The following is a 57731-nucleotide window of genomic DNA, read 5'->3' on the forward strand; positions in this document are numbered from 1 at the left end:
TGGGAAAGGGGAAGCGTAAAAAAAGGTGAGGCTATTTGAATTATGAAATGGTAGATACTAAATGGAAATATGTACAAACTCTGTGTATAGTGGTGTCACCTGTTGTCCAAAATGTATATTTTTTAACCAATTGTTTTTAAAATGCTTTAACTGATAAACTAATTGATTGTGCTTGTATATTATACATTTGTAGGCGAGTGATTTTGTCCGATGAGGATGATGACAATTGGTCTGGCAGCCCCATCAGGCCTACACCTCAATCCACCCTCAGATCATCACCTCAACCGACTCCATCCAACCTGAGATCTGTGCTGACATCTCCACTTGCTCCATCCAACCTCCAATCTGTGCTGACATCTCCACTTGCTCTATCCACCCTCAGATCTGCTAAAACACTTACACTGCCTCCATCCACTCTCAGATCTTCACTTTCATTGCCTCCATCTAGTAGGCCTACACTTCCACCACCTCTGGGTAACCTAAGATGGCCCAATGTTTCAACCAGTCACCATGTCACCACATCACCAGCAACCCCTCGAAGACCAATCAGGGACAACATGTTTGTTCACATTTTAACTAGGGATGGGCATTCGATTAAATTGTCTTCATCAATCGTCGGGAGAATTAACGATCGATTTTCGATTAATCATTAAAATGTTTATATTAAAATTCACTATTTATAGGCTATATTAAAATGCAGTGAAAATAGAAAAAACACGATGTGTTTCCGCATTGAGATCTGTATTACAAGAATAACAACTATTTCTGTAACTCGGAGCCGAGCCGACAGCTAGAAGCCGGTGCTCAAACACAACTGACACTCGTTTTTTTCCGGCTAATTAACAAAGCTTCCTAAAAACCTTCGCCCTCAACAATACTTAACGGTAGCATATCCATCTCGATGGACTTGCAGATCCGTTGGGTAATTTTCTCTGCTCGTTGTGCATCGCAGCTCCTTGGTGCTAACACCGAGAGCAGGATGCACTGCCACTAACCAGGGTCGGATGTACGTTCTTCAAGTGGTACATCATTTGAGTCGTGGAGGAGTTGTATTTATACTCAGCTTTGCAGTGTTGGCAGTGAACAAAGTAATTTTTAAGTACAAATGGTCTCATGCTACACTTCGCCGTGACCTTTTCATGTTTACTTTTGAAATACATGGAAACTCGCCGGTAACTGAGTAGGCTTGTGGTGTTATTTTTCAAATATTGGCTTTGTTTGGTAAAATGTTTAATTCCTGCCACAAAGCGAAATCCATTGCATTCCTTCAAGACTCACACTACGCAACAGAACACGCATTAGTTTTATCGATGAACAAATAATGTCATCGACGAAATTCTTAATGATCGATAATCGATCGTCGATTAATTATGCCCATCCCTAATCTTAACCATCCTTGAGGAGATGAAAGAGACAAAAAAATCCAAGGGAGGATGCTACAAACGCTTCTACAACAGCGTGGCAACATTGGCACCACTGTATCTTCTTCCCCAGAGGGTTTTCCTCTAAAGTTAGGGACAGTTAGGGATGTGGAAATCATAGAAGAAAAACTGAAAAACCCAAACTTCATGTCTGAACTGGTATGTATGTTAAGCCTAGGGTAGTGCAACTCAATTCAAATGTATTGGGGGGCTAGCAATGAATTTGATCTAAAAACTTGCTTGATATTGCTCACACCCATGCATCTGGCAGTTCTTTCATGTTGAGTGGTTTACTCCAGTGAGCAATATACATTTGCTTTGTATTGCCTTTGTTCCCCCTCAGGTTCCAGCTGTGACTGACATAGGGGGGGGGGACTGTTGAGGCCACAAGAAGGTTGATGACCTTCCTGCTAGACCATGGCCTATCCAGACAGTAAAACTTTGAGTGCCGAAACGGGAAGAGAGAGTTCAAGGCCTTAAAACTGTATGAAGTAATATATGGTAGGTGTGCATGTGGATAATGTTTTAAGTTGTTCCGATACTAGAAAGGTTTTAAATATTGTCATCGATGCTTTGCACCAGCTAGCAGAACATGGTAGGCATTTTAGATGGAGTGACGACTGCCAAAAAGCTTTTGATAGTCTAAAAACTAGTCTAATTACCGCCCCTGTGTTGGCTTACCCAGACCCCAGTAAACCCTTCATCCTGGACACGGATACAAGTGATGCAGGGATTGGGGCAGTGTTGTCTCAGAAGGATGAGGGATTAGAAAGAGTTATGGCATACGCTGGCAGGGCCCTAACAAAACAGGAACGTTAATATGCTACTACCAAAAAAGAGCTCTTGAGTATGGTGAACTTCACAAAATATTTCCGGCATTAATAAAGAGTTTGTGCTGCGAACTGACCATAAGTCCCTAGACTGGCTCCACAATTTTCAGGGTTTGGAGGGACAGTTGGCTGGGTGGAACAGCTGGCAAGTTTTCGGCGGAAGGAAAGAAACGCTAAAAGAACAGTTTCTTTCTTTCCGCTGCTAGCCTTTTTTACAAGGCCCCAAACTGACACTGTCACTTAACTCATACACTCTTGTCACTTTAACATATTCAGTATTATTTCTATTCTATATTTTTTTTTATATTGTATTTTTATATTATAATATTGCTCTGTCAATATGTCTTTTATTTTGTTGTACATTTTCTACATTCTTTTTGTTCATTATGTGTAAATGTTAACTGTATGCACCAGCCTACCAAAGTAAATTCCTAGTTTGTGACCACTTACTTGGCGATTAAACACAATTTTGATTACACGTGTGACGTAGATTAGGCGCATGGTTAAGTGAGTACCTGAATTTCAGTGATGTTGGGGTGTCAACTAGGGTTTGGGCCTAGCTTTGAGGGTGCCGTGCTTACACCGAGTTGGGGAGGGTGGAGTGTGGTCAATGGAAGGCTGAACAACCTTGATGACTGTGTAGCCTTTTTGGTGCCCTGGAGTATTCCACCCATGGTCATGAACTATAAAGAACCCATTTGTCTGACTCCAATAAGGACTTTTACACCCTCGTACCTGTGTTCTTTAAGACTGACATATCTAGATGTAATTCCCTGCTACACGAGAGAACCTACACTTATTACACAACTTATATATTTTTTGTGAAGGTTTAATTAAATTTGCCTGAAAACGCTTAAACAGCATACCCAAACTAAATTGAAAGCTGTTCTTGAACCATTTGTAGAACATGCATGTAAATGTACTCTTTTGAAAGGTGACACTGAAGTTATTTCCCCTGTTGTCAGGACCCCTGTGTGTCCTACTGGTGTTGAGTAATAGAAGCTTGAACACAAGGAAACTGAAGGTTTCTATCTCCGCCTAGATTTTGTTTTGAAAACGGAGGCCTGAAGAGGCCTAGAGGTGGTAGGTATTAGCTGAAAGACAGAATTGGACCACGGCTTTAAGCCTCACAAAATTCAAGTCAAAAGTCAAACATAGTACCACAATATATTCATATTTGACACGTTTTTATAAGAGTACATCCAGGATTGACGCACAAGAAACACAACTTGTGTCTCTCTATATTACGCCGGGACTTTTATTTTGAAGGCTCCACAGATACTTAGCATGTTGGGTATTAGCATTTTCAGCATCTCCTAAGCTACAAGGCTAACAAGCTCATTTCAGAGCCAGTCAAAGCCAGTTTGAGAAATTTGTTAAGAACGAGTGTGTGTGTGTGGGGGCAGGACACACAGACCGAGTTAGTTATAGAGGGCTGTCAACCGGGCATGGAAGTTCCTATTGGGTCAAACAAGGTGTCAATCGAAAGGGCAGAGTATAGCGGCCATTTTAAGACTATCCACTCAAATACTCGAAGGACATCTATCCCTATTAGCAAAAAAAAATGCAGAATGTGAATGCAGAATGAAGCAAAAAGATCTTGGCTATGTGTGGGTATAATTCATTGTTTGGACAACTACTCAACATGGTTAGATACTTTGGACCTTTGGGAATGTAAGCAGATCAACTTTTTGATCGTTTTTTTTTGCATACTTGGACCAATCTTAACCTTTGAGGGTGAGTACAACTTTTTGCTTTGGCTTTGTTGATGTATTGGTCACCGGACAAAGACGTTGACTGTACTTGCTGTTGCAACTTGAAATGGTTTATTTCAATGAAAGCACGAGAATCATCACTTTCCAATGATGTACAACATGTGTAGCAGTCAAAAATATATATTTGTAAACATTTAGTGCGTAGTAACAGGGGGAGGAGGGGGCAGAGTTTCCGGCCTGCGGGCGGGCCCGGACCTTTCAAGGTATGTAAAAAGAAGAAAGACATTTTTGACTCATTTTCATAGCCTTATTGTAACATGTATTACCAGTAGCAGCTCAAAACCATATAATTTACTGTTTTTCTATAGAGTAATAAAATAAATATTGATCAGAATTAAGTTCAGCCAATTTCTCAAATGGCCCTTCGGGAAAATTAATTGCCCACCCTTGCATTAGCTCGTGGTACTTGGGTGAGCAGAGCTTGCAGCGCATTCGAAAAGAGTTGTTTTTGCATCCAACCATTTCGAAAAATTATTCCAGGTACGGCCAGGGATGTAGAAGGATTGGCTGGTCTTCCTGGCTACCAACCTCCTCGCTGGTCCTCTTGAGTCTCTGCCACGGACATCTTCATACTAGGCTACATATGTCTGCTCTTTCCTTGCTGGAGTGTGATGTGATTTGTGTCATGTGGAGGTGCGATGGTAAAACGCCGATTACGAAAGACAATTTTCTGACATAACGCTAAATTCAACTTTATATCAGTCCAAAAATGTACATTTGCATAAAAAATACTTTTATATTTTATAAAGCATAGTACAATGACAGTTCCGATATATTTGTATGTTGCTAAACCCATATCGTGCCAATTCCACCCGCCGCAGTTAAGGTCTCACAGTCCCACAGACTGTGCATAGCACTTTGTTTTTTTGCCAGTGGCACATTTCTGTATACAGTTGGAGATGCAGAGGACATTGGCAAAGCCACCATTTGCTGCTCTGTAAGAACAGTTTACATGACTTTAAAGAAACTGCTGAATGTTTTCATCACCTTCCCTGGTCACAGAGGTCTTCGTACCATTAAGGAGGCGTTTATGGAATTGGAAGGTAGGCAAATGTCCAGCATTAACTGCATGAAATATGATGGTGTGTAGAGAGAGGTGATAATTGTTGGCTAACCTATTTACTGACCCATTGTAGCTTTCCCAAATGTTATTGGGGCTCTGGACTGCACCCTTGTCCGTATAAAGGGTCAGTCCGGTCCGCACGAGGCAGACTTTGTAAATAAGAAGTCATTGCGCAGTATCAATGTGCAGGTAAGGTAGCCTACTATTAGTTGAGATAATGCTTGTGTGCGTTGTAGAATAGATTGTGATAAATGGCCTAGCCTATTGCGCTATATGGTTAGGTTATGTTCCATCTGCTTTTAGGCTCTAAAATCTTATCAGATAATTGCCTATAAGCCTAATTCAACAATTGCCACAATTTGAAAGGTAGCCTACTTACTCACATTTCTTTTTACACTTTTCATGGCTATTATTCAACTCAAATGATCAACATTTTTTCAGATCTGTGATGCTGAATGTGTCATCACAAATGTGGAGGCAAAGTGGCCAGGCTCGGTGCATGATTCCACAATCTTTCACGCCTCATCAATTTCCGGACAATTGTCACAAGGTAGTCTCAATGTAGCTATAGGCATATTGTAAATGTAATTTCAATATACAGCTTTTAAAAATACCATCTTCAATTTTGGTCTGCAAAAATGAGTCTGATTATTTATATGTTCTCTATCCAGGGGTTTTGCTGAGAGACAGGGGATATGCCTGCCAGCCCTATCTCTTGAACCCCTATCAGGAGCCGCTAACAGATGCGCAGTGCAAGTACAACCTTGTCCACGCACGCACAAGGGCGCACATTGAGATGCTATTTGGCCTCATCAACACGAGGTTCCACTGCCTACAACACCTCCGAGTCACTTCACAAAGGGCATGCAACATCATAATTGCATGTGTTGTGCTCAGGGCCGGCCCATGGCATAAGCGAACTAAGCGTCTGCTTAGGCCCCCTGTGGCTACCAGAGGGCCCCCAAGAGCAAATTAAATTACAGTTTAATGTATTATGTAAAAATATATATATTCCTTTATATTAATCGGCAACAATAAACGCCGCCGAGGGGCCCCCAAATCTATTTAGCTTAAGGCCCCATAAAAGCTTGGGCCGGCCCTGGTTGTGCTCCACAACCTGCCTGAGAAGAGAAAGACCACCGAGGGTGGTTGTAGAGGAGGATTGGAACATAAAACCACTATTTGAAGACAACGAAACGAGCAGGGCAATAAGGTATGTATATGCAAAAAAAAAATGATGGACATATGATCAACAGTAATGTAATCAACAATGTCACGAAAGAGCGCTTGGATTGAATTCGTATTCAACAAACAACATATTACGTTGCTATGATTGGTTTTAGGTCTATGCAATTGAGCGAAGAGGCATTTGTTCGGTTGAAACATGCCCCATAGTCACAGCCCTACGGAGAGTTATCAGACTCATATTCTGACTAGAATTATGAGTATGACAACGTCAGGCTAGGGCACAGCATCTAATCATCTTCTTTGGACATTTGGGACACTGTCATGTAGGGGCAGCATAAAGGGCACTTCATAACAGCTCCCTTTTCCATTGGAAGTAAGGGTACGGGATTTTTGCCTCTAGTTTTTTATTTTAGAAATGCTTTTTCGACCCTGGGGGCACCAGGCAGTCACCCCCTGTGTCTTCCAGTGGGCCTGGATACAACCATGGAAACAGTATATTGCACCCATAACATTGGGAAAGCCAGAAGGAGAGGATGAAATAATATAGTGGCTTGTCAACATATAGGCAACTTTAAACAATTAAAATACTTTATACAATTGAATACAAAGTCTCCTTGCCTTGATTCTTTTTGTTTAAGATTACCTGGAAAACTAATATTCAGGTACTGCTTTGGAGCAAGGTATACCCTTCATATTTCCTGGCATAGTTGCCTTTGCTAAACCTTTTTAGGTCACCAACTCTGTTCAAGAATGTCCCACATGCAAAGACACACAGAGATGCAGACAGACTGAACAGTGGTCAAGGCTTGGCTAGAGTGAGTTTGGTTCCTTGTGTGTGATTCCAGCAGACTACATAGTCTAGGCCAGTGGTTCCCAACCCTGGTCCTCAGGGAACACCTGTCCTGCATGTTTTAGATGTTTCCCTGCGCCAACACACCTGATTCAAATGAATGGTCAAAGCAGGCTTCTGCAGAGCTTGAAACGTGACATTATTTCTTAACTTGTTTCTTTAAATTAATACGTTCTTTGGAGATGAAGTAAAACACGTAAATTCATTCATGTCTGCACTTCAGAAAGTCTGCACTGTTTCCGAGCACGGACTAAAGTTCTTTGAGTGCTGGAATTTACTCGACGGAACTGTCTTTTGAGATTCTGTTCCCGCCAGTTTGCATGTTTTGCAACATGTTAATTCAGCTCAACTTTTAGTATATAAAAATACAAAAACTTGTACCTTATGCTTTCTTTGAGAAATTTGTCACCAGATTTGCATTTGTCTTTATGGGGCGAGAGTTGGACTTTGTCTCGTTCTCTTGGGGCTCTGAACAAATGTGCACATCTGTTGGATTCCACAGACAACTGTCTACAACCAGCACAACATTTCCTATCTATTGATCCAAAAATTAAGCATGAAGAGTGACAATTGTGGCAATGCTGGCAAACTAGAAACTATTTTTGAACCAGATTCTGAAGCGCCTCTCCACTCTAGCATTTCATTCCGTACTCTAGGCTCTCACATACACACCCATGTAAATCTCAGAAAACGTTCTGGGAAAAAAACGTAATCAGTGATATGGAAAAAAGTTGAGTAGATATCAAAAAGCTGAAAAGAAGAAAAAAAAAGTATAAGCTGGAAACCGCTGAATCTGTTGAAATTGTTGATAGCTGAATGGTTTTAATAGCTGAAAGGTGCAAAAGAAGAAATAGAATAATACGAAGAAGTTGAATAAAGATTCGAAGAACAATAGCTGGCCAACTGAGTCTTTGGGTCAATAGGTGTATTCGACTTCGTGCAGCGCCGCAGCCGGCTGCAGGCAGCTGACTTGAAGCAGTGAATTCTGGTTAGACTTTTTGTCCAACTTGATACGGCGCCGAGGTTAGGTCACTGTGATGTATCCATCAAAGTACCTTGAGATCGATTTGAAAACTGCCAGCTGTGTAGCCGAGCGTGTTTTCTCAAGAGGAACTGCACGGGTTCTAATGATGACACAGCTATTTCATGATTGGCCGGACTCACACACAACAACTTTGATGTCTGTTTTGTATTTATTCTGACACCTTCAGTTTTGCCAATGCTCAAATCCGGACCAAATAGTATAATTGAATTAAATATTTGCCTTTATTGACAGACTGTGATAGCCTACTATTGTTGAAGAAAGGGTTTAAGTCCGCCTCTTCACTAACAAAAGTTTAATTAAGTTATGGTTGTATTATCAATCTGCAGATTGGAGAAAAAGTTTTACATAGCCCTCACTCTTTATTATCATCTCAAATCATTCTCCATCCTCGTGGTCTTGTAAGGCCGTTCTCGCAAGGACGCTTGGCAAGAATGTTCTTCTCAAGAGGCCTATGTTCTTAGCGTTCTTTGGATTGATAAACAGCCAAAGCCTAGTTAAGGCCCTATGTTAGGGCTAAGCCCCGACTGTTAACAACTTCTGTCTATGCCCACGGTGCAGACTGGTTTATGATTGTTCTCAGGAGTCGAGAGCAAACCAAATGTTCCTATCAGGGGCGGTTCTACGCAGGGGCCTACAGGGGCCAGTGCCCCTGTAAAACTGCCCCTGGCTCCCCCTGTGGCCCCCCTGAGCTGGCTGAATATTTTTTTTTTTTTTCTTTTACACTTTGTTTTTCTTATAATTTTTTTTACACTTTGTTTTTCTTCTTCTAGTAGTCATCATGAAACGAGAAATGGACATTGGAGCCTTTTTTGCCCCAGTAAATAAAAAAGTGAGAGAAACATATCAAGATATTGAGAGAGCTGAGGAGCTGGAAGAGGGAGAGCCAGAGCCGTTTGTATGATTTTAATATAAAGCAAAATTAAAGTATTTAATGTTTAAATATAATTTGTTTCCGTTTAAAATGTGCCTCTCTGATTAAACGTTGGCCCCCCTGTATAATTAGTCTAGAACCGCCACTGGTCTTTTTTCCCTTACTACGAACTGCAGTGCGTTAAGCGCTCAGTTCAATTTAATTTGTATGCATTTGTTAATTGCTTTTCATTAAAGAAACAAAATTCTCTAAAGTTATCATACAGCCTCCTACCTCAAGTGCACATTAGTCCAAGCGCTTAGTGAAGCATATAGTGCGAGCTCAACATGGCTGAAAAAGATCTATTGGCAACATTTATGAGCAACAGCAAAAATGTAGGACCACCCACCGATAATGTTCATATTGTCTTTTTAGCTCTCCACACTCTGATCCTGTTACCCCTCCCTGGGCCTGCTGCTGTTTTCAACTAGCCTATTCTACAACAACATAAAGGCTTTTGATTTTGGTATGCCACCCCAAGATTTTCAGTGTCCCAATCTTGCCACTACTATGAAACATTTCTGGGGACATCACTGTTGCACATTAAATATATGAAAATCAAAAAAGAAAAAAAATAATTAAATACAGTATTAAGAATAACAAGTGATAGTACAAGTAAATCCTTATCATCAAAATTCTTGAAGGAAGAAAAAAAAGTGTGCAACCTCATTCCATCCTTTTTAATAATGTTTTCCATTTGAGAAATTACAAATCCCAACCAAACATGACCAATTTATAAATACATAGTGATATTACACTTTATGAAACTTTGATTTAACGTTTTCAGGTCGTATGCCTACATTTGAATGTAATTTGTACTGCATAAATACCTTGTAATTTTATACAGGAGAAACAAAACAAACTGTTTCAAATGAAAAAAATGTATGCTAAAAAAGTTGACCTACATGCCAAAATGGATGTCTTAAAATTAAAATTTTACAACAATATAAAAAATGGAAGGTTTTCACTCTATTTATGGTGAATGAAACTGAGAATTGTACTCATATATGTTCCGGAAATTATACAATATAGGCCATCAAAACGCTACTAACGCTTTGTACAGAACACAAAAACACACATCACCTCTCATTCAGAAGTGATTACAGCTATAAACAACAGATTTGTACAAATATATTTCATATTAGGCTCAGAATGGTTTAAGACTTGAGGCTAATTTAGGTCATTCACAATAAAGTAAAAAAAAGTGGAGAAAATCTATACTTGTTTCTTGAAATATATATTTCAGGTGAATTTAAATCAGTCTAATTGTATTTATTTTGTAGGTTTGTTCTTTTATTACCATGCAAAAGTCCAGCTTAAGCATAACAGACAAGTTATTTTTCTTGAAAACATGTTTTGAAATTGCACTGCAAAAAAGTTCAGTGAATTTGTTCATACAGTAAAAACAGTCTTTACTGCTCTAAACCACTATTGAGTAAATATGTAGCTACAGTACATAGATGTTACAGTTATTGTTTGCGTGGTCACATTTAATCCATTTTAAACAGAGATTTATAAACACTGTTACTGTGCCATAATAACAGAAAACATTGACACTCATTAGTTGTCAGAACAAAATGTTTCAGTATCATAACCTCTTGCTCTAGTATCGTCCCTATTGTATCACAATCATCTCTGGTGTTCTGGTAATGATGCATTGAAGATCATTTTGCATGGTATGTCACAAAGATGTTGGTAACAGTATCTGTATCTTGTTATTTTTCCAGGATCTGACACAAAACATTTTTATTTTCCTTTCCTAAATAAGCTTAAGGAGATGTTGGAAAATCTACAAATTGAAGCAATACTTGAACCTTTGGTTAATTTGAATATTGACTTAACGTGGTCTGACTATTCAACATTAAGATGTGCGAACAAGAACAGATACATTGTCAAACATCCACAAATTATTGATATACAACACTTATAACCACTCTCAGTCACAAAGGAAACGGTGAACAAACAGAAAAGTGAGTCTTAAAATATTTGACTAATACACTGGGACTCCAGCAAGTTAGGCAATTTCTAATACTGTTAGCATTCATTTAATTATTACAAAAATAATTTGAGGTTTCAGGTTTTTTTTACATAATGTTTTCGAAGGCAATTGACATCAATACCCAATGAGTGGAATGAATTTCGAACACATATCGATAAGAAATATGTCAAAGCTGCACGTAGCTAAAACCACACCTTTGAACACCAAATGCTTGCAAATAACTGTCATGCTAAGGTGTCATGCTAAGGTGATAGCAAATAAACTCTTTTGACACTTGTGTGAATGTGAAAGCATCCTTGCCAAAAACCAAACAGGGTTAAGAATGATTATAGTGATAGTGAAAAAAGCTAAGAAAATATACAGATTTAATAGGTTTGTGAGAAGATATGCAGCGAGTGAGCATTCAGTATGTCACCAATGGGCCATCCATTGACTGAACTTGGGAGGTGGGAGGGGCAAGGGGCATGGTCTCTTTTGAGTCTCTGGGAGCTCATTCGCTATCGAGCTCCTTGAACGAGGAGGGGGGGCTGTCCCGCATGGGCAGAAGGTCGTAGTGACAGGGGATGTGGCTGTTTTTGGGTAAGTCATATGGGTCCTGGCCAAAAGGTCCATGGCCATTGTTGTTGCCGGGTGAGTGGATGGCATTGATGGTGGGCTCTGGAAACAAAGGTGTTTTGACTGTTACCTAGTTACAAAACACACCAATTTTGCCTTTGCCTACCCATATCGCATTTTTCAACAATGTCTGGAGGGGAGGGCAAACAGTGGGTTCAAACTATATTCAACATTAGTACCACATATCCTGCTATTCTAAAATTAAAAAAAGTTGAAAGGAGATTTTAGGGTCCTCACCAACTTCATAGACATTCTTGTTGGTGGGGCTGCAGTTATTGATCTCGGCATACGGTGGGTCCCGTCGCGCGGGTGACTTCATCTCCACGTAGCCACACTCAACGTTCTTGGGAAGGAGAAGCGGAGAGTCCTTAATGGTGGCGTAGGGATTCTCCGAGCTGTTGAGGGAGCTGGAGCTGGCATGATAGGGCATTCCTTTTGCCAGGTCTGCAGATAGAAGAGCAATCAGGAAAGAGCACAAAAGTTGGCTCAATTGTGAACTTGTTTGGTAGTGAGTGTTTTAACAGTTGTACAGAAACAAAACCTACCTCTTAGGGATTTCCCCATGTATCGGCGGTCAAGGCCATATGCTCCTAATGAATGAAAGAAGAAAGGAAGACACACGAATAGCAGGAAATGTCAGCTCATCAACAGTATGCCAGAGAGAAGTATTATTATTAGAGTACAGAATCTGTACAGTTTTCTGTAAATGTGATGAGTAATGATTACCAAAACATACCAATGAGTATGTTTGTGATTATGCATGTACGTTTGTGTGCAGGTGCGTGGACTTCAGTGTGTGTCAAGTGGGGTTTACCAACATGGGAAGTTGAGTATTCTTACCTAGCTCATTAAAGCAGCCTCCATGTTTCCAGTCTGCAGGAAGGGTGCCAGTTTGATCTGCTATGGGAGGTCTCTTCCTCTGCTCCACATTCTTCAAGTTTACAAACAGCTGGTTATTCTTAGCCTAGAAACAAGACCATATGTACAGTAAAACACTGTTTGTTGTACATAAAGAAATTCCAAACTTTGCCTACAAGAATGGCAAAACAAGAATTTAAATAAAATAATGACTATATGAATATGAGTTGCTACTGCTTGACTTTGTATGTTGTTGTCAAACCACAAATGCCCAGCTGGAAGCAACAACTCCAGATAACAGTGACACAGCAGCACAAACTGTCTTTTGTCTTACTTTTCCATAAGATAGGTTGCTGACATGTGGAGGGCTTGTGCATTGGGTCAGCGTGTGGTAACTGGGATTGGAGAAGTAGTTGCTTGGATGGACGTCACCTGGTGGTGGGAGTGCTTCTGGAAAAGAGACAACAAGAATTCCTCAACATCTAAGAAATCACAGCAGTGTACTGTTTTCTGAAGCTGTTTGTGTGTAAAATATTATATGTACATAAGTGATACAGTTATAGTATTCATATTCTATAGTTTATCAAACACCTAGAACAAAATTACAATTTCTCACACAACACTTTTATTCCACTGATGTTCGGAAAAACTGTCAGAGACTTACCTGCGATGGCATAGTCAGCTGTGACACGCACAGCGGGGGTGTATGTGACGGCAGGCATGGTTGGCTCCTTGCCCTTCTGCTTCTTCCTGTAGATGATGAAGAGGAGGAGAAGGAAGAGCACCAGCAGTACCAGGACAATGATGCCAGCAATGGCACCAATCTGGTAGGAGTCGACAGGCACTGCAGTGCTGGTCAGACTGTTGGGGTTGCCCACGATGATGATGCCAGCTATGGGGGTGGGTCAAGAAAGTTAGAAAACAGAAGGTACAGTATATTCATGTATGTGTAAAAGCTTGAGGATTTGGACTTGTGTCAAACTGCTCTGAAACGCATACATTGTTAAATGTGTTTGTGGTTGAGTGATGAATGACTGAATTAAGAGAGGCAGTGCTTCCCACAAATCAATTTCTAAAAGATGCAAAGGACATTAATTAAGACTTGGCCTCACAAAAATAAGTGTTTCATTGAGTAACATGATTTTACTATTTGTAAAGGAGACTTGTGAGGGGCACAGTACTGCAGGTAGGGGTCGAGGTAAATGTGTTACACTATGTCATTCAAATATACAGACAGGATACTGTATTTCTCACCTTGGTCACAACGGGCTCCCTTCCATCCAGGGTTGCAGTAACAGGTACCGGTCATGTGGTCACAGGTGGAGTTGTTGAGACAATCGCACACCTGACGACAGCCATAACCATAGGAACCAGAAGGGCATTCTTGGAAGCAGAAATGGAGGAGACAGTTACATTTGTATACTGAGAAACACATGGAGTAGATTACTCAGATAATCAGATTCTTGAGTCAAGCATATAAACAGTACATTTTATAAAAACGCATCAGTTTCTGCGCTACTGTATGAGCAATGAACTCACATGTAAACAGAAAACAACACCAACTCTGGTGCTGATAATGCTAGCGATAAACCTGTATGAACTCACTTTGTTCACAGTGGCGTCCCATGAAGCCTGTGCGACAGGTGCACTGCCCGGAGATGTGGTCGCAGTCAGCTCCATTACGACACTGGCAGATCTGTGAACAGCCCTTACCGTAAAAGCCCAGTGGACAACCTGTAATAGTCAAATACAGTTAGTCTACTTTGGTACAGGGAAAGACAAACTATGTGCTTAAATGCATTCATGCAGGTTTGGATGTGTGTGTAAGTAGAAGAAACATTCAATGTTCTTTTACAGTGGGACACAAATGCACGTGCAGTGAGTGACTACACCGGGAAACACACACTTTCAAGAGTGTCCACCAATTAAATTTTTCCTCAGCATTTTCTAATCCTGCTGTCCTTCCTCAAATCAGCCAGGAGTAGTGGTCAACCAAATCAACGGTGACTGGGAGCCGAGGCCAAGTGCTCACCGATGAAACCCATGTGAGCATGAGGAGAACATGCAAACTCCACACAAAAAAACCAGAGAGCCCACATGAGCACAAAATAGTTCTCAATGCAGGAATTGAACCCAGGACCTTTTTGCTGAAAGGTAAGCATGCGTGTGTCTGTGGATCAGCATTTAAGTAGGGGCGAGTGTGTATGCTTGTGTGCATAATTGCGCATGTTGTGTGACTCACGTTGTGTGCAATAGAGGCCCGTCCAGCCAGGTGTACACTTGCACTCCCCATCATAGGCACTGCAGTACGCTCCATTGTGGCAATTACAAGTGTGGCCACAGTTGGGGCCCCACTGACCAGGTGGGCAGGCTGTAATACAACAGATAAACAATCAACACTTTTGTAGGGAATTATAAGGGTAAAATCATTTAGGTGAAGTATTCAGACGGGTGATACCGGCAGAATGGGGTTAGAAATGCTCTGTTAGGACATGTCAACAGGGGGCGCCACAGCCCAACTTAAATTCCTAGCGTCGACCTTACTTTGCGAATGAGAAGTGACTGTCTAAAAACTCAATTCTATCTGTTGGACATCTCTGGAATTTATAGTGTAAAGTCTACAACCGAACTTTGCTGACTTCACACAACAGCAAACTCTCACAAAAAGTTGAAGAGAACTTGAGACTAAGACTTGTTCAGCATGAGAGCCAGTATGCAAAGCATGCTGTCTTCATCTGTGGCTCCCTGCATATCCCAGGATCCATTGAGCCTATGATGAGTAAAGGGGGTCTTAGAGGTCGCTGAAGGTTGCTAGGGGTCAGGGCAGATTCCTTGCTTGGCAGAAACATGAGTTGACCCTGGAAGGATGATCCATGTCAGTGATACAGCTAATAAACTCAGTGATGGATTAATCACATCTGGGAGCAACAGCTTAAAAACACGTCCAGGTCAAAGGTTGGGTTGAGTAACACCTGTCGTTAATTTCAAAAGACATAACGTAGCAGGATGAGCAAGAGGAGTGGTAAACAGAGACAGTATGCTACATGGAACTGTTTGGTCTTTGAGGGGATTTTGTCAGAGTAAGTAATAATTGTAACTTAACAGGAACATTTCTTGCGAGGAGTAATAATTCACTGACTATGTCTGATCATGTCTTTTTTCAAAGCCCAGTTGAACTCTTGTCAACAAAACTGAGTGCCTTTAGGGGGTACCCCAGTGACTCACTGAGTAAAGCAAGTGCTACATGGCCTGAGGCCTAACCACAGGGGCTCATGTTCAATTCTGGCCTGGGCCATTGCAGGCCATTCTCCCTCCCTGCCCTTCCTGTCTCTAACTGTCACTATGAAACAATAAAACAGACATAATAAAAACAAATAATGTATAGTTGTCTATCAAGGCAAAGGTATCTAAAAGTAACAGCCAGACCACACTTACGTTGGGAGCAGTCACTTCCAATCCAGCCAGGGTAACACTGGCATGAGCCATCAGCGGGGTTACAGGTGCCGTTGTTGGTACAGGTGCAGCCCCACGCACAGTTTTTCCCAAACCTGCCACTGGGGCAAACTGTGTGTGTTTGGGAGGGGGGAGCAATAAGTGCAGCAAAGTGAGGTTTAGTACAATATAGTTTAAAATAAAGATTTTTAGTTTTCCTATACTCTGTTTACTGTTACTTTCCATTTTGATGTCATGCAAGGGTAAAGTGTCAACCCACCTTCGTTGCACAGGGCCCCTTTGAAGCCCGGGAAGCAGTTACACTGGCCCGAGACATGATGACATGGCCCATTGTTATGGACACACTGGGGGCAGGCTTGGCTGCAGCGATGGCCAAAGTAGCCAGGGGAACAGACTAGCCAGGAACATAAAGTAAAGAATTAGCTACAACCAATAAATAGGATAATTTCCTGTTTCTTACGACACACATTTGTAAAATGTGTAACAACATATTTTCAATGAACAGTGATGACAAATGTTACTACACTGTCGGTTTGAATTGTTTTCATTTTACAATATTCCCAAGTTTGAGATAATACACATTGCTAGTTTGACATAAAGCACATGGATATAAACAGAGCTTGCTTAAGGAATACCGTGGATTTAGGCTTAATTCATCTTCAACATTCTTTCACTTTCACTGCACATAGAGAAAGACTAGAGACTAGAGAAAGACCTTTAAAATGGGATGGTGGCCCAAAAAATTATAAAAACAACAACTTTATGTAAGTATGGGACTCTTACTTATCTGACAGGTGGTCCCTCGGTAACCTGGGGCACATTCACAGGTGCCCTCGTCAGGGGAGCAGGAGGCCCCGTTCTTACAGTTACAGGGCAGGGAGCAGTTGGGACCCCAGCGGCCCTCCTTGCACACACTATCACAGTGGATACCTGGAAACACAAACAGGTTTCTTACTCAATCAATCCTGTAGATCATGCAACGTCTCTCTGTACTTTGAATGGAGCTTCAGCCTGAACATAGACTTTAAACAACACTCTATTCCAGTACCATTCATCAATTCTTTGTTGCTTTAAGAAAGCTGATACTAAAGCTTGAGTAAGAAAGATGGAGAAATAGAGATATTTCCTAAACCCTATACTTGAAGTGCAACTCTAACCAGAGAACCTGACCCACCATTGTTTGACCACCAACCCTGATCTGCTAGACAAAGACGCTGTAACCAACAGATGCTAAACCCTATTGTAATGACTATTGTGTGCACTGTATCATCAGCACACACTTGGGTAAGCCTCACCCTAGCCTCCAGTCTAAGAGATAAATACTTGGTGTTGTTGGGGAGCTAATTACAGAATCGCTTTACTATCACTGAACAGTCATAGGCCATAGACGCCAGCCTTCAAGAATCTAAGCCCACAGTCAATACTGTCTGGCATGACTCCACAAAAACTGTAGGAACACCCACCTTTGACAAATTATGTGTTTGTCTGATAGAGTCATTTGAAGTCTGTTCATATTGTAGAAGTATGACTGTCTGATGTTTGTGGCATTGTTATTATCTGTCAGAAGAACCACATCAGAACGTAGCATGTGTGAGTTGCACAGAGATCAATTCATCAAAAAAATACTTGGTGTCATATTGCGCCTCAAACTCTTTCCATCTTTCGCAATTTCAAAGAGAGACAGGGACAAACGCAAGCTCGAGCACGAGGTCAGATTAAGAATAATGTGAATCAGTTACCAAGAACCACAAGAGAACCAGAATACACTCCACATCCTCCCTCCACCATTAAGCCAGCTATTTCTAAGCAGCAAAGAAAACAACTAATTGTTCTCTAAAAAAGAATATGAAAGACAGGAAAACAAGAACATTTACAGTTCGATATTGTTTTCAGAATATGAGGATTTCAGGATGTTACAATGGAGGTGTAAACATGGACCTACAAGCACTGTCTAGAAAACAGGGATCTTGGTGGGTGGGAGAAAATGGAGAGAGAAGAGAGAAAGAATAGAGAGGAAGAATGGAGGATGACTAATTCAATGAGGAGATTAGAGGCTATTCAGTTTCTCAATTACACAGCTCCCCCTTGGCTACAAAAGGTAGGTACAAAGGTAAGGGAGAATCATGTCAAGCTTGTTTACCAAGAAAAAACTAGGGATTTTGTTTAAAAACATAACCAGACTTGGTATCATTATTTTCTTTAAATAATTATACCAAAACTGACTGTTCTTTTTCTTTTTGTCTGTCTCTCTCTCAATCAGGCTCTCTACGTCTTTCATTAACTCTTTCTCACTCTTGTTCTTTATTGTCTCAGAATCTTGTCATTTCTCCATTCCACTCATTCTCTCACTATCTCCACAAGCATGTCCTTACTCACTGCCTTGTTTTTCCATCTTGTTTCCATTTCCCTTTCCAACCAACGTTGCTCTTTCAAACCTACTACTGATACATACACACCTCCCTTCAACCGTGTATCCATTCCTCTATCTTTCTATCATCCAACCTTCCCCCTCTCTCTAGGTCTCCTCTCCCTCTTTGTCTGTGAATCTCTCTCTCTTCCTTTTCTCTCTGTCTTCTCTGTTTCTCTCCCTTGCTCTCTCTGCTTCCCACCAGGCTGTTGCAGTCGTGGGGCCGATAGGCTACAGTGAGAGTGAGCGAGGAACCAAGTCCGGGGTACAAAGGGCTCTTTGAGGGAACTGTTCTCGTGTTGCTAGGCAATGCCGGAATGCTGGTGATAAACTCCGGTTAAGTAGCTAGGAAGAAATGCCTTCGTATTAACTGCTTGACGCAGTAAGACAAGGTAGTGGAATTACTATGCCGCCTGCATCTCGACCTGAGCACTAGAGGAAAAGAGAGCAGAGCAGGAGAGAATTCTCATTCTCAGCCCATTGATTGTCTCAGAATTAACAAATTATTTTGTCCAGACATGTCACAACACATCTCCTTTTCCATAAGTATGAGTTGCACAATTTGAACAGGTTATGTACACAGACCAAACCAAAACTGGGAAGGAAGTTTTTACTATCTGCCCAGATGCAGCAAATTAAAGAGACTGTATACAGTATATACTAAGAAGAAGGTGTGCAGCACTCAGTCCTCTCACTTGGCTCTCTTTTGAGTCTGTAAGTAAGTATGAAGGTGTGCCACTATTGTATTGTGATCTTTCATGTCAGTGAGTTGACAGTTCTTTTTCCTTAGGTTTGGATCCACACTTACCAGTCCATCCCGCCGGACATCGACAGTGCCCAGTTGATGGGTGGCAACCATCAGCATGGCTACAGTCACAGCGCTCCCTGCAGTCTAAACCATAGGTGCCATCCTGAGAAGACCACAGAAGATGCCAGTCTGAATAATTGATATAATCATGATCTGCAAAGTGTATATGGGTTGCCAGGTATATGTTCCCTATATTTTCACAAACATAAATGTACTGTAACTATCTTGAATCTGATACTAACCTCAGGGCAGGGAAATTGTTAAATAGTAAAAGGGCATATGCATTACTAGAATCAGAAATCTAAGTTTACAGATGTTCCCCATACTATATTTTATGTCCTTATTTCATTTGTGTTTATAGTCTGTTCACATCTTTATAATGTACATTAAGAAACACGTTTTCATTTTCAGGTAAACTGACAAGACTCATTTTATTGTTTGTAACTGTAAAATTATAAAGCTGTATTTAAAGTTATTTAGTCGGCCAATGTGAATAGTACATTTATGTATCTCACCCTGCAAATCTTTTCAGTATTGAAATCAAGGAAAAGAATGTTCAAACCATAAAACGTATTACTTGGATACTATCCCAACAAATCCTTTGGCTTATTGGCTTCCCAATGCTGAGGCTATTGGAAACAGAACCTGACTTAATCCACTAACTCCTGACTTCCTGAATCCTGGTGCTCTTGGAGAGAATGGATTTGTAATTATGGCAAGCTTTGGATGAAAGGACTGTAGTGCCTGGCATAGCATGTGACTACTCAACACTTGGTACTCTTGGTACAGCTATAGTTCAAGGATTTCCATGCAGTTTAAACTTTGTTAGATTTGAATTACATTTGCTTAAAGATTTTATAAAGATTAGATCCCCCCCCAAAATGTAATACTTTTCTGCAAATTTGCTGCACTGGTGCAATTCATATTCAGCAATATGTTATTCAAATTTAGAACATTCATTGTTGTTTAAAGATGTTTCATGATTATGTATATTCATGACATTCAACAGTGTAACATCATTTTCATTGTATTAATTGTAATAAATGTTTTATTAATGTTTTTATAATTTTTTTAAATTCATAATAAAAACAGTAATGGTATACACTCTGTCATGATGCATAGTTGCGCAACAAATGACATGATGTGTAAGTGACTCACCTGACAGGGGTAGTCACACCGCTCGCCCCTCCACCCAGGGGCACAGGTACAATGACCATTCAGGGCATTGCAAGCACCACCGTTTCCACACTTACAGGTACGGTTGCAACCCAGCCCCCATGTTCCACTTGGGCAGTTGATGGAGCACTCTACTCCATGCCACCCTATGGAGAAACATTCACCATCACAGACATTGTTATAATGAGAAAGTAGGCTCGTATTTACACATAGAACACATGGAAATAACTATGATGTGAAATTAATATTCAAGGGAAATATATACATAGTAAGGATTTGGTTGATATCATAAATGATCTATCATACATGAACTAAAATCAATAGAGTCAACAAGATGAGTAATTTGAGTGTTTGTTGGCATGAAACATACCTGCTTTGCAGGAGCAAGCTCCGTCTACCGATGAGCACAGTGCTCCGTTCTTGCAGCTGCAGCTAGATGAGCAGTTGATTCCGTGGGTGCCAGCAGGGCAGGGTGTGGAACAGTTGGGCCCCTGGAAGAAATTCAATGCGGGGTCAGATGGCTGAGCAGTTATGGGATTGAGCTAATAATCAGAGGGTTGCCGGTTCGATTCCCGGCCGTGCAAAATTATGGTTGCGTCCTTGGGAAAGGCCCTTCACCCTACTTGCCTCGGGGAAATGTACCTGTACTTAATGTAAGTCGCTCTGGATAAGAGCGTCTGCAAATTACTAAATGTAACTTTAAGTTTGCTTAAAGTGTTTAGTATTCATATTTGCATGATTCTAATGCTACCTTTTTGGTACTGTACACTAGCAAAGGTTAACATGCTTTTAATTCATACGGGAATATGGGAATGTACGTATATTCAAATCATCAAATCAAATGTATTTCTATAGCCCTTTTTACACCCAAGCATGTCACAGACGGGTATATTGACTACGTTTATACTGGACATTTCCTTTAAAGGGGTCAGTACCTCTTATTTTATTATCTCTCATCAGTATGTTATCCTTGCTAACCATTCCTACGACTTTGCCTCAGCATCTGTAAGTTCGACATTCCATTACCTTAAAGCCTGGGGCACAGATGCACTCGCCCGATACACTGTGGCAGTCAGCACCATTCTGGCACTGGCACACCTGATGGCAAGCTTCTCCAAAAAACCCAGGGGTGCACGTTTCGTTACAGTAAAGCCCTGACCAGCCAGGTTGGCATGTACATTCACCGGACATTGGGTGGCAGCTAAAGGAGCAAAAAGAAAAGAACCTGTTAAGTGACAGAGTACATCTAATAACACTGTTGGGCAGCAATCAAATTGTTACAGAGGTCAATTGAAAATGTTCTCTCTTATGGGACATCCCTGAGAACAAGTATGCAAAAGGAAAGACAGCATGTCTAGGACGATGAAGTATTAGCTAACATCCCCTCAGTTCTAAGAGCAGTTTGGGATGTCCACACTTTGCCTGTCAACCACTTAACCCATTCAGACAGTACACCACTTATAAAAAACGATCCCAAGAATTTTCGTCTGTTGCGCAGATAGGGGGGAAGGGATTAACGAGGACAGAGGCGGGATCTGTCGGGTCTAACTGCACAATAGGCTTGTTGCTGTTGTACCTGTTTAAGTTTCAGCTACCCCCTTCCACCTGAAACAGTGGCCCTATTGAGACAGAGCAGAGCAGCTGTCCTTAACCATGACACATGGACCCTAGCAGCTGTGCCAGCCTATCTGAAATACAGGCACTGGCACAATAAAGATCTGTCTGACTGTCAAACTGTTTGGCACACGCATACAGACATGGGAAGGTTTAAGCATGCAGTTTATGTGCATAGAAACATTGTTAACCATACACAAACACACACAAACACATACAGATTGAATAGACAAACAAGCCCTGGCCCAAATACACATTTGCTTCCTACAGTCACACCCAAACATTAGGGAACAACTCACAGCTGTCAAACTGACAGTAGGGCTACATTGACTTAGGACTTGATTTACCTGCGTGTGTTGTGCGCGTGGCAAGGACACCTCCTGTCACATTTGAGGCCGTAGTGGCCCTCCGGACACAGGCGGACCTCACACATCTTTCCTGTGTAACCCGGCTCACACAGACACGCCCCGCTGATGTGGGAGCACTTGGCACCGTGTACGCAGCGGCACGTCTGGCTGCAGCCCATGCCATACGTGCCAACCGGGCACTCGTCCTGGCACCTGCAGAGTGCAGATGAGATAGAGGTCTGGGGTAAACTACTCAGATTCAAAGTTGATTGTTCTAGGTTTTACACATGCAGCACTTTTAATGTGCCCCCAAGGCAAGGCTTTTGACTTCTGTGTCACCACAATCCCCTATTCTACCATTCTTTTGATTCTAATAATTGTAAAAAAGCATATGCACCAACAAGTTTTATATTTCAACGTTCAGGGGTATGTGGCACCTCTGAAAGTCTGAGGGACATGCGGTTGACACTTTTTCAAAAGAATCATACTTTTTTTAAATAAACCAAACCCTTAAAAGTCTAATAGCTAGGGGGCTTAAACGTTTTGTAAATAAACCATATATCTCAACCAACGTATCTTTTCCTTGATTACAGATGCTGTACAACCAAAAGCTGATCTTTTCAAGGTGATTTTCACCACAAAATCAAGCTCTGTTTATGACTTGGAAACCTTTTGCCGTTATAATGAAAACGTTCAACAATCCCACAATGATTGGTCTGAGGAAAAAGATGGACCAGATTCTTACAAGATTGTATCAGTAAGTTTTTCTGTTAGGATCATGCGTTTTCTCAGGCTTTTTAGTGTTCCTCGATTTGTATCTATTGGTTATCAATAGATACATCTCTCAAGTGATTTATAAATCTACAATTTTAGACACTGTTTCAGTCCTTCTAGCAGACAGGACTAATACATACCTTCAGAATATTGAGGGTTTAGCTATTTAAAACAACACTCTTAAATTCCTCACCACATCATATTTGCAATACATTCCATTTCCATCTTTTAAGTGACCACTAGACGATATTTCCTACTTGTTGATAGTCCAGTCTCCCTCAGGACTCAGTGCTACAACGTTTCTTAGCTCCTATCTCTCTCACTGGAGCAAAGAGCCCCTCTTAGAATTCTCCATTATTAGCACTGTTAGTCATTGCCTACATAAAATGAATGAAGCTGTCAAACTCTCGGGATTCAAAGCATGCCAATGGGGCCGCACTTATCACACTCATTATTTTGCTTCAGCAGATGGCATTTGTCAAGGTCAGATTGTCAAAAAACTGCAAGTAAAATACAGAGACAGCTGGGTGTGAACACACACATGGGGGCGTGCAGTCTTTACAAGAAGTGTAAGTAGGACTGCTACTAAATTCTAATGTAATAGTATTGTACACACTTTTGTATATCTAAATAGATATATTAGTAGTATTATTCCAGGAAAACAGATGCCCCCCATCCAACACACAAAGCAACACCCACTCCACCAACACACAAAAACACCAATTCAAACTCACTCCTAAACCAGTAAGCCACACATGCACACAGATACCCAAACACCACCCTACTGTACCTCCCACCTCATAAACACACACACACGCACACACATCCCATCCCTCTTTCCTTCAACAAACCCATTACCCTGGTCTGGTTCTAGTTTCCAGTCCTGGTCTACAGTAGGGTGTGTCGAAGTTGGGCCCAGTTACTAGCCCAGCGGTAGGGCACCAGAGGTTTTTTGCTTTGACATTTGGCTTCCCTCAAGCCCTTATTAACTCATAAAAGTGCACTTGCAGCGCTATTCCTGTACATTCACTGGGCAGGCTAAGTATATGGTGCGTTTTCTCTGATACTGCTAATTATATGGACTTAAAGCTCTACTCTACTGCCTGGCATGGCTGAGTGCATGAGAACACTGATTGGGGAAGCTATGTTTACAGTTGTGAAAATTCTCTCTAGCAAACACTGTAAGATCTCAGTGTTATTTTTCCATTCATTTATAACTTTCAAGAGTAACTGAACATTCTGATTTCTCCCTTAGTGCCTTCACTTTATATTAAAAACAATGCTTTGTCTTGAAAAAATGTGGGTTGGGGACATTTCATTCATATTCTTTTTGGGGCTTTCATGGTCCATGAACACGGCCAATTATCACACACCACCCACTCCTGTGACATGTCAGATTCCCTTAAAAGGTACATATTCATTAGAAATGTCTTCAAATGTTTTAACCCCTAGAGGTTGAAAGGTCTGCAATTTAACACCAAATAATAATAACATTTTGCAAATATTTGTTGTGAATACAGAACAGGATCGATCAGTTTACCCATGCCTGAGTATTAACCATCTGTGTTTTCCAAAAAAAGTGTTTGGTGTTTAGTTACTTTTCAAGCCTTTTGGGAATTGCTTGATATATGTACACAGCGTGCAATGAAGAATCAATTTTGGGCATCCATTTTTGTATGTAAAACCATGACTCGGAATAGGTCTTACATAGGCAAATATGAATTATTATCTCATCATTTGGCACTACTCTTTCTATGATGCCAGATGCATTCTCAGAAGCATTTTCTCAAAGGATCAAATTATTTTCTACTAGTGGATTTCCAATACATTCAATGTTTCTGCATGTATTCTTACACTGTATAAATATGTCTGCCACCACTGGGCCAAGACATTACTATTTGTAACACCATCCAGTTGCTACTCTGTGGGACCCAGAAGCGAATAACTGTGTTTGTTTGTTTGAATCTTCATTTGAATTTGTTGAAAGAGGCACATTAAATCTTAGTAATGTGATGTAATTGATTATGTTACATTGTAGAGTGTATACCTGTAAGCCTTTTAATGCATTCTTTAAGTTTTATATCATGCTTTTCAGGAAAACTGACAAGGGGAGGTTATTTACAATTGTTGGAATCAAGCCCAGCTCCAGTGTGCCATGGGAGACTCCATATAAGTGTAAGATATAGTCTAGCCTATAACTCGGGCATCCCATGACCCTCCAGTCTGACATGCAGTAGACAGAGTTCTAGCCACAGAGACATCATGCATCCTACTGTAACCCCATTGGTATGGACCTGATCCACACTCCTGTGGTCAAACACACACACACCAACAGAGACGCACACACACATACAAACACACATACATCTTTGCACACACTCACATACAAACACAGGTGGATAGCAGTGTACACACACAAAATTCTGTTCACTTCCGTTCGCTGACTTTTTCTTTATCTGTAACCAAAAAACACACACACAAAAATGTGCACACACACACAAACACAGCTGCTACAGAGCAAAATGGCACCAAGTTTAAAGGACGACTAAGAGTGTTCTTTATGCCTATCAATGTGGTTGGAATGTTTGAGTGGACTTGAGTGGAGTGTGGGAACAGAAACTTGTCCTCTTGGCATCTGAAGCCTTGAAAAGTGAACACACATAATTGTAAACACATTAATATAGCAATTCCATTCAACATACAAGCAAGTATGTACCACACTTGTCTACATAGACAAACATAAATAACTTCCCCTCGAAAGCCCTTTGCTCACTGAGCCATTCTCAGTTGGTTGGACACAAATGTGGAGGAGTTGTGGAGGGGAAAACAATAACATTGCTAAGTTTAGCATTAGCCTAGCATCTTCTGTAGTGTGTTTACTGTGTCACTGTAAGTTAACTCCCCTACGGGAGTAATGACAGGACTGTGGCTAGATACCACATGGGGACGTGAGACAGGAATAATAGATTGCAAGTACAAAATAGTAAATGTTTTATGTACTTGCTTTTTTAAAGGGTATGATATATGAGTTCATATAAACTTTCAGCAGCATTTTACACATTAAGGTAACAGGGCAATACCTATGGTAACAACATTGTAGTTACTTAGGAACAGCAAGTTATTACACAAGTGAAACTTGGTTTGAAAAGGGTGGACTTTCCATAGGTAAGTAGATGTTAACTGCCTTTTTACAGTATCCACTTGCTTATCATACCTCTCCCCCATACTGTGCCTTCTTTTATCTTTGTAATAACCTACTACCGCTAACACTTTACACCATTTAATACCATACATAGCAATTCCTATGTACTTACAATGTTTTAACTATAGGTATTGTGATGTAGTTACATGGTAGTTCATGTAATTTGATGTAAAGTGAAGAAGTAATATTATCCTGAGACCTGGAAAAAATGTCTGGATTTAGCTGATAAATATATTTTAAGGAAAATAGTATTATATAAATATATAATAAGGAAAATAAGCTAAATTTCACCATACTTTTCTGATTTAAACTTCATTAACTAACTTCATTAACAAACTATAGATCCTCTCATGTCTCATGAGGTCTTCCACATTTGTGATATCCCATCAAAGTGACTTCATTTGCGTTAAAGTGTGGCATGGTTGACAATGAACGCAAACCGAATATTAGACTGTTCATGTCCCTGGAAGTGATGTAGTTAATCTGTTTGAGTGAATTACCAGGACTACTGCGGCCTGTTCCATCCACTGGCCAATAACAAGGTCAGTAAGTAGAGGGCAGGAGTAAGCGAGCAATTAACCTGCACAGCCAATCGTTTTTGACAGGGACTTGTAAATGAAGACCAGCTTAAGATAGCCACTGGTCAGTTATTCTTGTGCCTCTATCAGTAAGCAGTACACTGTGAACTAAATTTGAAAAACATTTTCTATTAAGGTTACATTAAGTACTATGTAATTATACATTAATGCCTATATTAAAAATAGGTACCTAGGTTAAATTTAATTTAATTATATTAAGTGTTAGCTATTGCTATCACCACATTTCAATTTGTTGAATATACGAATAAACAAAGAATAATGTATTAATATTAAATGTATAGAACAGACACTTTTATACTGCCAAATTGCATATTTGGGTTGCAATCAGGCTTTCCTACCGTTCTCCAGTGTAGCCAGGGCTGCAAAGACACTGGCCCGTGGACGATTCGCACTTGCCCCCATTGTGACACTGGCACTCCTGGGAGCAGTTCCTGCCAAAGCGACCCTCTGGACATGGCTGGCCGCACACCGTACCCTTAATACAAAGGCATGTACATAAGGATCATATATAATCATTGTACGGAATCAATGTTATCCTGTAAGTATTAGGACGCAAAAAAAAGTAGTAGTTCTTGGTGTCGTTGCATGTTTGCATGAGTGGATGCATGAACTGTAAATTCTTGTTTGAGTGAACTGTTGCCGGTGTGTGTGTGTGTGTGTGTATGTGTTGAGGATGAATTACCATCCATCCAGCTGGACAGTAGCACTGTCCAGTGATGTGGTGGCACACCCCACCATTCTGGCATGGGCATCTCTCTTCACACTGCTGACCATGCTTTCCTGGCGGGCACAGGTCCTCACAGCTGTGGGCATCAAAGAGAGAGACAGGTTAATGACTGATGTTTCTTGGTGTATTGCGCTCACATCTTCACCTGCCTCTATACACGTGTGTGTGTGTGTGTGTGTGTATATGGATGTGATGACTTACAAAGCGCCGGTGTATCCCGGCGAACAGTTGCACTCCCCAGTCACATGGTGGCAAGTGGCACCATTCTGGCACTGGCATTTCTGTTGGCACCCATTTCCATAGGTGCCAGCATCGCAGTGTTCCTCACAGCGCCAGCCCCGGTACCCGGGGTTGCAGATACACGCCCCGGTGATGGGGTTACATAATGCCCTGTTCTGACACTGGCAGCGGTTACTACAGTGGGGGCCCCAATGGTTGTTGTCACAAGCTAGGAAAGGGGGGAAAAGAAAAGACAAAAAGCAAAAAGATTGTTAATTCTATTCCATTACATTTTGGTCATAAATTCATTTTATGAGTCTGTTATGTTAATACAGAATAATGTATGAGTTGTTAGACTTCAAGGTAGACCCACATCCTGGCCAAAGCTTCATAGATCATATTAAAATAGAACGGATTATGAGGCCACACAAAATCAGGTCATAAACTACCACATAGCCACAACCTGCTCTGAGGTCAATCATCTTTCATGGCCAGTTGTGGATTCACCAGCATATATTTTTGTCTCAGACCTGCTTTGAATTTCAACAAATCTGCTGTCTACCCTACCCTACCATCACCTCAGCAAAAACCAACATAGGCGTACGTTTGTACAACTTCTCCAAACATCCAATACCCAAATGAAAGTTGAGTTTAACCAAGATAGTACACGTTGACCATGACCTTATACCCACCCTGTAAACCTTTTGCAGAGGGGTTTCAACCACAATCATCCTATCATCAAATTCACAGAGGATGGGAGGGACTGCGGTTACAGCAAACAATACTTTAAAGGTTGTAAACTTGAGCCACCCCAGAGTGCCTTTTATTGCATGTTTATTCTAGAAGGCATTCATCTTCGAAACACATTTTCATGTAAATATGTAAAAATGTAAAGAATATAGAAAGAAAAAAAGTTAGTTATTAGTTGAATGGGTTTGGGAAACTACGAGACCAAAATGGTCTGCAGTTATCTCACTGCAAAACTATGTATTTAAAGAGTTAGTCCCACATTATACCAATAAGTTTACGAAGAGTAATAGAGTCTATAGCACTGCTTTTTCAGTGCTGGAAGGACAACTATAGACTCTAACTCTTAGGCTCGATTTGTAGAAGATGCAAGGGGAATTCTGAAGAAATTTACAGAATCTAGAATTTCATGATGATTCTTAAACATCCAAGCACAAACACCATGAGTTACTTTTTAATAGGGACCCCACTTTCCAAGTGTCTTTGGTTTGCTACATTGGCTTGAAGGTGCAACTCAATTATGCAGTGCACATTCAGTATATCTACAAATGAACACAAGCAAAATGTAAGTTAAATTGATCTTAATGAAACACCCTTGGATGAGAGGATGCATGTGGATGCCACATGTTGTCATAGAGGCCATAAATCTATGGACGTCTAGCCTGAGTGACACTGTGGCACATGGATGGATGCGTGTGTGCCATTCCATTCTCATGAAGCTGAGACCACTATGCAGAGGGACTTAACAGTTCAATTATGTCTCCTGCATTAGTCCAGACAAAAGCGCACTGTCTCATCTCGGGCCTAAGCACCTCGCATATCACACAGGATGGCCCGGAAGAGGCAGAAAGGGTCTGTGTGAGCGGTGCAAGCCGGGGATGTGAGGAAGAGGGAAAGCAAGACCAAATCACAGTAGTGAAGGTAGAAAGAAGAGATACTATAGGGAGAGATAGGCAGAGAGGGGGGGCAGGAGGGAAAGCAAAAGAAAGAGGAAGGGAAACTGGACTCAAACTGGACTCCAACATAGAGTTAGAGAGCAAATTAATAAGTAGGGATAGAGAAAAATACACAGAGGGAGAAAGATACAAAAAAGAAAGCAACAAAAGAAAGAAAGCAGGAATGAAAGGAAGGAATAAAGAAAGACCCAGAGAGAGAGAGAGAGAAAACAATCACATTCAACACTGGGACTCTACTACCTTTATGAAAGCTGACCTAGATAAAGAGGAGCCACCACAACCTGACCTGGAGGGATTCTCACACTGCAGTCTTGGGACAGCTTGTTCTGCTTTGTTGCCCTATTCAAGACCCAGCAACCCCCCTAAACACACACACATCCACTCATGCGCACTGAAAATAAGTAAAAGGGAGAGAAGGAAGGAAAGGGAGGAAGGAGAGAGGGATTTTACCATGTGGTTGTTTATATCATGATTTGGGTCAATATGTCCTGTTTTGAAAGTAGATTGTTCTCAATAACTTAATAAGGAAAACAAAAATTATGAATAATTTATGACTAACAAAGTTTATAATACACTCCAGATTTTCATGTTTCATGTATCCACTTCTTTGTTCATTGGACCACTACTGAAAAAAAAAATCATAGAAAGAAAAATACATTGAAATACATTAAGTAATCTGACCTTCCATTTAAATGTTGGCCCAGACCTTGCCCCAGATCAAAGAGTGAGGGAAGTAAGGTTGTAGGGACAGTGAGAAGGAGTGTTTTTCCATTTGTTTCTGATCGCCCACTCTGCCATGCAAAGCTATGCACAGTGCGTCAGTCCAGAAAGCTCCTGGGAACAGTCATTTTTCTTCACAGGGATCCAGAGGATTCCAGATGAGAAAACACATCTGTACAATTTCTCATGTTTTCCACAGTATTGTGTGGAACACTGCTCATATTTACTATCTTTGTGTGTGTGTTTGTGTATGTGTGTGTGTGTGTGTGTGTATGTACGCGTGAGTGTGTTTCTAAGGAATCGACTATGGTGATTAACTTTTGAGTGATACTAGATTGAGATATTCAAGCTGGCCTGCTGAAATGTAGTTGTGTGAGGTTATTTCTCATAGTTTTCTGAATGCATGGCCTATGACTGACAACAACCATTTTCTGCCCTTATACTGTCAGTGGACAACAGTGCAAGAGTGCCAAATCTTTAAACCATTTGCTGAAGCCAAACATACATGTATATTGATGATCTAAAAAGCACAAAGAGACATCAGTCAGCTGTTCTGAAATTCAGTGAGTCTCAATGGAGACACAATCTCACATATCTCTGTGTCAGGCACACTCATAGACTTAACACTAGACAAACTGCTAATTCAGATACAGAGTCTTAGCTGGTTTGTGTGTGAGAGTTTGTCACTGTATAATAGCTCAATAGTATGGCAAAATACAGAATAAACCTTTTTTTTGGAGGTCTATGGAGTTGAAGTACTTTGAGAGGTGATGAGATTGAGAACATGAATCTTTCTTTGGAACAGTTTCTGGCCAATGACTCTCCTGAAATATAATAAGAATGGTCCTCCAGAGTTCCTTGTGTTCTTGCTGTCATGTGTCCGGCCTACTTCTAAATCACAAGTCCTAGACCCTGAGGTGGTTTCCTGCATTACTATCTCTCTCTTATTCTCCTTTCTCTTCTTTTTCTCTAAAAAAAAAATAATTTCCTCCCTTTTTTTCTTGTTCGTGAACCCCTAAAACCATCCTCAGACATATTGTTGGGGTCTCTTGACCCGTTAAATGGATGCAACAATAGGTCTGGTCTTTATGGCCTCTTGAGGAAATGAAAGTCACATTACTTTGGGAATGTTGAATGCATGTATCGTTTTGAGAGGCCACCGAAACAGAGACTGTATGAGCTAAGGCCACTTGGTTTAAAAGGTAAAGGATATTCAAAACACGGTAATCTTTGACTGTTCCAGTCAGTGATCTGACTTTAATCTTTTCAAAGGGCAATAAAGAAGGGCCACATGTGAAGATGACATGTAGCACAATGGTAGTATATTGCAATCCATCCATGATCAGTTATTTTGTTAATATGTTAATACAATTTCTTTTTACTCATGAGTGTGTACAAAACATAAATTAAACATAACAAAACTGTTTAAAGAGGCAAAAAATAAAAAATTGTCTTTTCAGTTCAAAATACAGTTTTGAACACAAAATTTATCCATATCGTTGAATATTGTTGGCTTGTGGAACCTAATTGGATCACTGTTTGAAACACAAGCATCTCTGACCCAGTTTAATGAAGTGATACTTAACACCCCAGAGGTAAAGCCTGGCATAGACCTTTATTGACTGGTGAGTATTACAATCAATAACGTTAAGTTGCAGCAATCCCATGCCACATGTGCCCCAACTTACTGAAGACTGACGCACAAATGGGCCATAGGCAGAAAACAGACACTTAACCTTGTGTGTGTCTGCGTGTGTCTGTCCAAAAGCAAATGATACCATAAGTATGGGACAATTCTTAGATAGTTTTTTTCTTACTTTCAGTTAACAATGCTTACATACCACAATGTGAAAGTGGACCTTAACTTATTTACTTTCACCTTCATTTCACAATATTTTCAGTCGCTATGCAATAATGTGTGTAGCTAAGACACACCAGTTATCCACATTTCTTTACTGTGGTGCTATACATCTTTCAACAGAAAAACTGTATCTACTTGATAGCCATTTTGTATCTATTTAAGGAAGATAGTTAATTAGGTAGCATTCTAGCTTGACAGTATCAATGCGGACCAGACTCCTTGCCAGACAGACTAGTCCAGCCTGTTCAGGTCCACAGGGAGTCTTCAGTTCCAGACATAACAAGTCTTCTTTATTAAAAATCTTAAATAGGAGACAGCGGGGCACACCGCCCCTCATATCAACACAGAAGTATGGAGATGCAGCTGCACACATGCTTAGAACTCACGTACACCCATGCATGTGCATGAGTGAAAACACGCCGGAAGGAACTCACGCTTACACAAACACACTTGCATACACTTCCTTTTCCAATGGTAACACAACACCCCGCAATCCATTAGATCACGTAATACACCCACAAAATAATCATTTTCACCTTAATATTAAATAGCCCAGACTTCCTTCTTCTCATTTTTCATTAAAAGTGTCTCTCCCAACATTTGGGTGGGGGGTAGGGGAGGCGGTTGGCATAGAGGGGTTGGCAGAGATAGTCCCAATTCAAGCAGACCCCAGTGAAGAGATGGCTCACACAATAACAGGGAGGATTTCCCCCACTTTACCCACAGCTGTCTTCTCTGTAATGCTACAAAGGAAGGGGGGCTTACAGTAACTGGTATCATGTCCTTCATCCTTCAAAGAGGTTCCACGTAAAAAAAAAAACGACTGGGGGGGTGGGAATTGTATCAGTGAAAGGAGTTTAGTTTGGGATAAAAGAAGACCTGCAACAACATTTAGAAAAACAACATTTGAGTTAGTAAGTTAGTTGACCATATGAAAGTGTTGATGTGGTGGTAGGTTGTGTGTGTGTGGTGAGTGAAAAATTATTGTTTCTGAGTGAGCCGATATGCCTGTTAGAGTGTTTATGAGTGAAAGTTTGTGTGCCGCGAAGCGTGTGAGTGAGAGAGACTGTGTGTGTATGCGTGTGTGTGTGAGAGAGAAATAGAGAGACACACGAAAAGAGACAGACAGAAAGAGACAGACAGAGGCAGATAGACAGGCACAGCTGAAGAGCCTTACCGCTTGAGCAGTTGGAGCCCCCCCACCCAGGCTCACACTGGCAGGTGTTGGGGGCCACGCAACGGCCATGAACACACTTATCCACACAGTGGGCTGGAGAGAGGAAAGAGGAGGAGGATAAAAATAAAGAAGAAGAGAAAGGGACATGAAAAAAGATTGCGTTAGATTTTTTTCACCGAAAACTTTGCCACTTTAAAGACGTGTACTGTGGGAGAAATTGAAGGATTCACCATTGGCATATGTTAATCCATTTCAGTAGATCAAGTCTTCGTTATATTACCTCAGCAATTTCCAGCTTTGAAATATCCGTTGTTTTCTACGCATTATCACTATATTATAATATTTTCTACATAGTTTTAAGTCTACTTCAAATATTCTTCAAATACTTATTGACAACTTTAATGTATATACTGTAAGGATGTTTGTACTTTGTAAGTATTCTTGTTCAAGCTTGTTATGCACATTGTCAAAAAATATGGACATTGTGTAGGAGTTGTTAGGATACAGTTACGGTATTTGTGAGCTTGTGTCTGGCAAAAGTATCTTTGATACAACTGAGGATCTCTTCCGAATACTGTGGCATAAGCGTAAGAATAACAATTTTAAGAAATTTGTCGTACAAGAAATACAGAGGGTGTTTTTACATTTAAAAAAAATATGTCATAAACCTTTCCAAAAAATTGAAAAGTAACAAGCAATTGAGTTATATCGTAAAAATTGTAAAAAACGAAAATGTTTTTTTCTTGCTCAAATTCTTAACCTGATGGTTAGGTTATTGAGTATTGTAACTCCCTAAATATTTCCATGTCCTTAACTATGCTTCTTAATAAGATTTGATAAGCCAGTTTTGACACAAATCTGAATCTTTAAGTGTGTGTCTGCATTAATAGACCCTATGTTGCTTTCATCACTTACAAAGTAATTCAGCCATCTCGGTTTGACACAATATGTCTGCCCTTCAGACACACTGTACAGTAAGCCTATTGATAAAGGAGGAAACTGAGGGGCAGCAAAGGGCAGCATGTGATAGTTGCACACTGCATCCTGTTTACAACAGATCTCTTTCAGAATGAAGATAAAGTCCCCTTTGAGCCTTAAGTCACATTATACCCCATCTCTCAAGTACATCAAATTGCTGATTCACTGCAGATAAAGAAAGTGGCTATCACTCCATCTTTCACATTGTTGGCTAGTTTATATATTTTAACTCCATTGGCTCTAATCTCAATTCAAATTAATGGGATGAGAAAACAAACTGAAATTTGTATCTTTGTAACCCGTAAAACAAACCCATGGAATGAATGTCTCTAAACGGAGAAGAGACAAGATTCTTTTTGCTATGATATGGTTGTTAAATAGATTTTTGGGGGGGCGTTTTTTTTACTGCTTGCCCCTGTTGCAGAGTCAGTTGTTGTTTTTGTCATTGGGCTTTCTGACCCCTGTTTCTCTGTCTGCTGAACACCTGTTCTTGGTTCCTGGCACCTGATTGGCTGTCTTGCCACATGTTGACAACAGTCATTAGGGTTTAGCCTGACTAATTCATTTTCCAAGGGGAACAGTCAGCAAACCCCCTTATTCCCCCAAACTCAGATCTTGAAATTACAACCTAATACATTCCACCTAAAAGAATACTCATGTTACTCAATCATAAATGCTTACAGCACTGTATGTATACAGAGTAATGTGATACTTTACTGTATAATTTATTACAGATCTATATGCACAAAAATGCATACACTCACACCATTGATATGCCCTTGGCAGTATAATATGGTGTTGTTGCTGAAGACCTGGGCTCATTTTATCGGACGACAAATGTATTTTTGTAAAAGAAAGAAACAAAGGAAAAGTACGGTCAAAAGAATTGGAACAGGCTTTAGGAATACTAGACCAGCTGATACTCACGGATACACATCTCCCTACTCTCATAAAAGCCTGGGCAGCACTGGGACTTGCGGCGGTACATGGTCTTTTCTCCCCGGCGGTAGGCAGTCCTGTAGCTTAGCCTTTAAACCAAGAAAAATGGCAAGATAAGTAATTAGGAGATTGGCAAGAGGGATGCTATCAAGAAATCAGTCAAAATACATTTCAACCAATGCAAGGAGTTAAATATTCAATAAGGTTTCTATGACTTTCATGCCTTTCACACACCTAGGCTCCTTACCTGTGTCTTGTGCACTTAAACCAGTTGAGGATGTCAGTGCAGCTGGTGTAATAAATCTGATCAAAGGGGTGTGCATACGACTCCTCGACAGTGACAGAGTAGCTAATGGAGAGAAAAAAACAAAATAGGGAAATATGGGAATGGTTTTAGGAGAGAAGACAACGGGGAGGCTGAATGAAAGGGGGCGATAGGATGGGACAGTGAGATACTGTTGCTCCCCACTGTTTATACAATATAGCCAATGTGTGGTATAATAACTTCTCTCTCTCTAAAAGGCTAACTTCTAGCTAAGGCTAGGCTAGGCTAAAGTTAGGGCTGTGCTAACCCCTAAGTGGATTAATAAGGGCACTATTAAGGTGCTTGTGGGGATATATCCAAGTGGAATTTGGATTAGGCCAGTAGCTTTACCCTGACCCCCCTAGTTGTCCCTACATGGTTGGTAGTGAGTGAATAGCTTAAATCATTGTGTGTGGCCCTGCCTTTCAACTCATCAGTAGAGCGTGCATGTTTATAACAAATGTATAAATACGCCAACAATTAAGTTTCATTTGCAATTCAAGACGGTTAGCTGCAACAATTGCTCCCTTGTGACATGCAGGCGACAGTTGTGACAACAGAGTATTTTGCAGAGGAAAGCAGCCTCATATAAAAAGGGAGTGGCTGGTAGGTAGATAGGCACAAGATACTTCAAGTGCTTGTGGACCTTTAAAAGACACATTTCCAGTTTGGTTTCATCATAAAAGTGCACAAATTTGAGGGACATTGTCAGTAAGTGCTCTATTAAGGTCACATGTTGTAATGCAAGCTTTCATGTTGGTAGGAATCAGTCAACTGGTGTAATTTGTGTGCAACAGACTAGTTAGCACACATTTACAGTGACCCATTTAGAACTTTATGGAATTTCCTTTGAGCAGGAAATTCAAGTAATTGAACATACAATACATTCATTTTAATCATTTCTAGATTTTGTTGATGTGTTTTCAGAACAATTGTGTGTGAACAAAAGTGTATAATTTAATCTATAATCATAAACAACAGGAAAGTCTACCTCCAATCCCTCTCACTCTCTCTCTCAAAACAACACACATACTGTGTACCTCATCTCTCTACTTGTCCCTCTTACAAACATGCACACAGTCTGAGGGAGCTGTTCCATGACTGTATTGCTTCTTAGTTGTCTGAAAGGGTGCAGCTGTTTCCCCAGATTATGCAGTGAAAGTAAATCTAGCTGGGAAAGCTGCCTCCACGTTTGTTCTTTTCAATCTACTTTAATGGATTTCTGATCCTCATATTAATTTGGTCCTGCAAATCTGCCTGACAAAAATGTAGGTGCAGGATTCAAATGAGCTACAGCTAATGCAGTTTTGTCTATCAGTGCAATTCATAACCTTTTAATGTGACTTCAATGATGACCGGAATCACCATGGTGTATAGCACAGGCCTAGTACTCTATGCAAGTATACATTAGAATAGATTATTCTCAACCCTTGTGTTAAAGGGGATCCAGTGGTTGTGGCTCACCTCTCCCAGTGGCTGCAGACATTGGGGTCCTCCAGGTTGAGGGAGGAGGTGGACCTCGGCAGAAAGCAGCAGGTCACCGCCAGTAGGATGTTCAAGGAATGCCACAGGAAGCGGGCCATCTTGGTCGAAGCTACACCTAGGAGGAGGGAGAACATTTAGTTATATTTAAGTTAGTACTTACATTTTACAACTGATATTTCTGTATATTTTAATTAAGTATGCATAGTTTGCATTGATTAAAAAGCTTACAACAAAAATGTATTGCTGCTCATTTACTCTTCTCGCGTTAAGACGGACAAATGTGTCATCTTAACCTGAACGCAATTTTTTTTTGGCACATATGGCGTTCCATAAGACTACCTACTCAAATCAGGCTACATATGATACTGTCCTGTGCCTAGTGCCTTTTTCTTTCTTAAGTAGCCTAGTCGATTTACAGTTCTACCAGTTAACTAGCCATCTGCAGAACCTCCAGGAAGCTAAAAAGCTATAGCTAATTAAAACAGGATGACACCGCGGATGTAGCCAGCTATGTTTTCTGCAATAACACCACTCTGGGCTGTATTTTTTGTCAGCTACTAGCTATGCAAGTAGCCAAATGACTTGTTGTTCACTGAGTCAGTCTCCTCTGAACACAGTGAACATACCAGCTTGTATTTATTGTACAGGCCTTTGCAGGGGCGGACTGGCCATCGGGGATACCGGGAGAATCCCCGGTGGGCCGACGGGGTTGGGATGGTCCAAAATACCGGCCCAGTTCCATTTCCAACCGGCCCTCTGACATGGCTGACATTTCATATTATTTCACGTCACAGCTTGAATACGTATAAATTGCTTTAAGACCTTTTGTAGTGTAGAATCACTGACTGAGATTTGTACTGTTCCTCGCTATCTGTATTCACACTCATGGTGCGCAAAAAAAATTAATTCTGACGTGTCTTCTAAAATGTGTTCTTACGGACTTCGGATGTTTAACCTAAGAAATTAAACATATATGATGTAATTTCTTTGTAATCATCCAAAATAATGCTAAGTATATGGGTAGTTTTCCAAGTAGGCCAATGACAGGTCAATACGAGCGATGCATTGAGTGGACAACGTGCCGTGTTTTGAGTGAGCCGCGCGCCGTTTACTGAGTGGGCCGGTCTGACAGTATAACTCCCGGGCCACTTTTTCCCCCCAGTCCGTCCCTGGGCCTTTGTACAAACGCATGCGTTGTGTGACATTGTGACGATTCTGTGACTGTGGCTAGCTATTTAGCTACCATTAGCTTTTTGCCACAAAAAAACTCACATTCTGCCTAAACCATGCAACAAAACATTTGCAGAAATACAAGCAACGCAGTTGGGATGACAACGAACATTTAAACACCGACACTGTCTATGTAGTGCAAACATTTAGGGACTAGTTAGGGTAGGAAAATAATAATGAATAAAGAAATAAATATACAGTACCAGTCAAAAGTTTGGACACATCCAAACTATTTAGCAAAAGTTTGGATGTGTCCAAACTTTTGACTGGTACTGTATATGAGAGAGAATAGCTGCCAGTAGTTCCTCATAGGACGCCGTTCGGTCCAGGCAGAAACGAATAACTTGGAGCTTGGTAAGATGGATTCTCACATGGCTGTGATCTTGCAAAGCTGTCTTAAAAGGTTAGGCCTTTCATCCCAAGAAACCATAAGCCTTGCTTACATCATTACAATGTTATTTTGGTTAATATAACAACACACAATAGGCAATTCTATGCTATTCTGGTAACCTATTATTTCTAATAACTCAAGATCTCCTTCGTAAAAAATGTTTGCCCTTAGGGGGTGCTACAGACCACACCCAAAAGTTCAATTTTTTAAAGTAATGTAATGTGTAAAAGTCAAAGTAATGGCACATTTTTCATGGGGAAGAATAAAGTCTCAAGGACCCATAAGGTCCACCATGATGGATTTTCCTGTACAGAGAAAATTTGGGAAAACCTTCAAAAATCTTCTTCTCTTGAACCATAGGTTCAATGGACTTAAAAGTTGATATACTTCTGTAGAATAGATTTTCTGTCAATTTGTTATTGAACCAAAGTGAATATGATACAAAATGGCTGAAGGGGGCATATTTATGTAAATGTACACATTGCCTCAATATATATGTGTCTATAAATCCAATGTCATTTTGACTGATGGTGTTTCAAACCTAACAAGTTTCAAGATTACATCTTATATACCGTGCAAAATCTCACCTTGATAGGTAAAAAGATGATTGAATTACAGCTGTTTCAACTTGGGAAACGTTTGACAATGCTAGCCAGGGGCGTTGTTAGACATAAAACCCTACTGGGGCACAGGCCCCTATTCATATCCCTTTTTTTCTTCCAAGCGTGTTGCGCACAATGCACTAGCCTACTAGGCTATAGAAACTCCCCTTGCTTAACCCACTATAGAACAGTTCAGGGGAAAAAGTTTGATATCAGCTTTGGCAGAGACATCTAAAGTTAACGCAAGCGCATATTTTTTATTTTTTTCATGTAATATTGTATTTATGTTTTCGTAAAAATAAGATGATCGGTAGGCCTATCATTTAGAAACTTTCTTTCGTTTTTAGTAAAAATAAGATGATCGGTAGGCCTATCATTTAGAAACTTTCTTTAGTTTTGTAATGTTTTCTTAGCCTACCTCAATTCTGACTACCTCAATTCTGACTCTGTGTGCGTGCTGCAGTGGCTATTTGGCAAGCTCAGAAGAGCGCACTGACATTGGTTTGTGTTTTTGGTTAAACTGCTTTGATTTTACAAGCGTTAATTGGGATACTGAGTTAATTTTTTCTGGGATTATCAACCTAAATTAATGCACTGACTAATGAAGTAAATTGTCAAAACTCAAACTTTAGATTTTACTGGGGCATAGCAGATTTATATTGGGGCACGTGCCCCAGTAAAAAGGGTCTAACGACATGCCTGTTGCTAGCCATAGGAGAGAACTTACAAATTGTTTGTAAGTTTGAACTTGGGCCAAACTTGACTCTATACTTTAATCTCTAATCTCTACATGGATTGGCACCACTGTACCTCTCCGGTCTCCTTGCACCCTATTGCCCCGCAAGGACTCTAAGATCTCAAGATGCCGGCTATCTGGTAATACCCAAAATTAAGAAAAAAACTGCTGGAGGTAGGGCGTTCTCATATAGAGCACCTCTTCTCTGGAACAAATTACCTGTCTCAATTAGGGAGGCTGATACTGTTTCGACATTTAAAACTAGATTAAAAACGTTCCTGTTTAGTCAATCCTATGATTGTTAAATGTGTGTACTTTCTATGTAAACCTGGGGTGTGCGTTTGCCTATGTGTGTATCACATGTAACTTTTAAATTGTAATTTTAGCTTATGTTCACACTGCCCATTTAAATGTTACAAATAAAGTAAACCTGTTATTGTATATTGTTACTGTAATAGTTCCGTTGCTGTATATTTTAATTGTTATAGTTTACTAGTTGGAGACAACGGGGGGCTGGTTGTTTTCATCCTTATTCGTATAAATATAACCTATTTTAGAGTTGTTTCCCCTGGAACAGATTTCATGTTCCAACCAAGGGGGGCTGTCGCTGTCTTGGTGTGTGGGGCTGCATCACATACCCTCTTAGCTTTGTTAAATTGCTGCACTAGTCCACACTTGACCGGTGGGGATCTCATTCTATTACGACTGAAACTGTTAGCTGCTCCTGGCATTCTCTAATCCCTGTTCTCCTCTCTGTCCCCCCCACACATCCCTTGTGGTGTGGGGGGTCTGAGCTGTCAGGACCTGCCTGGTCGTCGGTCTACCAACGCTGGACCAGGTCGTCAACCGGAAACCAGCCTCCATGACGGTCAACAGCGAGTTTCCAGGTCCCATCCAACGTCTATAAAGCCGAACAATGGATTTTTGGTGTTTTAAAACCCATTGACACTGTATGACTATGTTTAGCTTGTGTTCTGCTCCTCTCTCTTGCCAACCGTCTCTGGAGGAGGGGATCCCTCTCTGAATTGCTCCTCCCAAGGTTTCTTCCATTTTTTCTCCCGTTGGGAGTTTTTCTGGGAGTTTTTCCTTGTCTTCCTTGAGGGTTTAGGTTGGTTGAGGGGCAGTTCTATGGGCGTATGTGAAGCCCTCTGTGACATGCTTGCGTGTAAAAAGGGCTATACAAATAAATTTGATTTGATTTGATTTGATTTACTTTAGTTTTCAAAAGTGAAACTGCTGCAGGAGAGACGCTTTTCTAAAATCTGGTTTGTATACAATGGCTGTGGAGGGCTGTGTTTGATGTCAATTGAACAATATTTCAACTACTATTTTGAGGCGCGTGGGCTTGCTTTATAATTTTTGGGCTAAATGAAACCAGTAAGTTGGCTTCATTGCATTTTATTGCTCTGTATATTATACAGAAAACTCAGAAACCAACTATTCTGACCTGGTAACTTTGATTTTCTATCATACTCCATGGCAATGCATAGTTAAATGGACTGTATTTATATAGCGCTTTTCTTCCTTAGCAGCAGTCAAAGGGCTTTATATTTTTTGCCACTCATTCAGTGTTGTCCGCGGTTTTGCCGCAGGATTGGGCTACTTTTGAAGTGTTGCCACGAGTTGAATTTTTTGTCCGCTGGTTCGGGTAGACCTATTTTGCATGCAAATTACATTAATATCTTTAAATAAAAATCTATATTTTAAATGAAATTATTTATTTATACCCAAATCCTACCAAACTGACTCCAGATCAGCACATACACACATGGACATGGGACACGACCACATACACACACGCACTGTGCGTGTGCATAAGTGCCTAATGCTCTCCTGTCTCCTGAGAAAACCTCCTGAAAACTGCTTTTAATGCTGGCATACTAAACATTTGGTGTTACTTTGTAGATATTACAATACATTTGGCAATGATAGCAATGCTGTTGGACTTTAAAAGCAGGAGCATATTTTGAGTTCTGATATTGGGCTGGTTTTTGGGCTGGTTTTATTGGCCATTGGGCTGGTTTTGTCACACAGACCAGGCAACCCTGCCCTCATTTCTCATTCATCCATTCACACACCAAAGGCAACGGAGCAGCCACGCAAGACGCTAGCCTGCCCTGATACTCACTCAAGGACACTTAGGCATCTTACTGCCAACCTTGCGATTAACAGATGACACTCTCTACTAGGGGTGCACTCATTCGATATTAAGATTGGATATCGGCCCCGATATTGACAAAATTGCTGGATTGGGGATTGGAATTATTACTATTTTTTGTTGCAGCACATCCTATGTCATTTGTCAGCAGCACGTGTGTCGGATATGATGTTGTATCTTCTCCCAGTGTCATTGGGGTGTGCTTGCCTTTAGCAAGCACAAAACCATTGTTTTCTCTCATATATATTTATTATTATTTTACCACCCCTAAAGATCCCTCAATATTTGGACTACATAGACAACGTAGGTGTCAAAATGTTTGTATTGGTCCCGATTAAGTTGCTTGTATTTTTATTTACGTTCCGTTGCACGGTTTACATTTAGACATTGTCATTTATTTATTTTTTGGGGGCTTTTAGGCTTGAATTATATTTTTGAATTATATTATTGTGGCAAAAAGTGCCTCGTGTCGCACATGGGAACTTAGTGCTAGCCTAATGTCACAACGTCGGGACACGTTAGCAACGATGCAGAGATACGATGTTCTAGTAAGACAGACAGCGATCTATGTTGATTTGGTGTAACTTTGATTGGGGTTTGTGCACATTTTTGCATCAGTAATGCATTAATTCATCTTACAACATTTACTTTATTCTGTTGGCTAGCTAACATTTCATCCAAAGAAAACCCATTAAAAGCAGCTGATTCTATGTTATGTCAGTAGTCAGCACTGCTAACCTGACCTGACTTCACTTCACAAGCAGAGTTGACCTATGAGGTGCTTGCTTGCAGCTACTTGTACAACTGAGTTGTTGAATTTGTGCACAAGTAATTATATTTTGCGACTGAAAAATTACTGTCAGCACGTGTGAAATAATCTATGGGCTCATGATTTTTGAGACAGATCTGACGCACAGAGGCTCCTCAACATTCCTAATCCTGTAAATTAGGCAAGGGTCCGCACATTGTGAGTCCAGAATAAGCAGGAGCAGAGGCTGATAAAGCAAAAATACATTTTTGTTGACACAAACAATATAAAATCCCCACAGGGTCAATGATGGTTCATAAAAGTAAGATCTGCAGAATCATCAAAGAGATTTAGACCAATCAGTGTTTTCAGTGGCCATGATCATGGGTTGGGGGCTCTGGGCTCAAGGCAAGGGGATAAAATGGGCCTATGATATGATGGGGCCAGTAGGAACCACAGTATGAACAGCAATAAATCAATGAAAACCATGTCACAGCCAACTGATCATGGCACAACATTAAACATTTAAGAATCAATCCGATTACCCAGAACACATCACTCCACCAGAAACTAAGACCCAAGCACTGCACTGAGACCTGCTGGTTCTCCTCTTTGGATACTGTACAATGCCCACAGAAAGTCCACAAGGCCCCCCTTCAACTAACATAGAAAACTAGCACTAAAACAAAGGTGGAAAAAACAGTGATAGACTATTGCACATAGTCAATACGTCCTCCTGTGAATGCACATGGAACAGTTTAGAAAAAGTTCATTGGATTACACAACATTGTTAATTTGATTGCAAAACATACCTACATCATACATCAAAGCAATGTTGATATTCACCTCTTTTTGTTACCTGGGTCAATTTAAATCTCTCTCCCTTGGTGGATGTCCAATCTCTACCAAATCAAGCTGGGTGTATAAAGAAAGGACCCTGTCTTCCCAACCCTTTTTGTGTCCTTTCTTGGTCCCCAGTGTCCTACAAGTATAGGCTTTAGATGGTCTCCCTACCTGTTCTCCCTTACTCCCCAGGCTAAAGTCATACCGGCTACACCCCTACTTCGCAAAGTCCAGGCTAAAGTCAAACCGGTTACACCCCTACTTTGCTAAGTCCATATCCTTGATTCTCCTTTGCTCACATTGTTTGCTTCTACATCTTTTCTTTTTTAGTCATTTTTGTATTACTTTTTTATACTATATTCTCTTGGAAGTTGCTTTGGATAAAAGCGGCTGCTAAATGAACAAATGTATAAGTACATGTTAATATATATATATTTTTTTTTTGACCTTATGTGAATGAAAAGGCACAAATGTGTCTGTTTTCTCATTGGAAATGTACATTCAAAATATCACTGTCCTGGTCATAAAAGCAAAGTTTCTGAGGAATTATAGCCATTTTCTATACTTTTGAGGCATAAGGTATTGAGGTATTAAGATAGCCAGGAAATGTTTTACTTAGTGTAAGCAAATCATTTGGACACTCAGAAAATACATGTTTTTTAAAGCAGTAGCCATATTGCTTTAGATTGTTTTGATTATGGTCCTCATCATGCTAATCTTTATAATTTGGTAGATTTAAATAATAATATAATTTATATACTCACAACTTTTGCTTAACTAAAAAATATATTAAATAAAGCCAACACCAAAAGTTAGGAAACCATTGTTTAAAAAGTAAGACCACTTAAGACACTGAGATCACCCAAAACCTCCAGGGGCCTCATGTATAAAAGATTGTGCAGCTTTCATACCAGAAGATGGGGTACGGACAAAACTCGAAAAGTACCTACGCACGGAAATATTCACATGTATAAAACCAGTCCTACGCCAAGTCCTGCACACTTTTCCTTTATAAATCACAATCAACGTGAGATTGACTGCACATGAACGAGCCACTGACCCCGCCTTACCTCCTCCCATAAATTAATATGCAGATTGACTATAAATGTGCTCCTGAGGTAATTTCTTGGTCTGAATTGCCGCATTTCTTCGAATAAACGCCTCCCTCAAATTATTAATTATTATTTATTCAAAGAAATACGGTGACTGTGAGATTGAGGTTCTGACAACAGAGGTGGAGGCGAGAAAATGTGTCCTGTTTGGCGGCCTGTCATCAGGTATTAGCGACAAAAGAAAGTCGGCGGAGTGAAAAACTGTCACTATTTGCGCCCTTTCTTGTTTTTAACCTGTAGCAGTTTAAGATTTAACTAAATGTAAAGTACATAACAAATACAATTATTATTAAAGGCCATAAATGCTGTGGGTTCAGAGAACCGGACCATGGCAGATTAAGGATGCTTTCACACTTATTAGTCCATTTGCTTGGTCCAAATCAGTGGATCAACCCACAATGCACTACATTTTGGTTTGCTTCCTGGAATAGGTCAATATTAAGAACCAATTACGTTCAGACCTAAAGTGAACCGAACCATGGTTCACTTGGAACCGGACCAAGTCCCGTCTTTTTAGGGGGACCATGGTTCGGTTGATTGGTCCGCAATGACACCCTCAAGTTTAACATAAGTTATTAAGTGGTGTTGGATTAAACAGAAGGCTTTATAGCATTTCCCCGTTTTGGGTTTTGGCATTTTGATGTGATCATCCACATTAATGATCAAACTTTTATTTTTATGTTTTTTGAATAGTCAACGTCATAAACGTAGTAACTTTATTTTGTAATGTTTGGTGAGTTTCGGCACTTTTCAGTTAAAATTCGCCATGTTACAGATCCAGACAAGACTTTGCGGACGGTCCGCACATTCTCACGTCTGCTCAAAAGTTTCTGTGACTGCCCACACATTCTCATGTCAAGTAAATCTTTATACATCACACCGTGTGCGTGAAAACCAGCGTATGCAAGCTTTTTGTGCGTACGCAACGTTTATACATAAGGCCCCTTGTCTCTGGCTGGATCCCAGCACAATGCTGAATGCAGCTTAGATTGTTTTTGTTTCTGTCTGCCCCTCTGTTGGTTATTCATCCTGACCCACTTGTCTCTGTTTGGATTCCTCCTGTTTGTCTGATGCTGCCTCTACAAAGCATCCTTAGCATTAACAATCTAGTCACATCCTAGTCCACCAAAAACAGTCCAAGTCTGTGTAAGCAGTTTAAACAAACAAATCAACTTAAAAAGTTATCAAAATGTTTTTATTGTTTGTGATTTATGAGGCTATGATATTTCAAACGTTAACTCATTGTACTCAGAATCCTTGATTGTTTCATTATTGTTTTACAGCTTAAAGGGAGGGTCCCCCGACCGTCCCAAAGTGTATTCATAATGTTATACTAAGTGACACATTTGAACACCTGTATTGTGTAGCACAGCAGCTGGTCATCTGAGTTTTTCTGTCATCATTCAAGCAGTAGAGCTCTCAGTAGTGATAGAACGACACTGCCAGTGGGTTACTATGACACATTTTGATTTGCCAGCTGTTCAGTGCATATTTGATGCTAGATAGCTAGCTAGTTAAACAAATTAAGTCTAACCACCCCCACCAGGTCTGTCTGCCTGCATTTATTGAGGCTGACCTCTTCCAGAAACATGAGACTGGGAAGGAAGCCTCTAAGAGGACTCTGAGGGGCTCTCTGCCTGTCTGTCTGTTGACGATGTGTCTGCAGAGGCAGTTAATGGGGGCACCAGGGCTAGCATTCTCCTATTTCACTGAGCTAACGGGGCACAGCTGCACCCTCCCTGGCTAAGCCTCCCACACCCGGGGACAACTTTGCCTGCGCACAAACAAGGGCAATGCTGTACGTGTAAAAGAGCACTACACACACCACTCCTGATGGGGGCAACCCTGCTTTGATACTCTGCTCAGCTGGGCCAGTGTCTGGCCAGTATCAGATGCTTATAGGAGGTCTTTTCATAAGGTTGGGGCTGGAAGCACGAGAACAGCGTCTGAAGTTGCTCCAAGCTCAAACAAAGGCCAAACTGAGGCCACATTACATAAATATGCATATGCCAACACTCAGGCTTCTTTCAAGGTTCTGGCCAACATTGACATTTGCCATACATAGTTAGCTAAGGAGAAAATTATTTGGGATTTTATTTGGGATGACGATATGACGTCATGATGTTTATATCAGGCTCTTAAACTAATAAGAAATAACCACTATAATGAGTGAAAATATTTGAGAACCTGTTAGATACACTGTGCAACACATTAATTACTAAGTAATACTGTAGTTACTTTGTGCTTAGTAAAGTTTTTCTTTCACTAAAAAACAATATATACAATAAAGTACTAGCACTCTAAATTGTGATTTTTAATTAAATATTCCATAATCTTCTTTGTTCTTCTAACACCCACCTTTTGCAGTAGGCCTGTAAATACCTATGTATTATATTGAACTGCTCAATTTCAAAGCACAATTATGTGCTTTGACACCCTCCTATGACATCTGCTTTAGGAGTCAAGTCATTCATTGGACTACCTACACCATTTCCTTCACAAGGTAATCAAATAAGCAAAGATTTATTTCTCTCTTCAAACCTAAAGTCCTAACAATATTTGTTCATGCAATACTATTTGTATATTACTATAATACATGTTGGATACATGTGTCCTTCATGGTTGACGTCCAAATCAAAATGAACTCTAATTTGAAGGGTCCTGAAGTTAATGCTCTTTCAGACCATACTTCAAGGCATATCCAATTTCAAATATCCATCAAATCAACAGATTTGATTTCACTGCACAATGGAGTATTGGACCATGGCCACTTCAAAGGAACATTATCATTTTACCCAACTGTCAGCATTGTATTTTACCACAGAGAATTTATGACAGTCTATTGTTAAGGATGCTGGGTGGGGAATCCTTTGAACTGTAGAAAGAGCGTTACTTTGAACTTCTTTTGCACTCAACTTTACTGGGGCAGTGTTTGAATCTCACAGTGGTTAGTGAGTTGTTGTTTTGTTAAACTGGGCATAAGGGTGAGATTGAGAGGTGCACAGTGAGTAAACACAGCTGCCTGTGTTGAGTCTTGTCTTGTGTCTTCTGGGCACCTAACATGCTCAGCTGTGTTGGTTTCTCTCTTCCAGGGTGATCTGCCTTTCTTCCGAAACATACTTTCACTGGGGAAAAAGTGCCCCCCTCACCGTCACCAACACCACCATCACATACTACACATGCACATTGACCTACACTCACAACACTCTATTCTGAATTGATAAATAAGATGGTTTTGGTTAAATAATAGGGGTCCTAATAAAAATGGACTGACATTCAAATCACACTAAAGTGTGGTCATGATGTGCACCACACATCAACACTTCAAGACAGGCATTGAAGACAAAATGGCTTTGTAAACCACTACAAATTCCTGATGGTGATACCTTAGGTGATACTTTAGGTGGTGAGACCTGATCATCACCTAAAATAAAAGCTTCTTAACATCTAAACAATGTTTTCCTTATCTCTTGACCTTGCTTCCCCTGGTAAAGTGCCAGGCAAAAGCAGAAGCATGCTGACACTAGCTTTTATCCTAAAGCAAGCAAGCAAGCAGTTGGTCGGGGGGGGGGGGGGGGGGGGGGTGTCTTTGTGAAAGTCAATTATCAGCCTCATAAAAGTCTCCCATGCATGCTTGTATGTTTAACGATTCTCTTTCTTGGCAGCACCTAGCCCCCATTTATAAGGACAGGTGGTACCTTACATTCAGAAATGTGGTACATTTAACTGGGACTCAGGCAATACAGGCATAACCCACATACCCATGCAGCCTAGTAAAACTACACGCTTGAGGTTTAAATAAACATTAAGAATCCCTTGTAAAACCATTAACCACCTTCTTGTCAACCCACTGATAGTGTACAATACAATATTTCTGCTCAGAATACTGATCTGAAAGAAAGGGCATTTTATTCTGGTGTTCTTATTATTTATGGTATTTATACCAGCAAAGAGAACATGATTCTACAACACATGAGCTTCCTCAAGACCACACAGATGGAGGACAACTTCAGAGGAGAAGGGAGGTACAAGAACAGGGTTCAAGTGTGACCAGACACAAGAGCCCAGGAAATTACAGTTATGTCTAAACGCTTTTTACTCTATGGTTGACAAAGAGTCTGGTGTTGGAATATAATGTTACATGTGCTAAAACTCAACAACCAGCCATACCTAAACAGTGAGGGTTATGTATGTGTTGAGGCGCCAACTGCAAGGCTTCAGCCACAATTCTGAACATTATCTCATCTTTAAAAAGTATTACAGGGAATCGTATGTCACTCATACATGTACAGCATGCAAGACTGCTGTTTGGGGGGTGAAGCATAGAGTGAATTAAGCTAGGATAATATCCCATTGTTATCCTGTCATTTGTAATAACTGAAAGCATAAGCAATCTTTTTTTATAGAATATTAATACGATTCTTCAATGAAAGTAAAATTGACATGGTTGACTGTTGTCAAATCTGGTATCAACATAGATAACTTTTTGTGAGATCTGCCATTGGTATAGATAAAGTTAGTATAATATCTCGGTTATTAATGTAATTAAAAAAATATATAGTACTACTGAATAGTATAGTATCTACTGTACTATTCACTATTCACGATTACCCTGCCATCTCTGATTCCCGGAGAGATGTCAAACAAGTTTGGAGCCTTGAGCATAGAATTTGATTTTAGCACACCACTAGATAGACATTTAATTAGAAGCTTTACACCTTGGTTATCTACCCCACAGCCACCATGCTATGAATTGTCCTTTCAGAGTAGAAAAAAACAAAACAAGATCTGCCATCAGTGAATAAATGTAATTCATGCTTAGATTACATATCACTATGGGAACTAATCTAAAAGGTGGTTGTGGGATACAATCTAGAGTATTCTTGTTCGAACACTTACAACAACATTCTATGTTTGTGCAACTGACTCAGTACAAAACTTACCTAATGATCATGGGCATTTTTGGACATGTATGGGAACTAACAAGAATGAATGTGATATGTTGGGGTTAAACCGAATATGGTCATCTTTAGTTACAAACATTTTCAACTAAATATGAGTTAACTCAAAACGAGATGAGGATTTTGATAAGAATGAGCAAAATATCAAGCACTGTGCACACTGAAAGTTGTATTGCCACCAAAAATCGCAAATGTCAAAATGCTGTTGGAATGGGAGTGTCCTACAGTATTGTGGGCTCATTCACTTGTAGTTGGAGAACAGGATTACTTCCTTGCAAAGAATCACAAAGCTCTTACCCTTTTCCTTGGGCTGGCAAGTAAAATAGACATGTGTCCCTGTCAATCACAGTAACAATCCATTTGCCCCTTTTCTCTCATAAATCAAGACAATGTATTTTAATTGTTGGTATGGCCAGTTGTTTTATAATCACTATTGTATCTATTAACCAAAAGAGCTGGTATTTAATACCTGATCATTGATCATTTGTAAAGCTGCATCAAAAAGTGTATTTATTTATTAAATACCAGTCTCAGTCGTGGGCTTGAATTGACTACCCATTGAAAGTAAGTTGTCAGAGCACCATTAACCTTTTTCTTATTCATCTCATTAGAAGACAATACAGCTGCAAAAGTTCTACAAATAGAGGCAACACGCGGAAGCATTTGAGACAGCCTTAGTTATTATTTATACCCCAGTCTTTGTTAATCTCTAACCCTGTAATTATACAAAAAGATAATGCTGTTTTGCTGCTGCCAGATGGCCACTCTCAAAACTAAACCATAAGACAATAAGGTTGAAAGTATAAGTCTACAACAGTACACCCGTGTGCGTGTAACTCCATTATATTCAGTGTTAAGATGATTTTGACTTATCTTGACTTTTGTCTGCTAAAAAGCTTGATGATCAGTTTGATTGGCGGCATGTCTGCCATGTAGAGGCTCAACAAGACCCTGCCACCCTAGACCCTTTTGCTTCACAAAGAACTTGGATGAAAATTCAGACAACGTGTCAACAGTTGCTTTTATTGCCTCACCCTTTCTATTAACCTGCTCAACTGACAGCCAGGGCCGTTGCTCGGAATCGAGGGCCCTATGACTAAATATATGCCCGGGCCCCCACCCCCCATTTTTACAGTCCATAGAAGTCAGTCAAATTTATGAAGGACAACAAATATAATAACATTTGTACCTGACGTGGTCACGCCTCCGTTGGCCCACACGCAGGAATCAATCCAGCCACCTCAATATCTCAAGCCTGACCACTACCAACTACGCCAATGAAAAACTAGCAATTCCGCTGTGCATGTTTCATAACGTATATCCCTACACCAAGGATTTCATAACTGAATGATTTTAGTGGAATGGTTATTCAGTAGGCTAAGTAATGAATTACGGAGATATCTGCCAATATTCTGTTACTGGTTTACACCGCGGGCAATGTCAGATGACTAGCTATGAGTTTCAGGCAGCATGAGAAGTGCTAGCTAGCTAACCTGTGTGCCGTGTAGGCCTACATCATGATAACTACTAAGGTTCTGTTGGTCACCTCTCAAATATTTTGCTGAATAATTCTGAACAATTTCCCAGCATTGACTGTCTTTTCACTTCACATTCTTTCTTTTCTTTTTTGTGCCCCAGATTTATGTTGCAACGACAATTTTCCTGCCACCCGTTGCAAACGCAATCCAACTGTCACACTGAGTCTCACTGCACAATACCTGGGAATTGGGAACGTGCAGTTGGAGCAGATCATTTGGGCCTATTAGAGCGGGGAAGAGGGGGACCCTAGAGATTTCAAACTATTTCTTTTAGAAAGTGTCCGCAAGTGTATTATTTTGCTTTTAAATATTGATTTGATTGACAAACAATTACTGCAGACATATGAAAACCAATAATCGGCCCACTTCAAGCCATAGGCTCTGTGAATCATATCCACCTTTCCCTGCATCACCCTGCTGACAGTCCTACACTTTGTAGAACCTATGTTTATTTTCACTTACATACAAAATACAAGACCACTTAACCGTGTAGTCTGCTGTGTCCTCTTTCTTCCTTCCAATGGGTTAGTCATGTGATGATGTGGGGGAACAATGAGCGCCACTGCAAGAGCCTATGCTTGCCACTGCCCCAGGACACTGGCAGCGACGTTTCCCTCAACTAAAATAGTCCTCGCCCTGTGGCACATTCTGGACCGGAATCCATTTAATGGTGTGTTAGACATTCTTTTTGTTAACTTCATGGACTATTTTTCTATTCAGAGTGTGTGTCTTTAAAAGACAAAGATTGGGGTGGGAAGAAAGGGATTTTTAGACACTAGCGCAAACACACTTAGCCTACACGTAGGCTACACACAGATGGGAAATAGCACAATAGTACACAATTGTTGCTCAAACACGTCAAAACACACACAAGCATAACAGTGCTATTTCATAAGTGTGATGCAGAACCATGACATCTATGAAATCCACAAAACCAGAGTAGCCTATATAATCTTATTTTAAAACTATAAAATGGCATTACTGACAGCCTTGGCAGCAAAAGGTGCTCAGCCGTACTTTTTTACTGCTCAAATTGGATGAGATGGCACATGATCACACAATTAACAATGTTTTTGTAAATGATCTGATAAATGATCGCTAGTGTTTCAACCTGGGTCGGTTTACTTTTGTGAATGAAGAGAAGACATGTGACAATGTTTTTAAGTGAATCTCGTCTCAGCAGCGCACTACAACGCATCATTGTTTTATCACTTTACTGCAAAAAAAAAAAAAAAACTAAATAGCCTACATTAACGATACCTTCATCTTAACAGTTAAGTGCATATAACTACACAATAGCATAACAGTATGATAGTATACGAGGCATGAGATACAATGCCTGTGTGTGTGTGTGTGTGTGTGTGGGGAGGGTCGCCGAATTCAATACAATTAGTTAGCAGATTGAAATGATGTCAATTTTCGAAACGGGACCATCAGAATGTATTGTAGATTAACTTACCTATTCTATGGCCAAGTGTTTTGTCCTATTCAGTCTCATGGATCCTTTCAAGAACACTCTTCTCGGATTTAAATTGTCCTTTTAATTGGTGAACAAATAGCAGGTTCATGAAAAAAGGTTTCTCCGTTGGATGGTCAACGGGACTGATTTCATAAGAAAAGAGTGATGAAATTCAATAAAAACGTAACTTGACTTAAGATTGTGAGCCTGTCATTAATAGCGGTAAGCAAAAAAAAAAAAGAAGCTTGGCACAATACATCTCAACATCAGTCAATTGGAGAGTGAAGTTTTCCAGATTCTGTAAAACCACTGGCACGACCCTTGTCATGACTTCATCGCAGTCTCAGCCAATGAGGGTGGCGATAGTTCGATGGATGCAATGAGACTTGTGCATTGCTGAAAATTAAAATGAAGCTGTGTTCAGTCCTTGTGCCTAACTTTTGTTTTCGTTTAATAATTTTGTGCAGTATGGAGTTTCCGTTTATCAAGACATTGTTAGCACGGTGTGAATAATATTCAATAGGTTAAACTGTTAAATTACTTGCAAACAGTAGCATAATATCTAAATGATTTTCACAGGCAAATGTATCTGCAAATGTGAGACTAGAACCTAGTCTTCTTTTTACAAAACCCAAGAGTTGGAGTCATCTAGTGGTCACTTTTGAAACTTCCTATTATGAATAAGACTTCAGTGCAACGTCATCTTAGTTGATGGACCTTTTTTAAATGATGAAGGATGTGACTTTGCACTACATTTCAAATCAATTTTTGTTACATAATTTCTCATGGTTTTCATCTCTCTTAGGATGATGTCTCACAGAAGCTTTCTGTCTTCTCTCCTGTCATGCTTTGTATGGAGCAGAACGAGTATTCCAGAATCTTCTACCAACGTCTCTTGATGTTTGAGCAGAGTGCGTCTGCTCACGAACAGCTCTGTCTCATCTGTGAAAGACAAGTTTGAGAGCTAAAGGTCTGAAAGAGAGGCATGCCATGTTTGTTAAAACAAAGCAAAAGCTAGGAACCTGCATAGCAATAAAGAGTCAGGCTCCTTCCCCCTGGACTCTTTATGTAGGCTAAATGTATTGGGCATTTATGAGACAAAGTGCTTATTGAGTTGTAAGCATTGTGTAAGCATGAATTATATTATTGTTGCAAATTATATTATTGTTGCTGCTTTCCCACAGGTACACACAGGTTTCACTATTGAGGTTGATGTTGTTTAATTGTAAATTGTTTAACTACGTGCTCTTATGTTTCTTCCCATTGGCACTTATTTGCTTTTCACAATGTTTGCTTCATGTTTTGGCAACCCACAATGTTTTTGTTCTCGTTGTTCATGATCATTTACCTATGCACTTTTGTAAAGCTCTCTCTTGGAAGTCGCTTTGGATAAAAGCATCTACTAAATGAATAAATGTAAATAACATTGTGTCTTTGGGCAAGGCACTTCACCTTACTTGCCTCAGGGGACTGTCCGTGTACTTACTGTACGTCGCTCAGAGCGTCTGCTAAATGACTACATTCACATTTGTTTTGCATAGGCAGCTGCTTACTTGTGTCTTCACAGTCTATGTACTGAGGTGATGTACTTTGAGTAGCTCTGATGCTATGCTGTAATTGACCCAAGCAGCTCTGAAAATCACCCATTATTGTGGGTATTGTATTGTATATAGTGTTGTATTGTGTTGTTACGTCCCTGTTGTAATGTATTGTGTTGTTACGTGATGTGCTGTTGTGTGTAATGTGGTCATGAATCTGTGAAATGTTGATATACTGATATATTGCATCTGCTGCATGATTGTGTAACTCACACTCTGCAGTAAATTGTATTTGTTACTTTTTAGAAAGGTCTGACCAGGGACTGGGGTTGCAAATTAACCTATTAGCTAAAAACCTTTTATGCAACACATCTACAACTTTATCTATGTATGTAATAATGTGCACTGCATTGTCCCTGACAAATAAACAAATAAGTAAAAAAATTATAAACTATCCATTATCATCCACAATTCAACCTTCACACAATCATGTGATGACTGATGTGCTTGATATTACAACAAATGTACTGTGATATGTGAATTAAAAATGTAAATGTTATTTCAGTTGTCAGGTGACATGGCCAGAAGATACCCTGACATACCTGTATTGCTGAGCAACTTCGAATATCTGCAAACTGTGTTTCCAGGTCTTCAAATTTCTTGTCTGGATATAGTGTTTGTGCCGGTGTGTGTTTTATAGCTTCCAAGAGTGTGTGTAGATCATCTACTTGGTAAAAACAGTACGGCATGCTTAAGAAGTCTGAGCTACCCCAGTGCCAAGTACTATTTGTAATAGTTTTATTAAAAATATTAAAAATATGATTAGATATGATTTATGAAAAAGCGAAAACTGCTGACAATGTGTATGAACTTTTCTGTGGCACTATAGTGTAGTAATTTAATCTGTTCAAAATAAACTCCCCAAAATACAGAGCAGCCACAGTGTGTAACCAGACAGTGTTTAGTCTGACTGTGTTCATAAGAGGTGCCCAAAGTCAAATAAAACATACAGATCCTCAACCAATTGTGTAGTCTAAACATCTGAACTCAACTTTCAAGAATTAAAGCTGCCAGCCCTACAAAAACATTGTGACACATGTACTACAGATTTCCAATGGTTAGGTGTATGTCAACGAAACCTACTGTTCTGACCAATCACAGAATTCTTCTCTAAATTTGTCACAGTGCGAAGGGAGTGGTCGACTGACACACTACTAATGGCCGGGGAGCTATTTCGGAAGGTCAGTCTAGGGGCTTTAGTGTAATCCCCATCTAAAGGGACAATTTAGGTTCTGTCTAGAGCAGCAGGTTTCTCTGTTTGACAGCGAGTGAGACATGGGGAGACACTGGAAACATCCGGCATCATGGTTTGCGATTAAGAACACTCGGACCAAACATCACCTACCATGGCTTCTCCTACCACTGCTACGCTGACGACACGCAGCTGTACTTGTCGTTCCCCCCGACCGATCCGGGGATCTCAGCTAGGATTGAGGCCTGACTCGCAGACATCTCTTCCTGGATGACCGAACACCACATCCAGCTGAACCTCGCCAAAACAGAACTTCTCATCATCCCGGCCAAACCCTCCATCTCCCACAACCTCTCAATCACCCTGGGTTCTGCGACGGTGACCCCTTCATCCTCTACTAGGAACCTTGGGGTTACCATGGATGACGAGCTCTCCCTCACGGCCCACATTGCTGCAGACTCCCAGTCGTGTAGATTCACCCCCTACAACATCCGCAAGATCAGGAGATACCTGTCTGAGCACTCCACCCAGCTGCTTGTCCAAGCACTTGTCCTCTCCGAGTTGGACTACTGCAACTCGCTGCTCGCCGGTTTCCCAGCATGCGCAACCCACCCTCTTCAGAGGATTCAGAACGCAGCGGCACGCCTGGTCTACAACCTACCCAGACACTCCCACGTTACTCCGCTCCTCATCTCCCTCCACTGGCTACCCATCACGGCCCACATCAGATTCAAGACCCTGGTACTGACCTTCCGAGCAGTAAACGGGACTGCAACCGACTACATCAAGTCTCTCCTGCAGCCTTACACCCCCACCCGCCACCTACGGTTTTCTTCAGACAACCGCTTGGTGATCCCACCGCTCAAGACCACCCGGTCTCAACACAAGCTCTTCTCCTGCCTGGCCCCCCAGTGGTGGAATCAACTCCCCACCTCCATCAGAGACACAGACCGTCTTTCCACCTTCAAGAGAAGGCTCAAGACGCACTTGTTCCGGGGGTACAACGGTACTTAGGAATGGTTTGCTGAACCCAATGTTAGTTTCCTCAAGGATCACAATGACTCTTGCTTAGAGACTTGTTGCTCTTGTTGGTTAGTGGTAACTGATTTAAACTGTTGTATTCGCTGCAAAATATTCTTTTTTAGTTAATTTTTTATTTTTACTGCTGCTGCTTTTTCTACAGGTACACTTGCATTTAGAGATTCATGTTGTTTAAATTGTAACTTGCTTAACTACATGCTCTTATGGTTCTTCCCTTTGGCACTTATTTTTGGGTTTTTGTTCACAATGTGTGCTTCTTGTTTTGGTTACCCGCAATGCTTTGGAGCTATCTTGTTGTTGTTATTATCAGTGACCTATGCACTTTGTAAAGCTCTCTCTTGGAAGTTGCTTTGGATAAAAGCGTCTGCTAAATGAATAAATGTAAATGTAAGTCAAACACACAGGTTGTCAGAATGGCCCTACGTAGTGCCGTTCAAGTGTTCCTTTTTGCTTACGAACTTGAGGAATTAGAACAATGTAAAAGTGGATTGTATTCTTGTGTGTGTGGACATTGTAGTCTGTCCTTATGTGTGCATAATGTTACAACCTACGTTATTATCAGCTACAGGTAGCGTGTACTGCATGAGAGCTGAGGAAGCATTTAAAGTTATTCAAATCACCAAGTTTACACACAATGTGAATTGACCGACCACTTATTGGCCGGATTGTCTGACAGTAATGTAAAAGAAGATTCTTTTTCTCAAAAATGTATTTCTAATTGGAACCCAAAGAATCCAGTGCCAAATCCCATCTGTTCTTGAGGGAAGAACTCTGCCCTGGTTTTCAAAGCAACATTTTGCACACATTTAAGCAAAAGCTTAAAACAAGGGTACACCTCATGATTTCACTCTTTGTGCATATAAATAAAGGTTCAATCATACAACTGAATCACTGGTGTGACACAAAAACAGCATATCTGCTGAATATTCCTATGACATAATAAGATCACTGTAGTCTGTCTAGCAGAACAATAACATACTATGACAGTTTGTGAATGGGACCACATTCACTTGGCCATAAAGGGAAGGAAACACTTATTGCGTAATAATAAGCGCATCTCACAATAAGCACCATA

General features: G+C 40.4%; 1 protein-coding gene across 1 annotated transcript; it reads right to left on the reverse strand.

Moving 5' to 3' along the window:
• Positions 1–9750: 9750 nt before the first annotated feature.
• On the reverse strand, positions 9751–53139 carry megf10 (multiple EGF-like-domains 10). Its single transcript, XM_084693790.1, has 25 exons — positions 52826–53139; positions 37027–37162; positions 35506–35607; positions 35247–35347; positions 33342–33434; positions 27863–28109; positions 27617–27737; positions 27273–27409; positions 22360–22572; positions 21425–21599; positions 20769–20889; positions 20381–20544; positions 19223–19325; positions 16791–16937; positions 16267–16401; positions 15990–16118; positions 14797–14925; positions 14160–14288; positions 13809–13937; positions 13219–13446; positions 12889–13004; positions 12537–12660; positions 12242–12286; positions 11934–12140; positions 9751–11738 (listed from the first exon to the last, which is right to left on the reverse strand). Exons 2-25 carry the CDS (start codon positions 37143–37145, stop codon positions 11572–11574), a joined length of 3381 nt encoding a protein of 1126 aa, XP_084549916.1. The 5' UTR covers positions 37146–37162; positions 52826–53139; the 3' UTR covers positions 9751–11571.
• Between the last annotated feature and the right edge of the window lie 4592 nt (positions 53140–57731).

This window comes from Hypomesus nipponensis, chromosome 27 (genome assembly GCF_054491055.1).
Source record: "Hypomesus nipponensis isolate SF chromosome 27, ASM5449105v1, whole genome shotgun sequence".
Taxonomy (NCBI): Eukaryota; Metazoa; Chordata; class Actinopteri; order Osmeriformes; family Osmeridae; genus Hypomesus; species Hypomesus nipponensis.

Coding starts and splice junctions, on each gene's coding strand:
- megf10 (XM_084693790.1), bottom strand. CDS start 37,145: ATGGCCCGCTTCCTGTGGCATTCCTTGAACATCCTACTGGCGGTGACC. Junction 19,326..20,380: donor GGTGTGACTACCCCTGTCAG/GTGAGTCACTTA, acceptor TGGTCTTCTCAG/GATGGCACCTATGGTTTAGA. Junction 12,287..12,536: donor AGGCTGCTTTAATGAGCTAG/GTAAGAATACTC, acceptor TTCATTCATTAG/GAGCATATGGCCTTGACCGC.